The 58,725-nt window shown below is 35.4% G+C and overlaps 1 protein-coding gene and 1 long non-coding RNA gene across 3 annotated transcripts; one reads left to right on the forward strand and one right to left on the reverse strand.

Moving 5' to 3' along the window:
• Positions 1–6,195: 6,195 nt before the first annotated feature.
• On the forward strand, positions 6,196–8,480 carry LOC143602458 (aquaporin PIP2-2). The gene is made up of 4 exons (XM_077079554.1): positions 6,196–6,546; positions 7,258–7,553; positions 7,870–8,010; positions 8,090–8,480. Exons 1-4 carry the CDS (start codon positions 6,246–6,248, stop codon positions 8,201–8,203), a joined length of 852 nt encoding a protein of 283 aa, XP_076935669.1. The 5' UTR covers positions 6,196–6,245; the 3' UTR covers positions 8,204–8,480.
• Positions 8,481–11,941: 3,461 nt separating this feature from the next.
• Positions 11,942–13,595, reverse strand: LOC143602459 (uncharacterized). Of its 2 annotated transcripts, XR_013147847.1 has the most exons (4): positions 13,509–13,595; positions 13,311–13,424; positions 12,420–12,579; positions 11,942–12,040 (listed from the first exon to the last, which is right to left on the reverse strand). It is a non-coding gene; the product is annotated as an uncharacterized LOC143602459 (long non-coding RNA). The 2 variants fall into 2 exon arrangements; XR_013147846.1 differs by lacking the exon at positions 11,942–12,040 and having other exon boundaries at positions 12,315–12,579.
• Between the last annotated feature and the right edge of the window lie 45,130 nt (positions 13,596–58,725).

Raw genomic sequence — 58,725 nt, forward strand, 5'->3', positions numbered from 1 at the left:
CCTTGTAGTGGAGAGTTATGACTACAGCCTGTTTTTGTACAAAACCATAACTCTGACCGGGCGCCACGTGGCGCATAACCCCTGGTAGTGGAGCTTTATGACTACACATGGTCTTAGTATGTTTGACTTAGATAAATGAGTCACACAAACTCGTTAATTTTTGAGTTAAAGATTATAAGTACGCCCGGGTTATGGTTCATGTGTTTGACATTAGTAAACATATGAATGGTATTTAGTCTTATTAATGCAACAAAGTAATACATCATTATTGCAACTTATGATGATTTACCGAATCAAGCCTTAGTGGTTAGTTAAAATTCAAAAACTAAGTAAACATGAAAAATATCATAAACTAAACAACTAGAATAATATATTATTTACGTACTCATTTAGACGCCTTAGAAAACTTACTCTCTGTCTTTTTTTATATTTTACGAGATAAAGATAAATCGACTGATGAATGTTAACTTTTAAAAAATATTCACCGCATGTCATGTTAGGGTAATAGAACGAGAGGGCTTTTTGGCATGATAGTATCAATATGCCATATAAATGTGTATCTATCTTAATGTAGAGAGTTCAAGTACCGTTTAAGTGGCCTGAAGAACTGTTTAAGTGGCTAGTGTAAATTTACGGTTGTAAAGAATCTGGTACTATAAGCTTTTAACATTTTACCAGGGGTAAAATTCAAATAAAATTAAAACGTATACTTTTATCATTAAATTAACTTTTCTTGAAAAAATTACTTTATACTTGTATTAAAAGCATGGCATTTTTTTTTTCTAAAAACTGAGTTTTATACTTTTATTACATTATTATTTATTATTTATAATAACAACAGTCTAGTAGTGTATACTACAAAAGAACTTTATTAAATTTAACTTTCGAATACAAGAGACCATATACTTATTTTTTTTTACCAGGTTCTATTTATTTATATGATACAGAAGTAGATAATACACCTTATTTTCTTTTAAAACAAGACACAGTTAGATAATTTAATAAAATGCTCTTTAACCTGATTATTTTTTATAGGGAAAACACTGAAACAAACTTGAAACTTTGTTACTATTTTACAAAGTTGTCTTCTTTTTTTTTTTTGGAAAACATTATAAATCAGTAACCAAGTTTTAAGTTTGTTCTAATTAAGTCACTTATATTTTGTTTTGTCTCAATTAGGTCACTCAGCTTTCAATTTGTCTCAATTAAATCAGTTAACTTCCGATTTGTGTTCTAAAAGGAGAGGGACAACAACTATATTATCGTAAGTGATATATTTACTGATAAAACATAATTTTTTTGGTTTAATGATGTTTTAGTTATTTATGAACATATAGTATGAAAGTTATTGAAAGTTTAGTGACTTAATTGAGCTAAAGCTGAATGACCTAATTGAGACACATTGAAAGTTGAGTGACCTAATTGAGACAAAATTAAAAGTTTAGTGAACTAATTGAAATAAATAAAATATTAATGACTTAATTGAAACAAACTTAAAAATTTGTTACTATTTTACAAAGTTGTGTCCTTTTTATAAAAGTTTTTTGAGTGAATTTAATAAAACAATATTTAAGTTTGCCTTTCAAAAAAATATGAAAAAATTTAAGTTTAGTTACCATTTAATATTTTCATCATGCATAAATGAATAATTAATATGTTTTTATAATACTTTTCTAAGTAAAATGACTGAATACTCTATACATGCAACAATCATCGAACAACTAATTTTTAGCATAAAAAAGTTTGAAATGATAAGCTTTGAAAATAAATAATGAAACTTAATTAGCATGAACTTTGGCATTGCTTTTGAATATGAGCTGCCATGCGTTGTAATGACTTCTTTTAATTATTTCATCAAATAATTACATTTGTGAATAGAAAATTATAATAATATTAAACAAGTAGTTTATCTTATCATGAATACATGCTATATATCTTGTAGATTAATTATACGTTTGAGTAAAATGCAAAATAATCACGTATTCCTTTAACAGAAAACCAATTTTAAATAAAAAAAATTGAGAAACAACGTAAAATTTAGTTCTAACTACCTATTACATGTAAATGTATATGCATATAATAATGCTTGATAAGTACCATCTCATGTATTAATGCTCAAACAAAATATAAATGTTTTATAACATAATTACAAATTATGTCTTTTAAACATATGCAATTTATCATGTTCTTTAAAAAGTTTATTTGCAGACGGTGTCATTTACATGACATGCTTATTTGATTTTCGTTATTTTAACTAACTGACATTCAAAAACCCTGTTAGGTCTTGGCATGTGAGGACATTTAAGTCTTTTTACGCATACTATTTAAGTATTTATAATTAAAAAACAAATTAAATATAATATTAGAAAAAGAAACTAAATAAAATATGTTAAACAAAAACCTCATTAAGTCTTGGCATGTTTAAATTTAACTGAGTTTTTGGATGACAATTAGTGTAAATGACAAAAAACGTATGTATTTTGTCATATAAATGACACCGTTCACAAATAAACTTTTAAATGATCTAATACATAAATCGCGTGTATTTAAAGGACAAAATTTATAATTCTGTCATGTTTTATACCCTTCCCTGCTTAAATTTTCCTCTAATATTCTTCTATCCAATATACATATAGATTAAATTATAGAGAAAATTACCTAAATAGCCCTTTTGAAGAGAGAGAGAAAAGACCAAATAACCCGTGAGATTTCATTTTCTCAAAATAGTCCACCAAATCCAACGTCCACGTGACATTTTGATATTCCCGTGAGTTTCCATGGACCAATCAAGATCTGCCATGTGTTTTCCATTCCCACCTAGCACGCTAGTATTCATCCCAAATTTGTCTGAAGCGTTACTTTTGACATCAAATATAACTTGAAGAAAACCAACTTTAACGTGATGTTTCAACCTGTTTTTATCGGCAACGTTAGTTTTCAAATTTATGGTTTTTAAAGTTTTTTTAAAATTCATCTCCAAAGATGAATTTCAAATGAATTTCGTATTTTAAAAAAAATCATATTCATCATCTTCTTCATCTTCATCACCTTCATCATTATTACGGTCACCGTCACTACCACCTGAGCTTTAACCAAAGTCCTCAGCCTCTGAATCTTCAAGTGAATAGCCAAAGCCAAAGATGTAAGCATGGACACACCCAAAGTAAACTTCTCAACAATGTCATCTTCGGTCAAGTCTAGAACCTCAAGGCTAAAAACAGAATCGTTATCATACACGGTTCGAACCACAAGACCGTATGAAAACGACCTGATGCCAAGCTTGGCCAAAAGAGCAGCCTCAGAGGATCCCACTTTGTCACCCTTCTTGATGAGCTCAATGGGGGTGATGATTTCGACAGTACCCTTGTTAATCTTAGTGGGAATGTTAAGGACCTAAACAATAATAATAATAAAAAGAATTAATAACAAAATTCAAAGATTAAAACTTTATGTGGAATGTGATAGTAGAATGTATGGACATGGAAGAAAGAGGTCTGAGATGGGTCAAGACCACTGTTGCCAGGTGGCACAACCACATCAACTGGAGCCTCAAGTGTGGCAACTGCCCAAATACGACCCGACCCAGGTACCCGTTTTCGGATCCGATTTTAAGATTTAAAATTTGATTATAATCTTTATAAATTTATCAAATATATATATATATATATATATATATATTACTAATAATAATAAGATAATAATAATAATTCCTTTCCGCCGTCCCGCCCCTTTTTCTCTCTTGTCGCCGTCCCGCCCCTCTGCTTAACCCTTAAGCCTTGAACCCCTTTTTCTCTTAACTCTTTGCTTGTCCTTTGGTTCTTCCCGTCTAAGGATGTCTGCGCAGCTCCACGCGCCAGACTCCTTACAAGAAAGCCTGCGTGAAGACCAGCTGTTCCTGCGATACGCGAGGCGAACTATTCCCGCGGCGCGCAAAGGATTGTAGTTCTTCCCGCAGCGCGCTAAGGATTGTAGTTCTTCCCGCGGCGCGCTAAGGATTGTTCTGTCTGCCTTCGCCCTCGCGCACTCAAGCCTTCTCGCGCTAGACACTTAAGTCTTTTCTCCAGTTTGAGCCAGCCTGTATGCTTTTGAAATATCTTATCTTCTGTGCTATACCTGCCAAGGTATGGGCACAGTAGGCCAGATCTGACATCTGTCCAAAAAGTCACTTTCGGCGCAGCTTGCTTACCAACCCTCTTGGTTGTTAGAAAAAGTAACTGGCATAATCTTTTAAAATATTCTTTTCCATGTCTTGAACAGTACTTTGATTGACCCCTCCCATGCTTTGAACAGTAACCTGTCAGCCTTCCCCATCCCCTGCAGTTGCCACCATATCTCTTGCTTTTTATATCTTTTGCTTTGATTTGATAATATCTTTTTCCCCAATTCAAGGGATGTGTTCCCTAGGGTTTTCCTATAAATAAAACTAATTTCTTGGATAATTAAACACTACACTCAAACACTTAAACACTCCCCAAAAATCTTTCTCCCTTACTCTCAGCCGAAGATCCTCAGCGACGCCTCCACTCCCCTCTCTGCAATCCGTCTTCTCTTCTTTTCTGCCCAGAAATCTCGGTAAATATATAATATATATATATTTTTTTTAAATAATTTGTTTAAGTGACTTGCATATATTCAAGACATAAAAACCAATCGTTAAACCAATAACCTCTTATTTATAGGTTAACTTTCGCTTGTTTAAAAGTTGGTTCTTGCGTTATCTTTCAACGCACCTTTTACAGGTGAGTAATCTCGTACCTAATCCCCTTTTATTTTTAACGTTTTGGGATGTTCATGTGTTCGTACAACTTGAGTTTTAAACTTGTTTATGAAATTATGTGCGCAAAACCCATGTGTTATGGACGTTTACTAGTGTTGTATATTTGTATGTGTTGATCATTAACCGCTTTGATCGGCCTATTCCGAAGTTTTCATGGATCCATTAGATAAACACGGGAGACCTATTGTTACGATTTTCTTGGTTTGTTTGCACATACACGAATGATTATTTGTTTTTGCTCGATTTGGAGCACGCTATGAACTATGAGCTATGATCTATTTAGGCTTGATCACAATCTGTTTACACACTATGTTGAACACCAGTTATACACATGTTGCGCGCAGTGCTGTGTTATTATCTATTTATATCTATTAAACTTGATTTCTCATCGACACGCAAGTGTTGACGTTTTATTTTTAACACATGTTCAGGTTTGCTGTAGCTGCTTTTGGAAACTCGAGGACACGTAGGATGGTTTCTTTTACTTTGGACCTAGTTTAAAATATAACAAGACAAATTTATGTATTTGAATATTATGAGTTATGATATGTGATTTATGTTACTTTATGGTGTGTTATACGCATGCGCAATGAAATGTATTTATCAAATATTGACACCCAAATAGTGTCACGAGTAATGAAACAATTCGTAGCGCCCCGATGTATAATCCGCGCATCGGTCGGGGTGTTACATCAAGACCGACACGAGCCGGGGCTGAGGAGGTTGAGGACTTTGGTTAAAGCTCCGGTGGCGGTTGTCGGAATAATGATAAAGGTGATGAAGATGAAGATGAAGATGAAGATGAATATGAATATGAAGAAGAAGATGAAGAAGATGATTTTTTTATAAAAGAGGAAATTTAAATGAAATTCATCTTTGGAGATGAATTTCAAAAAAACACAAAAACCATCTTTTTTGAAAACTCACGTTGCCGATGAAAACAGCTTGAAACATCACGTTAAAGTTGGTTTTCTTCAAGTTATATTTGATTTCAAAAGTAACGTTTCAGACAGATTTGGGATGAATACTAGCGTAGTAGGTAGGAATGGAAAACACATGGCAGATTTTGATTGGTCCACAAAAATTCACGGGGAATATCAAAATGTCACGTGGACGTTGGATTTGATGGGCTATTTTGGGAAAATGAAATCTCACGGGCTATTTGGTCTTTTCTCTCCTTTCAAAAGGGTTATTTATGTAATTTTCTCTTAAATTATATTATTAAACTATTAGATTTGGAAATTTCCAGCTCCTCCTTCACATAATTACTCATCAAATTAAAAAACATATAATATTCTTCAAACAAAACTAAATAAATAAAACAAATAAAAAAACATATCCACTAAAAAATAAATGTTACTAGCTAGCTCTATCTCCCTCACTATCCCATTAAATACCAAGCTTTCACCACCACTCATTTCACACCAAACACTTATCTCTTCAATACTCTCTACCCTTTCCTTTCATCATGACAAAAGACGTTGAAGTGGCGGAGCACCACGGCGGCAAGGACTACCAGGACCCACCTCCGGCACCCTTGATCGACGCTGAAGAGCTGACCAAATGGTCTTTCTATAGAGCTCTTATAGCAGAGTTCATTGCCACCTTATTGTTCCTTTATGTTACTGTCTTGACTGTTATTGGCTACAAAGTCCAGACTGACCCTGCCTTGAACCCTGATCAGTGTGGTGGTGTTGGTATCCTCGGTATCGCTTGGGCCTTCGGTGGCATGATCTTTATTCTTGTTTACTGCACCGCCGGTATCTCTGGTTAGTATTAATATCTACTTATATATATACAGTTTTTGAGCTAGAGTGATTATTATTATTATTTTATTTATTTTTTTATAGTATAGTTGTGTAGTTTTGATAATTACTTTAGTTATACTATATTTAGTAGGTTAATTTCATTTGTATTGAAAACTGTATGAATAAAATTTGGACACTAATAAAAATAAATAATTTGAAACAAAAATTATTAATGGCAAGACTGTAATTATCGAGACAAGAATTTGATTTATGTACACAATTACACATAGGTTGAAAGAGTATTTTAAAAATCTTGGGTAGCCGTTGTTAGAAAATGGTATTTGGATACGAGACTGTTTGGATATGAGAAGTATGAGATTAGTAAATTTTTGATGTCTCATAATATTAGGTGATGAATAAACATTTAGAGGCTTTGTAACTTAAGTTTGACCTAGTATTTAGACTTTGTAACTTTAAGTTAAATCTTGTTTTTACTGGTTGAGTGGTTTCTTACACATAGTCATTAGTCAATGCAAGATGTAGGTTAGCAGGGTTAACATAAAGAAAATAAATTTACAACATAATAAATTAATATTTTTTTTTGTGTATATGCATATCACCTTAAATAATGTTTTATTGTAAATTTGAAGTATCATCACATTAAAAACAGAGTAAACTCTGTTAATATGGAAATAATTTGTACTAAAGGTTGTGGCTAACATGCGCTTGTAGGAGGACACATCAACCCGGCTGTGACATTCGGGCTATTCTTGGCAAGAAAGGTGTCGTTGATTAGAGCAGTATTGTACATGGTAGCACAATGTTTAGGTGCGATATGTGGTGTGGGTTTGGTTAAAGCCTTCCAAAGTTCATACTACAATAGGTACGGTGGTGGGGCCAACGAGTTAGCCGATGGTTACAACAAAGGCACCGGACTAGGTGCTGAAATCATCGGCACCTTTGTTCTGGTGTACACCGTCTTTTCGGCCACCGATCCTAAAAGAAGCGCTCGCGATTCTCACGTTCCTGTAAGCATCTTTCATCTTTCTTACACAACTAATTTTAAGTAAAAAACGTATAAAAGTTATTATATATTTATAAAAAAAATAAAGTGGGATTATTGTTAAAGAGAGTGACAAAGGAATAACTTTTGTTAGAAAATGACAAAAATCTCTTTCACCTACCTTCCTTTTATTTTATTATGTAGTAGTTAACAAGTCACTGTTTATTCTTATCTTTAAACGATTTATATATTATTTTCAAGCTAACACTTTTCTATTCTTAAATTTCTACAATAAGAATTAAATAACACTAATGTTATTATTTACATTGTAAAAAATGTAGGTGTTGGCACCACTGCCCATAGGGTTTGCAGTCTTCATGGTTCACTTGGCAACCATTCCGATCACCGGCACTGGAATTAACCCGGCTAGAAGCTTCGGCGCTGCAGTGATTTACGGCAAAGAAAAGGCCTGGGATGACCACGTATGTTTTTTTTTAATTTAATTAATTTCAAGATGTTAATGTTAATTAATATATTTAATATTTTCAACTACTTTTGCAGTGGATTTTCTGGGTTGGACCGTTTATTGGCGCGGCTGCTGCGGCGTTCTACCACCAATTTGTATTGAGAGCAGCGGCCATTAAGGCACTTGGTTCATTCAGAAGCAATGCATGAACAGAAGATGATAAATTTATCCATGCAAGAAAATAAAATAAAATTGACCAGTCGTTAAATTAAAATTTGATGGATATATGAGTCTGGATCAAGTGGATGTTCATGAATTGTAGATAAGTGTTTTTGATTTTCCGTTGAGAATGTATTTGTTTTCTTCTCTATTTGTTTTCCATTTTCATTGTGAATCTTGAGTGTTTAATGTAAGTGGTCTCTTTTTTCTTTTTTTTTTTCTCTCTAATGTTATGTTTTTTCAATAAAATATTGGGTTCTTGATTTATGTCGTTTTAACGTTATTATTGTAACATTGTGGTTGATTTAAGCATGATGTAAGAGACTTTTTTTAATTGTGGACGGAATTAACTTCATTATCTATGGATTGAGAATCTATTCTCGAGTTATTTATAGGTAGAACCTTCCTTATTGTGTTTAGAAAAGACAATATAAACAATAATTATAACCTTTTTTAAACAACAATAATTCTATTAATAGAAGATTTATTAACTTATAGCAACCATGTTATAACTTACAAAACTTTATTTATCAAGCCTTCACAAACCTCATTAAAAATATTAATATATATGGTAAGTGAAAGGGGAGGGTTCCGCCACTCCCGCTCGCAGGGGTTGCTTTCACGAACCAAAAGTGGAACAACCATACTTCAACCCCATATTGGGAGAAGCTAGTTTTCATTTGTCCGCCTACATCCACGTTGATCCGAACTTGTAAAAAGGTCATTACGCTGCGCCCGGAAGTACAAGACAAATTCTTAATCACATAATAGCTACTATCTTGTAGTGGGAGTCACAAAATTCTCCTTAGAAAAAGAAGCCTATTTGAAATTTGCTTCCATTATTTTATTTAATCATACTCTTTTTGACATTTTGAGTGTCACTAGCACAAGCTGCTGTCCCGTGAGGAGAAAATAGATTAATAAATATTTTGTATATTTGTATAGATGGCGTGTTATGTGATAGATTCGATTTTCTTTTTCTTTTTCTTTTTTTGAATATTAGGGTGTTATGATGTTGGGGCCATAGAATTTCATATACTTTAGGTTATATGATGTTATATATGTTTCTATTTTACCATATTACTCTTTCATCACTTGTTTTGTTATTTTGCAGCTCTCTATTTTAATATATTTTTAGTTATATATAGTTGTTTTTGGTACTGAGAGTGGAAACAACCTCTCTATCTTCATAAATTGACGTAAGGTTCGTTTAACTCGTACGTTATGCAAAATGTCATGCCACGAAATCGTACGTTTTAGCATTTTTTTGGGGGTTGGGGCTGTGGTGGTGGTGGGGGGGGGGGGGGGAATATATTTATGCAAAATAGTACGTTAATATTAATAAAAAGGTATCATGGTTGTCTAAAGTTAATTTGGCTAATTGTCACGCCACTAAATCTTTCTTTTGATATTATTGAAAGTTTTATCAATTTATAGAGGATGTATTACACTATTATCTATAATTGAAATTCATTTATCTTTCATATAAAGTACAAATAAGACAACTAATAAACAAAATAAAAAACAAAACTTCAAGTCCAATGTGGCTTGTCAAAGTCTAAAAACAATGAAGTGATACTTTCTTATCAAGTGATCAACACTCATAATTAATAAAGAAAGAAATCAAAAGCAATCCCATAGAGATAATGTGGTGAGTTGGATATGAATGCTTATGTGGTGGCATAATCATTCACCACCAACCTCCAGGTGGCATAAAGAACAATGTTTTTTCATGTTATATTTATATACATGAAATATGACAACCATGAAAAAAACATTTAGAAGCATTTTGAAAAGTAAAATTATAAAATGTTGTTTAAATTTCAGATTAACTGCAAATAAATCACTTATGTTATTTCTTTTGTACATATTAGTAGTATCCAGACTAGCTAAATGATCATATGATACAAATACATGATCGTATTGCTTCTGGTTAGGTTAAGTTGGTTTCATCTAGACTCGAAGAGGGTAACCGATTGTAACAACCGGGTTTTCAAGGATTTCAAGTAACTAAAGAATCATGTCCGGATTCTAACATGATTATTTAGCAACCTTGTATATTGGAGAATTAGAGTTAACAACCAAATGGGTTATTCGTGTTACAATCTGTTAGTGACAATTGATTGTATAGTGACTTGATTTCTTTTTACACTAAAGGAATAGAGTTTGTGTTCACTTTTTGTTCAGACGTTTTGGTCTTTTTCCATATATGAAGACCATTCTTAACAGGTCACAACCTTTGGGGTGATATTGAACCAAACCGACGTGATGGTTCGTTGGTGGCGTCTTTGTAAACTTTATTGACTCTCAGCAACCGATATCTCGGTCCAGGATCAACGAAGAACATAGCAAAATCGCCAAAATGTGATACTTGGCATCGTGGGCCAAACTAACATGATTCTTTATTGAACCGTGTGATCCTACCCTTCCAACCATTCGTGAACCGTCCAAGGCAACCATACATATTGACGCTGCCCTTTATGTCAAGCCATTGTGACCCATGTTAATTGAACAGCTATACTTTACGGTCTAGCGACCCCTATAAACCATGAACTGATTCTATACAGGTGCAGCCATTTAACCCATCTCTGACCAAGCCAATCGAAAATATAAAGGTTTAAATTGTATCGTGACGCTATAAACCACGAACCGAGTCTAGACAGGTGCAACCATTTGACCTATATCTGACCGAGCCAATTGAAAATATAAAGGCAGTTCGCGGTGTGCAAAGGCCCCCATCAAAGTGTCACATTGCGCCCATCGCCCAAGCCACGCATGCGTGTGTAAGGGCAGGTTATCCTCACTAATTTCCTACTTTCGTTCATAAACCATCTTAGGGTTTTAGAATCCTGTTACATGGAAGCACAATACTCTACAGATTTTATAACCTTATATTAAAAATCAACCCTACATATAGGACATTTTGAGAATACTTCCTAGCATTGTTTTTATGACATTAAATAGCATTTAGAAGAGTGTGTTAAGGATATTCGGTTTTGACTCAAATAACATGTTAAATCGTATCATAATATGTTACTGCATCTGCATTGGGTTTGGCAGCTTACAATATGGTGAAAATTCGAGAAAAATGTGCCTTCGTCAATTGGCTTATATCTTCATAGCAGATTGAATCGGAAATTAAGAAGCATAGTGTGCCCCCTTCACATGCTTTCAATGAATCAAATGACGAAAAGAGTGGTCCATGCAGTCACAAGGATTTAAAGTCAAGTGAGAGAGGTTAGATGTAGATTAAAGGCACAAATGATGTTTTCATGAGGCCCAAACAAATAAGTAAATAACCATTGGTTTCAACTCCAGCATGCGTTTCAGTGTTTCACACTAACAATAAAAATAATTACACACTATCATGACTTCTTCTACATGCCATTTGCTTATGACCATTCTGCCCCTTTCTAAATAGCTAAGTAGAAACAGAATGGGGGTGTTAAAAGTCATTTTACCATCATTCATTCATCCCTACAACTTAAACTCATCATTTTGTTCCCTCACACATTCTTCTAAAGTGCTGCATGTCACAGAATTTAAGGGATATACAACTAAGCACCAAACCACTATATATATATCACATTATGTTTTGTGAGCACCAACCAACATACTAAGAATGTCACACAAAACTTCATTTCTTCTCATTCTAAACTTACTCTTCTACACTACTTTAGGAGGTCAAGACCGAGCCCCACATGGGCTAGCTCACGAGAACCTAAATGCATTATCACCATCTGCATATAGTTTCTTTCACCCGAATCAACAACTGGGAGTTCAGCCCTCCTGTGAATACTCTAACTGCTCACCATTGCCTCTAGCTGCTACTGTTCAGTCTGCCTTAGCACATGAAAGCAGAGCGGGCCGGGCCAAAGTAGGAGCCGGAAGCATTGCTGCTATAATTTTTGGTTTTGTATTTCTAATTCTCCTAGCCATGGGTGCCTACTACGTGGTTACAACCCGTCGGACCAATTTCAGAAAAAACACAAGTACAGTTATACCATCAGCTTAATGTACTAGTACAACTAAGTTCTAGTAAACTTATGGCCTGTCTATCACTCTTCATTTCCTCCTTAATCTAGAATAATATATGTATGCAAATATGCAATTCATTGTCAATGATTAATGAATGTAGTTAAAGTTGAACATTGATTTATCGATAATGACTGAAACGAGTGAGATACAAGTCATAAAAAGACATACATTAGCTTGCCAATGCAAGCATTTGGTGGAAGTTTATGCAATGAAACATCTACCAGCGCCGCGAACTAAGAGCCTGAATAGCCAGTCCAAAAATCTGATCCACTGATTTGTTCCAGTAGTGTGCAATTTCAAATTTCTTTCCAGAAACAGGCTCTTTCACCTGTGATCATTACACAAGTTCCAAACCATCAAATTCATTCAAAATCTACAAAACAATAGGCTTATCAACTAGGGGTGTCTAACGTATTGAATTATTCGAATTTTGAAGTTTTGAAGCTGGATTCGAATTTGATTCCAAAGTCGATTACTGAATCTGAATGACATTTGAAAGTTTGAAGCTAGATTTGAATCCTTCGATTACTGAATCCGAATCCAACCGATTCAAGTTTCGAGTTTTTGGAGTCTGATTCGAACATTGAACACCCCCTAGTCGAAAAATTGCTCTAGAAATCAAAATGAAACTACAAACCATTAAACAAAGTAACAAAACTAAACGAGCTAGAAACCAAATGCATAAAAATAAAGCTGATTACTGAATTAGGGATTTAATTATTTACACATTTGGTGAGAATATGCGTAACTTGAATCCGAACTTCGAATGGAATCTAAAATCCCAAATTCGTATTCAATTTGAAATTCGACTACTAAAATCGAATCAAATATGAATATTTTAAAAACCAAACTTGAATCAGAAATTCGAATGCAATTCAGATCAACTAACAGTTTATCGAGTCTGATTGGAATAGCGAACACTCATATTATCAAGTATGATACCTAGATTGGCGTATAAGTAAACATATGAAACAATTGCAATTACTTATACAAAATAACGACGCACAATCACAAATTGACAAATTGAAATGAAATAATTGGTGTAAAAATATGAATTACGTTTGATTTAGGAGGCTGATGGTTGTGTGAAATAGTCCTGTAAATGTCTCTCCGTTGCTCAAATACAATAACGCCCGTGAATACGCTTCCTAGGGCAGCCCCCAGGAGACGCTCCTGCAATAATAATATTAATTAATATCTGCGTATGCGTATAAACATGAATGTATATATGTAATAAGAGAGAGAAGAGTAAGCTACCTGAGCAAGGATGCTGATCATGGCTCAAGCTTTGTAATCGCAAAGGAACAAACAAAAATGCTTCTTTCTCTTCTGGTGTTCGATGAAGAAATATAAGTTTAGCTTAACGTCCTCATACTTTCACTTTGATGCATTTGTAAACTTAAGGACCCATTTTGCAAAAAGAATATATAACACTAGTATGACATTTCACTGTTGTGGGAAAAAAATATTTTCAAACCGTTAACTTTTATAAATAAGCAAAAACACCACCACCAACAACACGGAGGCCGTCAAGAAAGAGAAAACACAATTACATGAAAATTTTTGTACACCAATTCAATCAACTTATCAGGCTACACTCAGACATATTCTTGAACCAAAGAAAACCAAGAGATTTTATACAACAATAATGTCTTCCACTTTAACCTCGCTTCCTTCGAACACCTTATCATTTCTCGCTTTCTAGATACTCCAACAAGCAATAACGATGATCCCATGATGTGCGTCTTTCTATACATTTCCAAGCTTGATGGACTTGTGAAGCTCTAAGAGGTCTCTAACCGAAAAACCATAAATATGGGGCACTTTACACCACCGACTAATGTGTTCCCAAACAACCGCTGCAACCCGTTGTTATCCAATGCTCCCTTAGTAGGTAATTTATCTATCTCCGCCCTCCAAGCATGAATGTTGCACTTTCTTGGAACCCAATTACTTCACTTTATAACATAGTTATTACCCGTATTTTTATTTTTTTGTTATTAAGCATTTAACTGAACTAACTGAGAACTCACCCCCTTTATCACTGTTGGGCTAAACAAACTAATTAACAATACTTCTCTTTCATTAATTAAATATAATAATTATAATTATGGTCCTTAACAATCAAAGTGAGGAAAACCGTGGAAACGTGTAACGTAGCATTTCTAGGATAAGAATTGCTCATGTTGTGTGGAGATATTTTAATCTAACTGCGGATAAAATGGCTGATAATTCTTCGTTACACATTTAATTACATCGCTTGCTAATGAGTTAAATTTGATTACTTGCATCAACACCACTTGATTCTTTTTGAATATGCATCCATTTTCCGTACAAATGTTTTCATAAAGCCGGGTAATACGTACTTAGAGACTAAACGGTAAACATACTATTTATATATCATAATAGTTTATAACTAAAACGGGTAATTGTCCGGTCTTTACCTCTCAAAACATAAAAAAGATGCTTCACAACCCCCCCCCCCCCCCCCCCCCCCCTCACATAACCCGCTTTTGTGCGTTTTCACTACAAATGCCTCGTATATCTTCCTCACATTAACACACGTTAAGGTTCCGCTTATATTATTATTCAAAAGAATTACACTTGCACTTGATTACATATGCAAAAGAACACCTCCTCTCATTCATACCCTACCTACCAGAATTTGAATTTGTATAACCAACAAACACATAACTAATAACTGAATTTGAACAGAATTACTTACTACTCTAACCATCTTCCACCAAACTCCAACAATGGCTGCCAACACCACTCTTCACGTTCTGATTACTTTCACGCTTCTCTTTTCACTCACCACCACATCCTCCTCTTCAGTTTCACCCGAAACCTCACCCGTTCCACCGCTTGAAACCGATTTCGATGACTCATTATCAACCATTTCTCCATAAGCGTTTCCACCTGCAAATCTCTCTCCAGTTTCCGCTTCAATTCCGTCATCAGACACGTCACCTGCTCCTGCTCCTGCACCGGAAGTGGCTACCAATACCGCAACTGGTAATAAACCGATGAATGATTGGAAGACGGCTGTAATTTTGATCGGAATGGTTGCCGGTGTGTGTGTTGTTGTTTTGGGAGTAGTATTGTACAAGAAACGGAAAGAGAATGTTAGACGATCGCAGGTAGCTAGGTTTTTCCGTAGAGAGGATTATTTGTTCTAGAGATATACTTGATTGAATTTGAATTCACCTTCGTGTTTTAGATCTAAATCACTACAATTTCAAGGCATCATTCAGTTTTCTCATGATCGAATATCGTTCGTTTGAATAATTCTTTCGATTAGTAACAGTTTAGGAATTAGTTGTTTAGTTTTAGATCATATGCATGTTGTTATTAGTAGGTAATGGTATCCACTTCTTTGGATTGTTTGTTTGTTCGCAACAATTTGAATATACTAACTGGTCTGAAGTCTCTAATTAGTGCTTGTTTGATCCACAGTTGAAATTACATTGCAAATACCATTTGAATTTTCTCGAAGTGTTATATGGAAATTGGCGCTTTTTATGAACCAATGGTTTCCTTTTATAACTCAACCTTGATCAAATATGTTGTACATAAAAAGAGTATATATTTTTTTTGAACACGGACTTTTTTTTTTGTGTTTTAGATCACTGTAATCTCTAGTTTGTAGAGTTTCATTGTCCATTCTAACTAAGTTATGTTATCTTAATGGGTCTACGCTAACTTTAGAGTTTGGATTGGATGTATCTCGGGAAATTTAATAACTTAAGGATTTTGATATAGTTTAGAAATTTATATCATTTATATACTATTAAAAACAATATATATGATAAATTCACACACCCTAACACCACTTCTAAATTTACTCAATTTTGTTTATAATGTTTTACTTGAGCCCTCACAACTTAAATCTTAAGCTTTTATAAGATATACATAAAGAAAACTAGTGGATTCTCACGCGCGTTGGGCGGGAAACTCGTCAGCATATACCACCTACACACAACAATAGCAATAGCGGAAAGCAAACATAAACCAGAAAAAATTGCATGAAAACAAAACACCGGTGCATTGCTTCGGGAACTCTATCTATTGCTGAAGCGCTAAAAAAAACAAAGCCGTATAACATATGCAATTTTTTTCTTATGCTATGAAAAATCGGTTGGTATTGGTTTGATATCAAACGCAACCTAAATTGACATGGATAAAACGTATTACGTATGTTAAGTTAAGATGCTCTATTGAACAAGGAGCTAATATGTACAAAGCAAAACTCTAGGGTTAAACAAAAAAAGATAAAACGTATTTTGTATGTTAAGACGATTTATTGAATAAGGAGCTAATATGTACAAAAGCAAAACTCTGGTTAAACAAAAAAAAGGTCAATTCTTTACTGTAGCAATTCACACGTAGCATTGTGATGGTACGTCAAACCTTAGCAAAAGTAACAACATAAAAATAAAATGAGTATGTGAATGAATTTTGCATATATGATTGCTATAGACATGTAAAGCATACACTCAATACAAATTCACAAAATTATATAAAATAAAGTAGCTAAATGTTGTACCTTTGTGCGCTTTTTTTTTGTTATGTATGCATCTTCACTTACGTTTAAATAATTATGTATGCATCTTCAATTACACAAATAATTAAATGAATAAGGAAAATGAATAAGGAGTCAATGTGTTAAAAAAAAGGAACCAAAATCCAAGGATGAAATTGACAAAGACCATTTATTTACATTATAATAATTAAATGAATAAAGGGCTAATATATATATATATATATATATATATATATATATATAAAGCAAAGTCCAAGGATTAAATTTATAATAATTAAATGAATAAGGGGGCAATATGTAATAAAAGCAAAGTACATGGATTTAATTGGAATATACTAAATGTTAATTGTAGATGCTACTATGCATACTAGGTTTACTATAATCTATACTATTTAATAAATAAAGCTTTCTTATGCCGCATGTCATTACTATATTTACCCTTATAAAATTTTCCCCCATCTCTCTCATATTAAATTACATTTCTCTTTTTAATATTTCATTTTCTGTTTTTAATAATTCCATCCTAATTTAAAAGAATTAATACCATCATAAATATGTTAATTTGTTTAATATAAAATATATTGCATTAGTTATTAATATTAGATTTTTATAAGTAACCAATACGAAATGGGTGGGTTTCTTTAACCGGTTAAATTATTAAACATTGTTCATGTCAAAACAATTTAAGATTAGAATGAGTTTTGGTCCTTGGTTTAAAAAGTAGTCATTCACAACTAAGTTTTGATATAGAAAATAACAAATAAATAATTTATGATTTATGAATTTACTAACAATTTTTTATTTCCAAATTGCGTAATGTTTAATTATTTTATCGTATAATATATCTTTATATATATGATACATTTTTTTGTATTTCACATTATGTTATTATTTAAAAAAATTTACTTATTCTAACTCGTGTGCTACACGGGTAAGTAACCTAGTCTTACTAATATATTAAAGCATTACAATGTGTCCACTTGACATTTATCTAGGTTGTCCACATAGGATGCCATGCAGATCATTTCCTTATCAATCATTAACTATTACTTAAAATACCCAGCTACCCATTTAAGTGTTAATTCTCGCAGGTTTTGGGTGCCCCGTTAACCCAACAACCCGGAACTTTATCCTTTATCGGTCACAATCATTCTTATTCCCTACCACCATCCAAAACCCTAATTGCCTCTCTAGTTCTTATTCAATCACAAGTTCAGTCTTTTATCTATCTAATGTATTCTTTTAATTGATGTTTTCTAAGTTTAATTGAAATCGTAGGTTATCAAAACCCTTACCGTTTGAAAGTTTAATCGAATCTTTGTTGCCCATTATAAACGCAATCAGTCACTGTAAACCCTAATTCAATTGATTCCCTACTCTTTTCATATGTTTACTTTTCAGTTTTGTTATCTTTGTTATTAACTTATTCTTGATCAATAAAATGAATCTCATAGTTTAATAATCATTTTATGATAACTTCAATATCATCCTTACCTATTTATTATATCGTGATTGGTTAGTTAGCATACAAGTCGGCGATTTGTAATTATTCATTGAACTATATATTGTAATGATGTTAGTAGCATATATATTTTGTTAATAAAAAAATGAAGCAAAATATAACATGCACTAAACTATTATTTGAAAAGTTGTTAAAGTTTAAAACCAATGGATATGATATTGTTTAATTTAAATTCAAAATTCATGTCATCTTTGTATTATATGGAAGCAACCTTTATTTTTAACAAAAATTCCACATTTTAAGTGTAACACCCCAACCCGGAGTGGGCTGACGTATCGCTATTTACAGTAATAAAAAACATAAGACATAATTCCATTTACTTAAAAGTCAGAGTTACAAGCCAGTAGTCCAAAACATCAAGGTCCAAATACATATTATTTAAACATTTCACAGATAACTAGCAACTTCATATAGCATCCTACTATTTTATTTCACTCTCTCCATTCCGCCCAAAGTAACATGTGAACCTGTGTGAGGAAAAGTTTACGGAATGAGCCGAATGCCCAGTACGGAATAATAGGCTCAAAATAACAACGATAACTGTAATTATTAACATAAGATGTAACATGATCAGTAATATAACAGTAACATAAACATATATAATCAGTAATACGATACGATATAGAGTAATTTAAAGAAACAAATTGTATCTTACAGATGTACCCGTGAGCCCGACATAAACATATAATACGTGACGATATACAGGTAGCTACTCCTGTATATCAATCACATGAAATGGCGCGGGTTGGCATACCCACAACCATTTCCTGTAGCAGAAACCGTAGCATATCTAGGATCGATCCATACGCCTCATAATAGCTATGGGCCACACCTGCCCTTAAGAGACGCCGTGAACTAATCTCTCCGTCACGGTAGGAGCACGTGTTGTTTATGCCACAACAACATGCTCGTGGGACACTCCACGAGAAGCTAGAACTCAGGGTAACAGAGCACTATCAATCATAACATATATTTAATAAACCATAAATAATAACCATAACATTATAATTAGTATCGGAACATGCGATAATGAGCACAATATCATAAAAGATATATCGCATGCTATCAAGTCAAATAACAAATCACAATTGGAACATGAATCGAACGGACGGCCAAATGAATCGAGTTGTCAAAGAACGTTAGGAGTTCCAAAAGAGTATATATATAATATCAATAGGGTGTAACATCCTAATTTCGGTTTTATTAATAGAATAAATATCGTCTATTTTATAGTGGGTCGTTATCAGTTTAGAGAAATAGAATACGAGTTGTGCTAGTGTTGGGTTAAATGAATATGGATTATGGACTTGGATTATGAAAGAAAGAGGAAAGGACCATGGGCTTAAACCCATGATCCATAATTATATAAATCATTAATCCCTCATTTAATTCATTCTCACACATTCCATACACCACCCAAAACACACACTTAAGATTTCTCTCTAGTTCTTCCCTATCTACACTGAAACCAAGAAGGAAACCGAGCACCAACCAGAGGTAATACTAGTATGATGTTTTATTAGCTTAAACCCGTTAGATATAGTCACGAAACGACGAGCCGACACCGTTAAACCGTTTAAGTCACGAGATCCGGATGGAATCGGGTATAAACCGAACCTATGATGAGCTTAGGGGTCACCCTAGCTCAGATCTGGATCGAACGGGACGAAAAACGGTGAAAAACGAGCTAAAACCCGTTTTTCCGGCGAAATCGCGTTTTTCCGGCGGCTTTCCGGCAATGACGGCGCCGGAAAGTGGTACGAGGTTAAGGGGGAATGTCAGGGAATGTTCTGACATTCCTGACCTAACCCTAGTTCGCTACAGGAATATAGCGAATTAAAGGTGATTCGCTAGCTAGTTCGTCCATGGGAACATAGCGAACCGATTACAGTTCGTGTTCAATTCGTTAAGGGAAAGGGATGACGAATCACCCTTGATTCGTTATAGCCAGTTCGTTAGAAGAGAGAACGAATTAGATGGACTAATTCGTTATGTGGACTGATTCGCTAAGAGTTCAATTCGTCATAGGGTTCAATTCGCTAACCAGATCAAACGAATAAGCCCTGATTCGTTATAAGGTAACGAATGGGTTCATTCATTATGAACCCCATTCGTTAAAGGACTGGGACGAATTAGAAGTTTAACATAATGACAGAATGGTCCCTGGACTTAGAAAAGAATGATTTAATTACAAATAAGCCCTTGAACTTTTAAGTAACATATTATTCAATGATTCAAAATGCTAATGGAAATGTGTCAAGACAGTTAATGGAAATAAAATTTTTCCAAGCTGACCTGGAAGCTCGACCCCAGCCAGGGGCTCTGCCCCTTGGACCATTCTAGGGGCTGCGCCCCTAGACCCCGCTGCCAAGGGCGCTGCCCCCGGACCCCCGTTCGTTGTGGGTAGTAGCTAAGACTAGAAAGATGATATGAGTAGTGATAGTTAATTGATACATGTAAATATTATACAGTTAGCCGTGCACAGCTCAAGAAGGGAATAACGATTAACGGAGAGCGTAACAAGATCCAGGTGAGTTTCTAGCCCCATTTATGTGTTATGTTTTCGGGGCTATGTGCATACTCAATATGTTTGTTAATACGCTTATCCTAAGAGATAAGTGTATGCCTTATGTGAATAATGTGAAATGTATGAATGATTGCTTGATGGTACGTGAACGATCTTCAGATATTGCACGTACTGTCGGGTTGTAACGCTATATATAAGGTAAGTATGATATGTATGCTTATGTGTATGAACGTGATAAAGTTAATAAAAGAAGGAAAGGATGGTTGTATGGTTGTATGGTTATGAAAAGGGTACCGAGCCCTAATAATACTCGAGGTATGATGTATGGTTGTATGGTAACGAAGAGGGAATCGGACCCTACTAATATTCGAGAACTAGGGAACCGAACCCTACTAATATTCGAGGAAAGAGGGTACCGAGCCCTAATAATACTCGAGGAATGTAGGGCGTAATGCTCTTTATAACGTAAGATATGAAAGCAAGTTAGTACAAAAGAAAGTATGAAAGTATGAATGAAAGAATATAAGTTTGTGTGTATTGTATAATGTATGATTAACTAGAACTCACTCAGCGTAGCTGACTTTTAGTATGCACGCAGGTGAGTAGGATGAGGCAGCTCGCTTGAGGAGACATGTGGCGTTGAATAAAAGACTGGCATTGGAAGGCTCAGGGCGTGTTATGTTTTAATTACTTAGTTTTCGAAATACAAGTTGGTTGTTTAAGACAAGTTTTGAATTGTTATGAAATGTTTTATTAAAGTTTTTTATATTCCGCGAATGTTTTTAATTAACTATGATATTTAGAACTGCGTTTATGAGTAAATCCAACACAAAAGTAGGGCTACCGGTAACGGGGCCTTACATAGGGCTTATAACAAACGAATATAATAACAATAAGGAGGGGGTTAGGATCCGTACCTTGAATGATAAGTCATAACGGTGTTAGACTTATTTCTTAAAGGGATCGTGATAGCCTACAAGTAATTTTATAGTTGATGAGATTTGTACTTTGATCTTGTAGCTCTTATTTAATTACATGATCAAAAGATCTAATTTTTATGAAGTGTTAATATTTCTAAAAGTTATGAATTATTGTAATACATTGGGATGTGATTTGTAACCGAATCTTATCCACCTTATTTTTCCTTTTATATATCATAATATTATATTATATAATTATAATAATAAATGAAAAAATAATTAATGTATATTAAAGTTCATATACAATGTTAATATTTGTTCCTGTTTTTACAATTTGATGAACATAAACTTTTATATATTATATTAAGAATATTTATAAGTGCCCAACAGTATAACAATAATCTAAGTTTATTTTCAAGTTTTCTTTATAAATGTATAGATTGAATAAAGAGTCAAACATAAGAAAAGTTGTAGAACCTAATTTTTAAATCTATATACACTTTGAATTTTATTGCATTTTTAGTTTTATAAACTTTAAAATATTTTAAATACTAAAACATGGACTTTTATTTCATTTTCATAACTTGAGAATATCCTCATATTTCAAATACAAACATTATTAACATGACTTTAATTTTAGCATATTAGCTTATTTAATATTCATATACCCACTAAAACAAGTTACGTAAATGGAACAGACACCAAGTAAATGTTGACCCAAATCATAAAGACGAGGAAACTAAATAAAACAGAAGGAACCGAATTGGATGAAACTCAAAAGGAATTGTTAATACTTAAATGCTAAACATGAGTTAATGTTCATCATCTCTATGACTATGTTACATATTCAATCGTTTTTTTTTTTCATTAAAGGATGATTTTCTAATTCCATATCAAATCATATTTGATTTATAACTAGTTGGTATACAAAAACAAAAGGAGGGTTGCGGCTACCTGTAGAATTCGTCGGTGTCCGGTGGTGGTGGCTACGGTAACAGCGGTGTGTGGCGGCACTAGTCGTCGGTTGCGGTAGTTACGCGGTACTTCTAATGTTGGCTGCGACAGTACACGATAGAGATGTTGAGTAGTGGCGTCAGGTTCGGGTTTATAGTATGAAAATGGGTTGGACGGAGATGGTTAGAATGGTTGTTGGAAAATAGATTTGGTCATCGGATATGAATTGGGTAGAGATGGTTTTTATTTCTTGATATGTGGAGTGAGGTAAGCTCCATTTTATAATTGGTTTTCCTGGAGCCTAAAAATATCTTGAGAGTCATCATGTATAATTATTAAGGCTGAGGGGTGTGGGGGGGCTTTAATGGGGGCTCCAACCAATAATATTATGACGTGTGGCAGAGAGAGAAACTGGATAAGGGGGGTGTTGGAGCCTCCGTTAGAGCCCCTGGCCCTGGTGTGGAGAGGCTCCAGCGAATTTTTTTATAAATATATTCAAACAACGTATTATTAAAAAAACTCATAAATTATTAAAAAAAACACACATTAATAAAAAAAACACATTAATATCTAAAAATAAAATAAAAATTAAAGTACTAAAAAAAACATTCTTCTTATTCTTCGGCTTGGTCTTCTTCGATCAACCTCTTTCGGATACGTTCCTTTTGCTTTTCCATTAGCATTTGATCGACCGGATTTAGGTTACTGAAGTCTCTAGTAAGAAAGTCTAAATCTCTCATTCGACTTTTTTCCTTTTTGTCATTAGAGACCACCTCCATGGTTTTGTTGAATTTATTGAGAGATTCAACAAGATTGGCGATGTTTACGGCTTCCCCCTCAGCCGGTTTTTTCCCCTTGGCGTCCCTTCCCAATGGCCGCCTCCTCGGCGGTGAAGACGTTTCCTCCTCCGCAATGTTTAGGTCGAATCCAACGCGGCAATCCGACCGGTTGAAGTGCTATACGCTCCAGACGAACTAGTTTTAGTCCGTTTCGGCCCAACTTCCGCATCAACGTCCGGCGCCACCAGCTCAACCCACTTGGAACACCTTTTCAACCTCTCCCACAACTTTAAATCGTCCCACGTCTTCACCATCCCATACCTCCGCAAACACTCCTGCTTCCACTCTTCGACCGTGAAATTGTAAACCGTCAAATCATCACTGCCACTTGGTCTCATACGACCGCTGTTCCTGTTGAAAAGATTAGTAAACAAGCCGACAAATTTTCTGATTTCGGACCACCGACCCGAAATCATATCGGCGTTCCGCTCTGTACTCCCAAAGAGCATGTAGAACGTCACCCTAACCTTTGTCCAAAAAATCTTGCTCTTTTGGTAGTCGGCTGCAAAATCTGAATCAAGGTTTGGGTACCAATTTTCAGCCATTTTTTTAAAAAAAAGTTAAGAAGATGAATTGATTTTGGGTGAAGGTTTGAAGTTGTGGTATAAAAATGGGATGAAATGGGGTATTATATAGGAAATTTTTTTTTTTAATTTAATAAGAGCCCAACGGCTCTTTTTCTAAAATTCAACAAGCTCCTCTCTCTTCTCCCGCTAACAGGCTCACGCCTGCATGTTTTTTCGCGCTAGCGCCCCGTTAGCGCCCAGGTGGTGTGGTGTTAGCGACTGGGGGCGCGAGCGGAGGGGCTCTAGCGCCCCCGTTGAAGCCCCACACCCCTCAGCCTAAGAGCGTTGATGTTGCCATAATTGTTTTCGTAAGAAGATAAGATAGAAATACAGAGGAATGGTGTAAATAATATATGTTTTCTTTTTCCAAGAAGGAAACAAGTTGCAGAGCTTCTGCCATCTTAGTTCAACAAGAAATGTGTTGAAGGTAGGAGTAGGTTTGAAAAAGAAAATGGTTTTGTCCAATCACTTGTTCTCTTGCACTACTAGCATAACTATTTTTATATTGTTTTTATTTAGATCATTTCTTTTATTCATTATTATCAATTATTTTTATTATTGATTATTTTATTGACTATTATTTTTTTATTATTTTTTTTTCACCGATGTGTGCTGATAATTTTGTGTTTTGATTTTTTTTCTTTCAATATATTATTATTATGTAGATTTTTGGTTCACTGTTATTAAAGTTATTATTTTCTTTATTTATTTATCTATTTTTATTCGGTTATTACATTAAGAATTTTAATTACAATTTTAACATGTTTTTGAATTTTCAACAACTTTCTAAACCTAAACATAATAATATATAGGATTTAAAGTTAAAATTTAATAATTTAAAATAAAAAATTATTCAAAATATATTTGTAGTAAAATTTCTTAATTGAAAAATATATATTAATTAATAAAAATTAATATATATATTAATTACGTTTAACTTTAAACCTAATTTAATTTTATATAAATTCGAACATTAATATATATTTTGTAAAACCTTTAATTATTTTCAAAGTCAAAACATGACAACAAACATAATAAATTTAAACAACAAATTCAAGCAACACAAAACTTCTTCATACAACAAAATTCAGGTTATATCCATTGTTAGTTCTTGCTAAACCAAAATATGTGTTTTTATTTGTTTTAATATTTTACATAAAAAAATTTCCAGCTTTATTACTGAATTACCTTTTAAAAGATACTTAAATTTCAAATGATGATAGTCATTTGACTTTTCTTTAAAATCTTACTTAAAATACAAGTCTTTGTTTCTTAAATTTTGCTTAATATTCATGACATAATTAATCAAGATTAAATACGTATAAAATTAAAGCATTTTTTATGCCTAAAATATGTTCCAACATTATTACCGAATTCCAGCATTAATGATTTAAAATACGTAGCTTGACCAAAATATAAGTATTATCTTTGTTGCTTAATTTATTCTTAACTAGTTTTTGTCCCCCGTATTACGGGGGCTGTTTTACATTACTCGTTTATAATATTTATATACGTTTTTGGATTTTATTTTATTTATTGTAATGAAATCTATAATATATATAAACGAAAATATAAAAATCTACGTGTCGCGATGTGGTCGCTCCCCCTTTTTTTGGAGTCATCAGATTTGCTTGATTTTTAAATGAAGACTTCTCATGCATTTGACCCAAATTCGCGGGTATGGGTCTTACCAAACCCAAATATTCCTTAAACGTGTTATAACTTCTCATTAAATTAAAAATTATTATCACCAAATTATTGATGTGAAAATCCTATAAAATAGGATATACTAAAAATTATTATATGATTTGTTTTTTAAAATATTATTTATAATTAACAAACAATTTTATTGTACAAAAATAAGCGGGTCTTGGGTCTTACCAAACCCATATAACCCGGTTTAAAAGTTATATCGGTTTGGTAAGACCCAAGACCCGCTTATTTTTGTAATATAAAATTGTTTGTTAACTATAAATAATATTTTTTTAAAAAATCATATAATAATTTTTAGTATATCCGATTTTATAGGATTTTCACATCAATAATTTGGTGATAATAATTTTTAATTTAATGAGATGTTATAATCCGTTTAAGGAATATTTGGGTTTGGTAAGACATATACCCGCGAATTCGGGTCAAATGCATGAGAAGTCTTCATTTAAAAATCAAGCAAATCTGATGACTCCAAAAAACGGGGGAGCGACCACATCGCGACACGTAGGATTTTTATGTTTTCGTTTATATATATTATAGATTAATAAATAATTAATATTCATAACATATTTATTGCCAATTAAATACGGAATTTAACTAATCACATTTAGTTAAACCCCTAAATTAATATTTTTAATCTTTTATTAGAAATTCAAATTAGAATCATTATTATAACTTACTTTTAATTTTAATGTTACTGAAAATATAGTAAGTTTTTGCTTAAATATGGAATTTGAAATAACAAATTTAAACCCGATTAAATATGGAATTTTATAAATTAAATACAAACTTTTAAAACTTCCATAGTCTTCAATCTCAACAAACTTTCCATTTCCGTATATTTGACCATTTTATTATACCTAAATGTAAAAATTAATGTCTAAAATAAACCCCCCGATTATAATATTTCAAAAATCAAAAACCTTTCCATAATTTTTTGAAGTTGACTAATTAACCATTTTTTTATATTTAGTAATTATTTCTAAATGGGTTGTTTTAATTTAAAAAGAGTATCAACTTTGTTCGGTATGAATTCGTTCCATCACAAGTTATTTTTAAGTTATACTATTTTTTTAACTAAAGCGACATAATCATTTTTCATATATAAATAATTTCGTAACCAAATTTGACAAAATATGAATATTCAAATTAAACCAAAACTGACACACTTTAATATTCAAATTTAATATTTAGATTTAGACAAAAATTGTCATCATAATTAATTCGATCATATCCTTACCAAGTTTATCTAAATCATCTATAAATAAAAATTGTGTCATAATTTTGTCAAACAACTTCTATTATTAACCGTATGATAATATGATTACTGTCTCTATATAATTCTTATCATAAAATTCACTCATTCATTCCAAGGATGTATATTGAGATTTATGATTTGTTTATAAGTTTGTGAATTGTATTTGTACCTTTATTTCTCTTATTAACAATACATTGAATTTGATTTTGTGGTGATTTTAGTTTTCTTCTTTGCAATTATAAAAAATTAAAACATATTTCTTTGTATTTTGATGATTGTTTAATAAACAAGTCTTTATGACTTCATATATAATGATGTAGTTTTTATTGATATATCTTTTTGGCTTCATGGTTTAAGTTAGAAAGATGTTTTAAGTTGTCATTTTATTTTGTTGTTGTATGTTATTTTGTTTTAATAAAAACAATAATGTAATACCTTATATTTGTTCTTATAAATATTACATTATCAATTCATTATTATTATTATTATTATCATTGTCGCTATATATATTTATTTACAATATTCACGCGTATGATACACATGTTACTAGCTATTGAAAGATATTGAAATTTTACATTATTCTTGCAGTTTTCGTCTCCAATTCTTCCAACTTTATAGAAAGACGTTTTTTAATATATGACAACATTTTGTTCTAAATATCATTTTTATACACATAAAATGTATAATAATATCGGTATAATGTTTTGTTTTAAAATAAATCAAACACCAAGGTTTGGATTGCAAATTATAATTTATAATTAATAGTTTATTTACATATCAAAAACTTATTATAAAAGTCATAAATAAAAATCATTATATAATATAATTCAATTTACGTACTACGTATAATATTTTTTTACTTCTATTATAACTTCCATCCGTGTGTAACACGGGCTTTCATTATTAAACAGGTTATTATTTTAATGGTATATTTTGTTTGGATGATATTGTTTTTTTAAATTTTCAGGTGGTGAAGGAAAATGAGTTTCTTTTGTTAGAATATTTGAAGAAGTTGATGGTGGTTTAATATGAAAGAACGTGTTTAAATCTTTTGTTGATGTTTTTTGGTGGTTTGGTGTACATTAACTTATTATAACTTTAAACTTTTAATATCTAGACATTGTAAATTGTTAACGTTTTAGTCCGAAAGTTTGAAAAAGTTTTGTGTTGCTTGAATTTGTTGTTTAAATAATTTTATTATGTTTGTTAACATATTTTTTCACCCGTGTGTAAAACGGGTCTATACCCTAGTATATAGTATATAATAAGAATTTTAATAAAATAAATATTAAATGTGATAATAACAATAACAATACTATGAAAAATGTTATGATATAACATGAACTGGTTTGGACCCAAACTGTTTAGACTAGTGGTTTCTGGTTTGGTATAACCTGAACCAATTTGAGTGTGTTATTTGCACACCTTTTTATAATAAAATAAATATTAAATGTGATAATAACAATAAGAATACTATGAAAAATGTTATGATATAACATGAACTGGTTTGGACCCAAACTGTTTAGACTAGTGGTTTCTGGTTTGGTATAACCTGAACCAATTTGAGTGTGTTATTTGTACACCTTTTTATATCAACAATGGTATAAAAGGCTTATTAAACTTACAACTCATTCATAAAACGACTTGTATGCCTCTACCGTTTAAAATGAAACTAACAATGAACTCAAGACATCAAAGAGAAAAGAAGGTGACCTTAAAATTCGAAGGTAGCTACCATTGCTACATACTGCTTACCTCAACACCAACTACCTTTGTAGCCAAATAATACCCTAAAGTGAGTTATAGCCCATGAATAAGTTGACCCGTTTAACTGGCCCAACTACCTTTGTAGCCAAATAATACCCTAAAGTGAGTTATAGCCCATGAATAAGTTGACCCGTTTGACTGGCCCATTTTAAATTAGGGATATTGAATTTTAATAATCGAAACTTCGGTCTATTGGCCGATATTAATCCCAAGTTAAGAAATTCCCAACATTAATCCCAACTTTTACTCTATTGACATCCACTAAGCCTTTTTTAAATAGGGACTAACCCGGTTAGTTTTAGAGCAAAATAAGTTATTTCTCCAAGTTCAGGGAGACAAGTGAAAATTGTAACTTAACTTAATATAGTGAAAGTGGTGGTGGTGGTGGTTGTGGCGGTGGCGGCAGTGGTGCTAGTGGTGGTGTCTCCCTCAACTTGAAGAAATGATATATTTTTCTCTACAACAAACGGGTTAATTACCCTTAAAAAAGGACAAGTGGAGGCCAATAGAGTGAAAGTTGAGATTAATGTTGGGAATTTACTATGTTGGGATTAATATCGGCCAATAGACCAAAGTTGAGTTATTAAAATCCAATATCCCTTTAAATTAAAACATTTCAGTTTTATACATTGCAAATGGAGTCATGTAAATTACTAAATCATACCTCTAGTATGAATCCATCAGGGATGAGCGTGGGACAGTACCCGTATCCGTACACGTACTGTAGGTTCCCAACCGGATCTACACAGGAGTATCTCGTAACACGAGGGTGCGGAATCCCCACGTAATACGATACGAGCGTAAGATATATGATACGTTGAACCGATAAGCAAACACACGTTACAATACTAATAAACACGATTGTATTGCAACACTTCAATACGTGATCTCAATTATCACTTACACGTTCTGGAAAAACTTAAACAAACAAAGCCGAAGTGAGGAATATATAAGCCTCGACAACTTCGCCTAACAGACTAGGCGAAGTTGTCATAACTTCGCTTGCCTATAAGTTCGCCTACATCCCAGGCGAACTTGTGTGACACAATATCCAAAACCAACACAAACAATCTAACACGATTACAGACACATACAAAACACTAGATACTGAACTACTGACATTATGCACCAACAGACTCCCCCTTGGCAGTAGCTTCATATCTCGATCTTCATTCTCGTGTCTAGTATCCCAAAAATCTCGTGTCACCCGTCTTCAAGCATGAACGCCCTGTCTGACACAAACAGAGACCACCCTCTGGTACTTCTTGGCTTCATCTTTCCATGCAGGAATATAGAATATCTTCTTATCGTTTAGCACCTGCAAGTCAGCTTGAGACAAATTTACCAAGTGCATGGGATCATACACTCTCAGAATTTCTTGCTCGTCTTCATCTTGCATAACAGCTTTAGCTGTTTGGCTATCAACATACCACCACTTGAGATTCTTTAAGAAATCCTTGGGCATTAACTTCATCGGCACATCTTTCAAACACCGAACCGGCTTATATTTCATCACCATCCAAGGTTTGCCATCAGCTCGCATTCCTCTGTCCTTATCTTCAACTAGCTTCCCTTTCTGAGACTTTAACAACTCAAACTTCTTTTCTTTCACACTTTCTTTCCACACAATCTTCCCAATTATTCTAGCCATATTGTCATCACTCCTATTAATCAATCCCAGTTTAGCCAAATCCTTCACTTCACACTCAGGCAAAGTATTGAGAGATCTCAACATCCTCTTAAAGTACTGAATCCCATCAAAGCGTTTAATCACAAATAACCTCAACTGCTCATCATACAGCCAGCAAATAATACCCTTCTTCGACTCAGCATACCCTTTGATATTGTAACTCTTTTTGAACATTGTTGGAACCGCTGGCTTCTTTGTCTTTACAAACCACTGAGCGTAGCCTTCTTTCCATCTCGGCTGCTCTTCCCACTCAGACTCATCTGACACATCCATATCTTGACTCACATTTACCTTATCAACGTCTGGAATATCATGTTCTACACTGTCATCCACAATCTCACCTTCCTCTATCTCACTATCAATCACAATCTGTTCTCCTATCTTTTCAATCTCCTAAACAGGTAACACATCTTCATCACCCACGTCATCATCACCCAACATTTCCTCATCATCCACAACCACAACATCTTCACCACCTGATCCACCTGCCATACCAGTTGACTCCCCCTGAGATGTGGAAGTCCCAAGAGTTTGTTCAGTTCTTGGCAACTCACCACCTGCACCTTCCGATGCATTGGGATCATCATCTATATCATGTCTCTTCTTTGTTCTCAACTCGTCGCCCTTGCAGCTCGTCTCCCCCTGAGATGCTAAGAACTGTTTTAGAGCATCAAAAAGTTTACCGTGCTCAACAAGGAGGGACGATTGGATCTGATTTTATGCTACAAGGCGCTGGATAGCTTGAGTCTGGATTAGATTGATTCTTGACTGTTCAGCAACGACCCGTTCAAGAGCAGCTATACTTTCAGAATCAGACAAGGTAGTATCAAAATCAAAACACATGTGAGAAACGTCTTGAGCATAAGGTGGAGGTATTCCCAAACTGGCTGGAGTATCATAAGCAGTCTGAATAGTAACCGCGGGTGGTATTGTGACAGTTAACCCCGCAGTAGCAACCAGCGTTGACTCAACAAATCTTGCAACAACCTCCGATGGAGTAACAGTAGGAGGTGGTAAGGAAACAATCTCCGGAGTCGAAAACTGAAACGTGGTTGGTGGAATACCAAATGATGATGACGTTGTCACCACGAAAACACTGGAGGTAATCGGTACTGTTACAGTCATCGAAGCAGGAATCATAGTCATACCAGATAACGCGGGTGGAGAGAAACGAACCACCCTTGAGCTTTCACCAGCTCCGGAACCCTCACCAATTCTGACCCTCTTCGATCGTCGTATCAACAGGTCTAACTCCTCCTCGAAGTCAGATTCACTGTCATCCGAGTGTTTCTTTCTCTTGCCATGTATTCTTTCTTGTCTGACCAGAATCTGTTGTGCTTCGGCGATATCATCAGCGGTGGAGTCAGAGTCGGTTCTCTCAGAATCTGCTACAGACGTAGCTACCATCGAAACATTCACACCAGAAGCCTCAGCTACTGGTGCTTGAACCTCTGCAGCAGGATCAATTTGCTCCATATCAAAGAACCCTTGTCCACCAAAGGCAGCTTCAAGATCGACCTGTTCTTCCGGAGCTGCAACAGGATCAGCAGGCAGTGCTTGCTGTACCACAGGTGGAGGTGGTTGAGGAACATTTGCCTGTTGCGGTGCCGGGTCTCGAAATTCATCTCCTTGAGGAGCAATATAATCAGGGTTCACCAAATAACCAAACAATGCAGTGTGCCGCGGACGAAGCTCTGGTTTGCTGCGAGCACTTGAAGACCTGCATTGCGCAAAGATTCTCTTACTTAAACTCTCAACATAACGGATGGGACGTGGTTGAGGTAGCGTAGGTGCTACATGGTTCAAAATCATCTGTAAAAATCTCGGGTACATTAAAAATCTTTCACGAGCGACCGCGCGTCTCTGACGATCAATTTCATAGAACACCATATGACTAAAGCTGTAGGGCTTGTTGTAAGTCAGGGCTGTTATAGCAGATTGCATCGTTGCCCCCATACCGTCAGTACCAGCTTTACGACCCGACATGCACACAATCATCACGTGCATCAGAAAAAGCCACTGATTCAGTAAGAATCCCTTTCGCCTTTGAGTGTCACCCAATGGACCCGAATAGCCCATATGTAGAAATGCACCATCTCTGAATGGAGCTGGAAAATCTGTTGGATCAGCTGTAGTTTCAGCCTCGAACTGCAAAGCGGCCCTTATTTGATTTGCCGAGAATTGTACGACCTGATTGTTTACTGTAGCGCGCATAACCGGAGGATCAACTCTACAGTCATATTCTACTATTCGCCAAAAGTCTTCAATATTTGGTAGAGAAATGGGAAGAATAGTAGTGATGGCGTGGAAAATCCGTGAGCGAACGAGAAAGGAGATGATCTCGCGATAGTCATCGATACCACTGGCATCCGGATCCAAAGTGATATACATGTTGTGACCCGGAAAGAACTGTCGGTTGTTGTCACCACCTTCGTCACCACCAGCACCATCCGCTCCTGCTACAGCAGCCATATCTGCACAACAAACGGTCTAAGTTAGAACATCGACAAAGCAGATCATAACTTCGCCTGTTACCATGAGCGAAGTTATGATAACATCTTATGTGCAGGCGAAGTTGAGTACAACTTCGCCTTAACCCTAACTTCGCCTGATAACAAATTAGAACTGTTAAATAATATTAAGCAGCAGACGAAGTTAAACCTTAGGCGAAGTTGAGTATAACTTCGCCTAACCCTAACTTCGCCTGAGAACAACCAGACTAAATAATTAATTTAAAAATGAGCAGGCGAAGTTATGCCTATGGCGAAGTTGAGAACAGCTTCGCCTAAACCTAACTTCGCCTGAATATGAAACGGCGTATAATTTGTATCTGATCAAGGATTAGTTTGAAGAATTTGAGAATCAAAACATGAAGGGATAGTCCAATCGAGATCTTAGATGACCAAATGGGTTACAAACACCTTAGAAACATGAAGTTTATCGGGTGTTAAAAGGGTTGCATGAACTAAGTTACGAATCGGACCAAAGAGGCTACTGATTAACACCATTAATATGAATTACAGGTTAAACCGATCCTACACACCTTTAACAACGGACAAGAAATAGATAAAAAACAGTTCGATTCAAGGATTAAGTTCGCCGAGGTTGGTTGTTTGGTTATAAGTTCGCTGGGGTTTGAAAGTTTGTTAAGAGTTTGACCAGTTGACCCCTTATATAGGTTTGAGAGTACTCAGGCGAAGTTAAGGTTAACTTCGCTTACCCTTAACTTCGCCCCTGAACAACTTCGCTCCTAAACCTTTCCAGCAAGTTCGCCTAACTTAATTTACAAAACAGGACCTTATAAATTGGATCAAACTGCAATTGTCTTTTAAGAACCAAGTAACCAAGTTTTAAACCACAAAACAAAATATGCAATGAAAATTTAGTAATTAAATAAACGGGATCAAATTTCAGTCTTGACGAGAACCTACATGTTTTAGAAAAGATCCGAACAGGAATCATACTAATTAAGTGGCTGTCACATAGATCCATGTTCAGCGGTATTATGACATAAAGAAACAGGTTGTAAGCAGGTATAACACTTAGTATGGTTTTCATCGCTTCTGTGATACGGATTAGGTTCAATTAAGCTCAAAATTTAGATGGACATCACATGAGAGATTGTGATGCCTCCTATCTATTCTCAAAGCGTATTTGGCTTTCCCCAAGTCACCCCGAGTTGACCTCGACCCGTAGTGTCTGATTAAACAGTAAGTATATATCGATCTTTAGAGTCTTCTTCCCGATCTACTTCTTGCCTCTTGATTGATATTTGTAACAACATAAGCTTCAGAAGGCTTAACAACATTTTTTTTAATACTAAAGATATTAATACAACTTCAAATAATAGACAACTGCAAGTCCCGAATCTGGATCACTACAGGTACTTGACACACCATCTTCTCGGGAATCAGAACACTCACGGGCTCGTGTATGACTGGGTAATCACTTTTATGCCTATCATTCGGAAAGATGTATATGGAGACATGCACAACTCAGAATGATTCTCCACATTAAATCGAAGAGATTTAGTTTGTATCACTTCTACTTTTACGCACCATATAAAGCTACCATAACTTACAATGGCTGTTCTAGAGTCTTTTAGGCCTAATAACTTCACCAGTTAGGCACACAGAATTAGTTTTTCTATCACTTTCCAAGGTTGGATCAATTTTCTTTTAAACATAGTATTGACACTTCTTACGAAGTTATAGACTTGAAAAATTATATCATCTCCCAAAAAAAAAAATTTTAAATTCTATCGCCCCGATCAAGTCAAAGTCTTCAGGTAAACGGCTATCCTGAAGATCCAATGGATCAGCTGGACCGACCACATACGAGTATGTGTCCTTCTAACTAAGTATGAACGACTATTTTTCAGCGAAAGAATAAAAACCCATCATAAACCGCCCCGGTCACTTTCAGTCAGCTGGTTAATGGCTATCCTTATAATCTACTAGTAGAAGTAAGGACCAAACATATCCGAAGATGTGTCCTTCAAACTGAAGTAACTGACATAATTCTAAGCGATAGTGATGTTTTTTTTTAACAAAACGAAAAACCAGGTAACTCGGGATTGATCATCCCATTAAGTTCAACAAGGTTTTGAAAACGGGATCGGTCAAACGCTTTAGTAAAAAGATCGGCGAAATTATCCAAAGAATCAACCTTTTCAAGCACAATTAATTTCTTCTCAGCACAATCCCGTATAAAATGATGACGAATGTCAATATGTTTAGTTTTGCTGTGTTTGACGGGATTGTTAGTTACTGAGATTGCAGCAGTGTTATCAATGCAAATAGGAGTTTGAGTGAAATTCAGACCGTAATCGCGCAATTGCTGTTGTATCCAAAGAACCTGGGAGCAGCAGTTCGATGCTGCCATGTACTCTGCTTCGCAGGTGGAAATGGCTACAGAGGTCTGCTTTTTGCACTGCCACGACACCAATCTTCCTCCCAGAAACTGACATCCACCGGTTGTTGACTTCCTGTTCTGATTGCAACCTCCATAATCAGAATCTGTGTAAGCTACCAAATCCAGTTCTCCCCCTTTCGTGTACCACAATCCCAACTTAGGCTTGCCTTTGAGATACCGCAATATTCTCTTTACTCCCTTCATGTGAGATTCCTTCGGGCTTGCCTGAAAACGAGCAAAAAGATAAACTGCAAACATAATATCAGGTCTAGATGCAGTTAAATACATTAAAGGACCTATGATTGCTCGATATTGGGTGGGATCCACGTCTTCATCACTGTCAGAATCAGCACCCAGTATGTGGTTGACGCAAACTAGAGTATCAAATGGGGTGCTATCGTCCATCTTGAAGCGTTTGAGCACATCATGGACGTATTTCGTTTGATGAATAAACTCCCATCTTTCTTCTGATCTACCTGCAATCCCAAAAAGAAAGTTAGTTCGCCCATGGCGCTCATTTCAAACCTCTTTTTCATGACTGCTTCAAACTCCTGACACATGGTGACTTTTGATGCAGCAAAGATGATGTCATCCACATAGACTTGAACGAGTAGAAAATCTCCCCCTTTTCTCTTGACAAACAGCGTGCTATCGATCTTTCCTCTTTCGAACCCATTCTCAAGCAAGTAATCGGACAAGGTTGCGTACCAGGCACGAGGGGCCTGATGTAGCCCATATAGAGCTTTACTCAGTTTGTACACATGATCAGGAAAATCAGGGTCAGGAAATCCTGGAGGTTGTTCAACATACACCACCTCATCGACTTTACCATTAAGAAAGGCACTTTTCACATCTAACTGGAACACTTTCATCTCTTTGTGTGCAGCAAATGCCAAAAAGAGTCGAATTGCCTCCAATCTTGCCACAGGAGCAAACACTTCGTTGTAGTCGATTCCTTCTTGCTGATTGAACCCTTTTACTACCAGCCTTGCCTTGTTCCGTATAATTATTCCTTTCTCATCTCTCTTACATTTAAAAACCCATTTTGTACCGATAGCAATTACATTCTGTGGTTTTTCAACTAATTTCCATACTTCCATCTTCTCAAACTGAGCTAATTCTTCTTGCATGGCTTCGACCCACGAGCTATCCTATAGAGCCATTTGATAGTTCTTTGGTTCAATCTGGCTGATGAAGCAGGTGTACAAGCATTCATTTATGATACCCGTGTCTTTAATGCTTGTGTAAACACATGTCTGTTCATCCAAACTTCTTCTTGTTTGAACACCGTCAGACAGATTACCTATCACGTTCTCCAAAGGATGATTTTTGTGAATTCCAGTAGTCTGAACCGGACCGACTTCCAGATTGTTTTCTAAATTCGAAGAGAGTTCATCAATGGGTGATTGATGTTGAGAGTGAAATGGATTGTAGAATTCTTCTTCAGTTGAGGCAGCAGGAGTATCAACTGCACTTGACGAGGAAGGTTGACTTTCATCATATCGCGGACGTTGCACAATATTTTCTTCCTCGTCATACAGAATCTGTGAAGCAATTTTCTCATCAACTTCTGCAAAATCCAAGTAAGGCATATTAAAAGATTTGAACAGTTTATCATAGTCGAAAGCTTCAGCGGGTCCCATGCTAGGCTTTGGTGATTTGTAACTCGTAATGTCAGTGTTACATACCACCTCAACCTTGCTGTTCGATAAATTAAAGACTCTTCTGTTGGGTGTCCCAACAACATATCCGACTAAGATACCTTCATCGGCTTTCTCACCAAATTTTGAGTTTGTCTTTAGTATCGAACATGGGGACCCGAAAGGTTCGAGACCATTCAAGTTTGGCTTTCTACCATGCATAAGTTCATAACAGGTTTTATTTAATCTTTTAGCAGTTAAAACACGATTAAGGATATAACAGGCTGTGGCAACAGCTTCTGCCCAGAACACCACGGGAAGTTTGGCATCTGCCAGCATGGTTCTGGATCCTTCGATCAGCGTTCTATTCTTCCTCTCAGCTACTCCATTTTGTTGCGGAGTATACGGGGCGCTGTACTGATGGTCTATCCTTTTCTGTAAGCAGAACATCTCCATCTGATAGTTCTTGAACTCTGTACCATTATCACTCCTGATGTACTTAACCTTTCTCCCAACAATATTCTCAACCTTGGTAATCAAGTTAATTACCAACTGAACTGTCTCATCTTTTGCCTTCAGAAAGTATACCCAAGAGTATCGAGAGTAATCATCGGTTACAGCCAAGCAGTATGACGTTCCACCTAGACTCTTTACATTCACGGGACCAAAGAGATCCATGTGAAGTAGGTCTAGGGTATTGACAATTGAGTTAACCTTCTTGGAGTGATGAGGTTTTTTATGTTGCTTTCCTTTCTTGCACGACAGACATTGATCTTCAAAGTTAAAATTCTTCAAGAGAACTCCAAGCACCAGCCCATTCTTGACAATATAATTCATTTTGCGAAGATGTATATGTCCCATTCTTCGATGCCATAACTCTGACTCGGACTCAGTTGCCTTTGACAGAAGACATGATTCTTCTGTTGTCATCTCCGTTGACCTCATATCCATTATATACGTGTTCTTTTCTCTTGGAGCTTTCATCACCACCCAGGCCTCTGGTATCTTGAAACCAGGATAAAGAACGATTGCCTCGTTTTTAGTTAAATGCACCGTGTATTCTTTATCACAAATCTGAGACACACTCAGCAAGTTATGCTTCAACTCTTCCACAAAATTCACCTTCTCTAACTTCATTCTTCCATTAGTCACAGTTCCAATATCACTGATTCTACCTCCACTCTCTCCAGCGAAACTTACCCTTCCTCCTTGAACAGATTTATAGTCACGTAACAATTTCTTGTTACCAGTCATGTGCCGGGAACAGCCACTGTCAACAACCCACAGATTGTTTACAGCTCTGTTTGACTGTTCCTGCACAATTAAAGAAATAGATTAAAATATGGGGACCCAAGACCTGCTGGTCTTGGGTCGATTAAATCTGTTGACCGGCATCCAGTACTTTGGTTGCCTAAAGTCAGTTTGAGGATGGTTTCTGTAATTTCTGAAAGGAAACCATCTCGAGGATTGACTATGAGGCCATCCGAGCCTTAGTGAATTTACTGAATTATAATTGTTGGTTTGGTAGTTAACTGGGGAAAAATGAGACTGATTTCTTTGAAATCTTGGATTAGTCCAATGTCTGAAATTTGGTGAGTTCGCATTCTTACCAGTATCATAATTAATATTCCTTTTATTCTCAGTTTTCGGAGGCTTCATACCTTTAAATTTTCTCTGATTTAGAGGACAATCAGCAATAAGGTGTTCTACTTGATTGCATCTGAAACAACTTCTGTGTTCAACTTTCGTCTCAACAGTTGTTGCAGATGTTGAGGTTGCATTACTACCCGTTTGTCTAACATATGGTGGGACAAATGGATTTAGGGAAGAATTCTTTTCATCAGGCTTATATTCCTCCCCACGTTTTAGTAACACTACCTCTTCTTTTATCTCACCCGATTCAGATAACTTGTCCGAATTTGATGAGACAGAGCTAGGGACAGAAATCTTAACCTTAGAAATTGACTTACTCGTTTCGCTTTTATTAACTTCAGGTTCTTTAGTCGAAATTTTGACTGGAACTGTCTGACTAATCTCAACATTAGCAGATTGCTGATTACTAGGATTATAAGTATAGTTATTGTTATAGGGTGGTGGAACTTCAGAAAATCCAATTCCCCCTTTGTTAACTGGGGAACGTTGAACACTTATGATGTGATCAAGCATTGCTGAAGAATTTCTAAATTGTTCAATTTTTCTGTTTAGTTCCACCACTTTTACCTGGTAATCAGCTATCTGTTTATCTCTTTCAACAATTAGTTTGGTTTTTTCTTCTAACACTTCATAACTTAGATCAATTACTTGTATTTTTTCAACTAGACTGGCTTTAAGACTTCTGATATCCTTTTCACTAGCTTTTATTTTTACCGAGTAATTGTTTTCTCTAGTTTTAGTATAGTGATGATCTTCTTTTAACGTTTTAAATTGTGCGTCCAAACTAACAAACTGATCAGTTACTGTTTTCAATTGTTCAGAAAGATTTTCACATTGTATACAATGAAGTTCAGAACTTACCTCAGAGAGCTGATCGTTCACTTCTGCCATATATGCTTGATTTTTCTCCCGTCTCCCTCTCACTTCCTCCAGTTTCGATGTTTACCAAATTAGCCTGTTCGAACACTTCCTCAACGTGTATATTCCAGTTGTATCCACCATTCTGTCTAGATACCATAGCCCTATTCACACTACCACCCCCATTCTGTTGTGCAGGCCTGTTCTGACTTCGTCCGACTCTCTCATTTGTACATTCCTTAGCAAAGTGACCATTTTGTTGACAGTTGTAACATCGAACCTTTGATTTATCAAACCCTGGTCTTTCTCCAACGAACTTTCTACCTGTTTTTTTCATGAATCTCTTTACCCTTCTTACTATCATAGCCATCTGCCACTGTAGGTCCATCTCTTCCAAATCATCAGCATCAATCTGATCATAGTCTTCATCCAATGTTGCAGGGTCGACTATTTTACCTTTGATGTAGTTCTCATAAGATGCAATGAAGGACGCATAGAGAGCAAACTGCTGTTCAGCTTATTTAACACTCATGGGCATCTGTGAGTAGTTGTAGCTCGGAACATTTGACGAGAAATTTCCAATTGTGGCTTGAGGTTTTGAAGGATTACTACCTCCAGCTACGATACATACGTCGCCATCCATATTGAGAATCACATGACCATCCCGAGTTTAGTTTGAATTTGATTCTCCCTTTGAGTAGTAGGCAGAGGATTCTGATTTTGAACTTGAACTTGGAGTGACTTTCGCACCATACATTCCCAGATCCTGAACCTGATCAGTTGGTGTCTCCTTTCGAACCATGTTAAGTTCAAAATTTCGTAACTTATTGACTGCTGTTTCCAAATCAAAATTGGCAAAATCTTTATCCTCTCTCATCAAAACCCTGTACATTTCCCATTTCGGTGGAAGAGCATCAAGAAGTTTTTCTACTATCTCTTCTTCCTTGTATTCAATGGAGTAATTACTGAGTTCGGTCATCAAGTGATAATATCTTGTTCTGATATCGTCAAGTGATTCATTTTTCAAATACTTGAATACAGAGAATTGGGTTTTTAGTAGCTTTGTCTTGGAAGCACGTATCCCCACATTACCTTCATATCTATTTTCTAGGGCTTCCCATAGCTCTCTAGCAGTTTTGTACTTCTTGAAGGTATGAAGAATCTCTTGTGGAAGAGCCATTGTTATTGCTGCATGAGCTTTACTCTCTGCCTCATACATTTTCTTTTCCTCCTCTTCCATCTTACTGTACTTCTTAATTTGGTCACAACCTTCAAACAAGGATGTTGGTGGAATGTATCCGTCTTGAATGCAAACCCACATCTTAGCATCTTGATATTTCACATACTGTTCAAACCGATCTTTCCATGCAACGAAATCGGTACCCTTAAGCATTTTTGGAGCTTTAGTTGCTGAACCGGCTTCAACCTCCATTTTTACCAGTTCTGTAATGTTTAATGAAGTCATAGTTGAGAGAAACACGACTCGAAAAACAAAGAAAGTATTTAATGGTTTTTTTTTAATTTTTGTAAACAGTTCTCAGGTAGCGAAGTTATTATAACTTCGCTTGAACTCAACTTCGTTTATACTCAACTTCGCTTGAAAACTTAACTTCGCTTACTCCTAACTTCGCTTCTAACTCAACTTCGCTTAAACCTTATAAGTTCGCTTAAACCCTACGAACGATGACGGCAACTTCGCCTGATGAACACAAGTTTTTGCAGGTTTTAATTGGACGTATTGCGAGGTATGCGAAGGTGTAATGGGTTATATTTGATGGTGGGAGATGGGCAAGACACAAAAACTAGGTATTTCAACGTAAACTCGTTCCGCGAATAGTCAAACGGAACGATCTTAACACCTGTGTGATAATCCCGAACCACACAATCACGAGCAAAAGCTTTGATACCAATTGTAGGTTCCCAACCGGATCTACACAAGAGTATCTCGTACCACGAGGGTGCGGAATCCCCACGTAATACGATACGAGCGTAAGATATATGATACGTTGAACCGATAAGCAAACACACGTTACAATACTAATAAACACGATTGTATTGCAACACTTCAACACGTGATCTCAGTTATCACTTACACGTTCTGGAAAAACTTAAACAAACAAAGCCGAAGTGAGGAATATATAAGCCTCGACAACTTCGCCTAACAGACTGGGCGAAGTTGTCATAACTTCGCTTGCCTACAAGTTCGCCTACATCCCAGGCGAACTTGTGTGACACAATATCCAAAACCAACACAAACAATCTAACACGATTACAGACACATAAAAAACACTAGATACTGAACTACTGACATTATGCACCAACACGTACTTTGTAAGGCCCCGTTACCGGTGCTCTACTTTGGACGTTGGATTTACTCATAAACGCAGTTCTAAATATCAGAGTTAATTAATACTTTCGCGGAATAACATAAAACATCAACAGTCATTACAAACATTCATAACTTGTCTTTAAAACATAGCTTAAAACATGTCTTTTAATTCAAACATTAACAATTAAATCTTCAGATGCCAGCTTCTTTATTCATCTGCCATGTGTCCCCTTTCAAGCCAGCTGTCTCATCCTACTCACCTGCGTGCATACTAAAAGTCAGCTACGCTGAGTGAATTCTAGTTAATCATACAACATACAGCATATTCATAATTACATACTTTCATATGTACTCCATACTTTCATACTTTCGTTTATATATACTTACTTACTTACTTACTCTCTTTCTTTCATATCCATACCTTACGTTTTAAAGAGCATTTCGCCCTATAACCTTCGCATATATTATTAGGGTATGCAACCCTTTAACCTTCACATATATTATTAGGGTATGAAACCCTTTAACATTCGCATATATTATTAGGGTATGCAACCCTTTAACCTTCGCATATATTATTAGGGTATGCAACCCTTTATCCTTCGCATATATTATTAGGGTATGCAACCCTTTAACCCCAGCCAGGGGCTCTGCCCCTTGGACCCCGCTAGGGGCTGCCGCCCCTAGAACCTCGCTGCCAAGGGCGTTGCCCCCGGACCCCCCGTTCGTTGAGGGCAATAATTAAACTAGAAACACGATATAGGTGGTGATAGTTAAATTGATACGTGTAATTGTTATACAGTTTGTCGTGCACAGCTCAAGAAAGGGATAACCATAAACAGTGAACGTAACCGCATTCATGTGAGTTTCTAGCCCCACTTCCTTGTTATGTTTTCGGGGCTGTGTGCATACTCGATGTGATTAGTTAATACACTTACCTTAAGTGGTAAGTGTATGCCATATATGATACATGTGATAGATATGAATGATTGGTTGTCGGTACGCAAACGATTTTCGGATATTGCGCGTACTGTCAGGTTGTAAATAAAGATATGAATGTTATATATGGATGATGTATGATCGTTATGAACGAATGCTTGTCGGGGCGTGAACAATCTTCGGATATTGCACGTATCGACAAGGAGTATGATTGTTAAATGAATGATGTGAAGAACGCCTAGTGTGTTCTTATGTTACGATGTAATTATTGTATATGCAAAGTAAGTGTATGCAGGTACAGGAATGGTAAATGAGTTCTACGTCTGACATAGTAAGTTAGGATGCCAAATCCCTCTAATTTCCCTTGGACATAGACTTCTCATGTAATGGCGTAGCTAAGGACGGTGGGCCTTATACGTGTTATAGATGATAGATGAGAACGTAGTTAAGAACTGTGGACCTTATACGTACTTCAGATAGGAGCCAGCATAGGAAAGGACTACGGACCTTATACGTGTTGTAATTGTATTGTGGTAGCATAGGGGGGGGGGGGGGGGGCGTGGACCTCGTACGTTCTATGAATTAGGTTGCAACATAGGGAAGGAATGTGGACCTTGTACGTGTTGTGAGTGTAGGATGGTATAGGGAAGGACTGCGGACCTTGCACGTACCATAAATGGTGAACATAGGTAAGGACTGCGGACCTTTTACGTGTTCACGACCTTGAGTATAGGTATAGACGGCGGACTATGAACGTACTCTCGGTGGACTGAGGTAAGTATTAGTATGTATGTATGTATGTACGTATGACAGAAAGGTAACTGGTTAAGTATCGATAAGTATCTTTGGATATGTAAGTATGTATGGTATATGAACTTTACCTGATTAACTAGAACTCACTCAGCGTAGCTGAGTTTTAGTATGCACGCAGGTGATCAGGCTAAAGAGTTAGCGTGAGGATGGCACGTGGCATGAATTGAACGGCTGGCATCTGAAGATGAAAGGAATGATGTTTTAACTATAATGTTTTAAATTATGGTTTTAAAGAAAAGAATAATGTTTTGTACCGAATGATTAAAGTTAACGTTTCCGCGAAAGTTTTAAATTAACTCTGATTTGAAAGAACTGTGTTTATGAGTAAATCCAATGCTAAAGTAGGGCTACCGGGTTCGGGGCCTTAAATGACTTGCGAGCAAGTCAAACACTTACTGACATATCATATCATATCACTTGCATCTTCCATACTCGGCCACTAGTAGTCTATCTACAAGTCTTGATACATCTTGGTGGATCTCGCATGTCTACGAATCAACCTGCGACCAAATCTGATTCTCACATCATAAGTATTACCTTTCAAATCTCTATGTAACCCGATAATTCATTCCTTTTCTTCTTCATCCTGCTCCCATTCTTTATAACTTCTATTATGTCTCGCAGATCTCGCTCATGAAATCCGAAGTGCTAACTAATTTATACAACTTAATCGTCATGATAGCCTCTTCAACTTTACGACTTAGCGCGTCAGCGACCTCATTATCCTCACCAGGATAATACTTGATTTCAAAATCACAATTCTTTTATCAGCCTTACCCATCTTCTTGTCTTATATTATGTTCCTTATGCTTGAAGAGATATCCAAACTCTTATGACATGTATTAATGGTACACCTTGAAAACCTAGCATACAATTACTCTTTCTTCAGCGTTTCCAACACCTCTCTCAAGTGTTCAGTATGGTCGGACTTATCCCTTGAATAATCAAAACTATCGTCTGTGAAGGCAATGTCATACTTGTCCTAATATCGGATGACATGCCCTATTCATCATAACCATAAATGCCGCTTGAGCATTTGTCTATCCAAACGATATCATGAGAAACTCGTAGTATTCATCTCTCGTCTAAAGTGTTGTCTTAAGGATGTCTGTCTCTTTCACCTTCAACTAATGGTAGCCTACTCTGAGGTCTATTTGCGAGGACCAACTCACACCTTGCATTTGATCAAACAAATCATCAATTTGTGGCAACAATATCTATCCTTCAAAGTAAGCTTGTTCACCTCACAGTAATTTATACATATTCTCATACTTCCGTCTTTACCTTCAAGAACATCACCGGTACACCCCGTAGGGAAATACTCGTAGGGAAATACTCAGCATATAACACCTTCGTCGAGGAGTTCCTGTAGTTGGGACATTAACTCTTTCATCTTGGACGACAACATGCGGTAAGGTGCTTTCGCGACGGGTTGTGCTCCTGGTATTAATTCTATCTAGAATCCTACCTTTCTTTCCAGTGGTAATCCCGAAAGGTCATACGGGAACACTTTTGGTTAGTCACACACTACAGGAACATCTTTCATTTCTTTCGTGTCGGCCGTAGCTTTGACAACATACGCCAGGTAGGCACTGCACCCTCGTCTTAACAAATCTTCAGCTTCTATCATCGGAATGACGTTAAGCCTTGAACTTTCCTTATTACCATAAACCGTCACTGTACCGCCATCTAATGACATAAACCTTATCAACTTACTCTTACATGCTATACGATCTTTAACTCAGACGTTAGATCCATTCCCAAACGAAATCGAACTCTCTTAAGGTCAATCATAAATAGTAGAAAGGAACTCACGTCCCTCTAGTTCTGCCTTACAATTCTTAACATTCTCATACTTTGACGAAAGTATCGCTAGTGGTCTCTTCCATAAAGTATCAGGTACACAACTACATTCTTCTTAACGCCTTCTTTCATATTTGCTAAACTATGTAGTCTCGTACTTTCATTCCTTTTCAATTAGGATGCCTCGACTTTCACCCGTCCTTATCGATCATCTCTACTTTCTCATCATTCGCTTCGTTACTCACGATCCCAGCAAGTTCCCTTTTGGAGTTAACTACTGCAGGAATACTACATGTCTTGACTCATTCTATTTTGTTTATCTCCGTTTCTTTCATGTTGCTTCCACTTGGATTCCCTAGTTTGGACTACCTTTGATGCTTTAGCGAACATTGTTGGCATTGTATTTCGAAACAATTGAGCAACTCCCTTAGTGTTCATGAATACAAGCTCCAAGCATGATCCTTCTTCATTACTTCCTAAATTCGATGTCCAACTGCGTTCGTATATCTCTTTGTCACATCTTCTTCAATAGGTGTCTGGTTGGCACGTGTCTTACCACAGCGTCCAGTACGAACTCTTCGCACTCGTCCCTTTTTGTAGCAGTCATCTATCTTATCTCTAAGAAAACACAAACGTTATCACTCTAGGAATTATTTAGCACATGATTCGTAAGGTAAGTAGTTAATGGCAGTGGCCAAGTGTAATTAACTCTTTACATTACTCCTCAGGCTCTACATATTTCCCTTTGTGATTTCATTTGTGCTAGTTCCTACTTCTCACACAATCATGACATACATATACCCTACATTCTTATCCCTAGCAATTAAGCTAGCATACACACATTCTTTCTTTAGCAATATAGCTAACATTCAAATACTCTTTCTATAGCAATTAAGCAACTTCCTTACACATTCTTACATTATGCAGGAAATTAATCATATACTTTACCTTTACCGAGCTTACTTGATTGACACATGGCTATCTTGAACTGGCATCTTCTTTCTTTTCTTACTTAAATCCCATTATGTTCAAGTCTAAGCATGTAGGATGCTTAAATCTCTCGAACTTTGCTCTGATACCAACTTGTAAGGCCCCGTTACCGGTGCCCTACTTTGGACGTTGGATTTACTCATAAACGCAGTTCTAAATATCAGAGTTAATTAAAACTTTCGCGGAATAACATAAAACATCAACAGTCATTACAAACATTCATAACTTGTCTTTAAAACATAGCTTAAAACATGTCTTTTAGTTCAAACATTAACAATTAAATCTTCAGATGCCAGCTTCTTTATTCATCTGCCATGTGTCCCCCTTCAAGCCAGCTGTCTCATCCTACTCACCTGCGTGCATACTAAAAGTCAGCTACGCTGAGTGAATTCTAGTTAATCATACAACATACAGCGTATTCATAATTACATACTTTCATACGTACTCCATACTTTCATACTTTCGTTTATATATACTTACTTACTTACTCTCTTTCTTTCATATCCATACCTTACGTTTTAAAGAGCATTTCGCCCTATAACCTTCGCATATATTATTAGGGTATGCAACCCTTTAACCTTCGCATATATTATTAGGGTATGCAACCCTTTAACCTTCGCATATATTATTAGGGTATGCAACCCTTTATCCTTCGCATATATTATTAGGGTATGAAACCCTTTATCTTTTCCTTACCCTTTGCTATCGTCTTTGTTATCGCATTCACACACATCATACGTAATATCATACATGTCATAATCAAACATACCACACTATACTTTCCTTAACAATACATGCAATACCCGAAGGTCGTTCACGTATTGTCAAGCATACATTCATAATTTAAACATAACTTATCACATTCGTCATTAAGGCATACACTTACCATTTAAGGTAAGTGTATTAACATTCACATTGAGTATGCACACAGCCCCGAAAACATAACAAGGAAGTGGGGCTAGAAACTCACATGGATCCTGTTTCTTTCTCCGTTAATATTTAATCCTTTCTTTAGTTGAGCTCTGCTAACTGTATATAAGTTACACGTATCAATACTCGCCTGATCTAATATAACGGTCTTGTATTAGATTACTTTTACTTAGCATATATATAGTTTTCCTTTATTTTAATATTTGTCTTTCTTTGGTAATCTTTCTGCCATACCCTTACATTCGAACCATCCAGGTAATCCAAAGTAATCGAGCCTTAATGTAATCAAATCTTGGATATGTAAGCGAACATAAATGTAAGCGAACTTACATTAAGCGAACTTACATTAGCGAACTTACATTAAGCGAACTTACATTAAACGAACTTACATCAAGTGAACTTAGATATAAGCGAACTTAGATATATAAGCGAACTTAGATTAAGGCGAACTTGGATATAAGCGAACATGGTAGCACGCGAACTTGAATGAGGCGAACTTAACAATCAACGATCTTATATGGCGAAGTTAACAGAAGCGAACTTATGCAACGAAGTTATACGGCGAACTTGCTTGGCGAACATGCTTGCAAGCGAACTTGTCGCAGCGAACTGCTGCTGACCAGGTTCGTTTATCGACCAAAACGCACGTTTTAGTGATCTTAATCCATTTACTAAGGTTCGGCCTTAACTACAAGCGTTCCCTTACCCGTTTGTGGTCCATACTTGACCCGAACGAACGTAAAGCTTGGATCTTTTAAGCTAAAATGTTCCAACTAGATCTAGGGTTCATTATAGACGAGCCGTTCATAACCGTAAGTTCGTTAATTCCATTTTAAACATCAAGTTTATATTTTTATGGTTCCTTCATACCCTATCTATCATCCTACCAATTTTCATGTATATCGGTACACGAAAAGTAAACCTTTTTAACCAAAACGTACCTTTGATGTTTATATTCGAATCACTCGAATAGACCAAAACCATATCAAACGAACTCGGATTTGAGCGATTCAAGCGGCCACGGAATCGTCTCGCCCCGATATACAAACCCATCAGCTCGCCTTCGCTGGAAACCGCCGCTACAGTAGCCGGAAAAGCTGAACAGTGGCTGGAATCGTCATTATTGAGCTGCTACGGTTTTGATAATAAAAATTAGACTTCCCGACCTCTGATCGAAGATCTGATTGGTGGAAATATTCATTTATATTCCATTAACACTCAGTTAAAATTTGAGACCGATCTGACGGCTAGATCTCCGGGAATCTTTGTGTCTTTGTGGGTGGTTTTCTCAAAAACGGGAATTGGGTTAAGTGTGTGTTTTGATGGTGTAGGCTATGGTGTAAAGATGTATGAAAATGGAAAGGATTAGGGTTTTAAGGGGTATTTATACTCCCTTAAACCCATGGACCTTAAGCCCATCTTTCCTTTTTGGTCCATAATTAATTACATCTAATTTGCCTACTTATCCTTCCATCTTTATTATTTTACTATTTTTCTATTAACTCAAGTAAACTTTTCGGTCTTAAATAAATAATATATTAATTATTTATTCTTAGAAATTTCGGGATGTTACATACTTGTACTCGTACCAAAAATCAATAAAAACACGTACCAATACTCGTACCAAATTTTTCGGTATGGTACGAGTATTTTGGTACAATACCCGTTTCTGTACCACTTTGCTTTTTTATTTCCAAATTTTCGACGATCTTGAAACCGGTTCGGTACATGTAACAAACAACCTGAATTAGTCTGGGTATCGGTACTTTCACAGGTGCGTGACGGGTACCAAATTAGTACAGGTACCAAATTGGCCATTGATTTAATAATAAGATAGTATTGAAGAACCTTAACTCGATCGCGAACTTTAAGTGATTTGTTTGTTGGTTCGTGTCTTGGATGTTATATTATTTAATTTTGAAGAAACGTTTGATACTTTTTCAATAATAACATGGTTAAACAATTTATTTTATATATTAAATATGAAGAATCTCAATCAAACCCTTATATAATCCAAACAGGTACAAAATACCAAATTTACCCGTACCGTACCCGTACATGTACCCGATTGTACCTTTACCAAAATTCAACAAAAATGAGTACCAATACCCGTACCTAATAGGCTAAATCTGTACGGGTACGGGTACGAGTACGTGTACGGGTACGGTACGAGTACAAGTACATATATTTGGGACAAAATGCTCATCCCTACCACACACTGCAGAAATATGTAAAAATGACATTTGTTTAACAAACAGTGATTAAAAAAATCAACAGTAGCTATTTGGTTACTAACAAATTTTTCATACACTACTCTTTTCATTAGTGAAGACCGAGATCTCGGATCTTGTTTGGTGTATGGTTATTTCCGTGAGAATAGAGAAGGAGAAGAGAGAGTTTGAAGGTTGTAAAAGATAAGATTGACAAAATGTTGGTTTGTGTATGAGTTACACAGTCTATAAATAGTGTGTAATATCATACACTACTCTTTTCATTATGAACGGCCCATTGGGCTCAAATACAAGTGGTTGGGCCCAAACATACAAAAGATAGGTTTAACAAGCTAACAAATACATAAACACTACAATACATACAAATACGGAAGACTAATCCAGAAATGGGCCTTACAAAAATTCAAGTTTTCAAATCCAACAAATCAAACATACAACAACAAAATAACAAGTTTCTAAATCCAACAAACTATAAATTAGTAATTAATAATTTACCAAAGTAACTAACAAACCTGAAAGGGACTGAAGGAGACAGACGATAGCTGGAGACGACGGCCGACGATGGTGGCTGACTGGCTGGAGACGGACGACAGCTGGAACGGACGATGGTGGCTGGCCGATGGCGATGGTGGTGCTGGAAGCCTGGACGAGGGTTAATGCGAAAGAGAAGAGGCGCTGCTAGTGTTATGTTAATGTGTTATAAGAGATCTAGGGTTTTGTTATTATGTGTAATATAAAAGAAAATTAAAAAAATATTAAAATTAAAATACCGGATAATTCGAATAGTTAGGATATCCGAAAAATCTGAAAACTGCTATCCGAATCCGAATTTTCGGATATCCGAAAATTCAGATAGTTCGGATGTGGATAGTTGGACAATTCAGATACGGATTCAGATAGTTTTGAACACCCTTAGTTTTATTGTTGTTTATGTGAAACAAGAGTTTGTTGTTTGATATTGTAAGCTACAAACAAACAATACTCTATTACCTTAATATGATATGTTTTAACATTAAATAAGTAAAAGGGTAGAGGCTATTATTGGATTTGATGATGAGATGATTTTAAATTTTGTATTTTAAGGGAAGGGGCAATTTCATATATACTCTTACAAATATTGAAAATATCATATATACCCATGCAAAACTAAAAATATCGTATATGCCCTTACAAAGTTATTAATATATCACGTATACCCAATTCATTAAAAAACTTAAAAAATGACCATATTACTCTAGTTGATTATATGCGATAAAAGGTTTTACAATGTAGACTATTCGATGTGATAAATCTTCGAATGGTTTACAATTTTGAAGAAGTTACGAGAGATAATTTGGTAGTCGTTAAAGGCGAGAAACGTCAATTAAAATTAAAATAATAACATAGGGTATAAACAAATTATCTAATAGAAAGAGATAGAATGGTCTATTCGTTAAAAATGGGCATATATGAAAGTTAAAACTTTTGAAAATAACGGTAAAATTATCATTTATTAAATTATTATTAATTAATAGGGGTATATATGATACTTTAATTGAATTTATAAGGGCATATATGATACTTTAGTTACCTTGTAAGGGTATATATGATATTTTAAGTTTTGCTTGGGTATATATGATATTTGCAATATTTGTAAGGGTATATATGAAATTAATCATTTAAGGAAATTATGCTTATGTTTAAACTTTAAAGAAATTTATCACATTTTTACTTTGATTAATGCTCACAAAGATTAGTGGTTATACATTGTACGTTTATGCATATGGACATGTTCAGGTTGGAACATGGTTGGATTGGAGTCGGTTACGGGTTATAATGGTTACATGTTACGCCATAACGGGTTGACTCAAAGAATGGGTCGTTTTGGTACGCGTCGGCACATGTAAAGTATAAAATGGCAATCACTTATACATTATCATGACAACAGAGAACTCTTTATTTTGTAATAATAAAGTCTGGTAGCGGTATCAAATGTGTTAAGTGAACATGAATTGCTTAAGGGGAAACAGTATATGAAACGTGTTTAAGTGAAAATGAATTACTACCATGTTGAAATATGTCTTGGTGTTATGGGTTAAATTTGTTTATATACTTAGTTTATGTTCTTTTGTGTTCGTCAATACATTTGTTAGTTTGTTTTCTTTCTTTCTTTTTTTTTCCATTTTTTTATTATTATTTTGTTTAAGGCAATGAATTGAAGGCTTAGCGATATTGACCCGCAACAAATGGTCATTAGCGACGAGAACCAGCGGCTACTCAATAGCGACCATATGTAGCCGTTAAAAGTCTTAGTGTTGATTTTCTGGGTCAATAGCGACGACTATTGTCGCCTAGAACTCAAAATTTTGGGTCAATAGCATTAATCACGAATAAGCAATGATAACATTGATTTGCCACTAACATCACATACAAATGCCTGCTTCATTACACAACCTCATCAACTGAACAACCATAGGTCAACTATACGAGTTGACTACAACAATACGAGACTAGCACAAGAATAAACCCTAAAACCTTCCACTTTTTCCTTTCTTTTTTCTTTTTTCATTTCCTTTTTTACTATCCTAACACAAACATACTGTAAAAGATGGCAGACTTTAATGTTTCAATAACAGTGGAGCGAGGGCGCCACAGTTAATACCTGCCCAAGAAGATGGCTTCGCCTTCCATTCATAGCATCAGTGTTGCCGCTGCCGCGTCCGCAAACGTGACAAACCCGAAGCCTTTAGAAAGCTCGTTTGGGTAACAAACAATCCGGTGTTTTTGTATACGCCCGTATTCGTAGAATGCGGAATATAGTTCCACGTCACTTGTTGCCGAGTTTAAGTTTCCGACATAACATGTCGGGTTGGGTTTGGGTTTGGGTTCGGGTTCGGAGATGTGGCGGTGGGGTTGTGATGATGAAGGCCGACGAAGCGAGAGATAACTTCCACCGAACCTATCGTTCTCCACCAGCTTATCTCGCATGTTATTCCGTCCAAACGCTCTCACGACAGGTGGCTCATTGGCGGCAAATGATGACTTGGAATCATCACTTGATGAGGCTAAACACGATATGTTCTGACTTTGTAACATAATCTCAGGATCGAAGAGTTGGTTTGGATTCTTGGATCGATGGTTTGACTTGTAGCGGCGGTATGACTTCGGGTAGATGTATGACTTGTGACGGTTTTATGGTGGTGCCGGTGGCGGTGGCGAGAGGGTTGATGGTTGTTGGCTCCGGTCCCGGTGCCTCACTTTTTACGTTGGATTTACTCATAAACACCGTTCTACAAATTAGAGTTAATTGAAACCTTTCGCGAAAACGTTAAATTCAATCATTCGTTAGAAAAAATTTCAAACTTGTCTTTTAAACATATCATAAAACATCATATTTAAAACGACATTTCTTCTATCTTCAGATGCCAACCGTTCAATCCATGCCATGTGTCATCCTCTTGCTAGCTTATTAAACATATTTACCTGCGTGCATACTAAAAGTCAGCTACGCTGAGTGAGTTCTATTTAATCAAGCAACGTATAATGCATTCTCATACATTCACGTGTACGTATCCGAAGATACATATTCATACCTAAACCGAACTTCATTCCTGACACTTTATAATTATTCGTAAGGGGGGCATTGCATAATATCTATTAAAAGAACAATTACTATTATCCATAGAAGTAACAACTTGAATCATCCATAGAAGGATCTATATAAACTATCCATAAAAGGACCCCTATATATTATCCATAGAAGGATACTTAAACATCACCCATAGAAGGGACCCTATATACTTTCCATAGAAGGACCACTACATATTATCCATAGAAGGAGCCCTATACCTGATCCATAGAATGGACCATATATATTGTCCATAGAAGGTACTCCATAGAAGGAACCCATACTCAATTATATAATATCCGTATAAGGAACACTAATAAGGTTCACAATCCTTATTTAGCTATCACCAATCGAGTCTAGGTCCAATAGTAGTTTAGAGGAATTTGTCATCCTAACTTACTATGTCGGACGTAATTCTCACATACCATTCATGTACCTGCTTACACATACCTCACATATACGATAATTACATCGTAGCATACGAACACTCTAGGCGTTCTTCAAATCATTCATCTAACAACCATACTCCTTGACGATACGTGCAATATCCGAAGATCGTTCACATACCGACATGCATTCGTTTATTACATTCATACATTCTATCACATATATCATATATAGCATACACTTACCACTTAAGTTAAGTGTATTAACATTTACATTGAGTATGCACATAGCCCCGAAAACATAACAAGGAAATGGGGCTAGAAACTCACCTGGATTCTGTTACGTTCACCGTTAATGGTTATTCATTTCTTTAACTGGGCTCGACTAACTGTACATCAATTATATGTGTATCAATATTTGCCCTAATCGCATTATTTAGGTTTCAGCAGAAGCGGTTAAGTCTTGTTTATTCTAATCGAGTGTCCCCATTGTATTCGAATACTTGTGTATTCGAATACCATTGTGTTCGATTTGAACTTTATCTTCTAAGGGGATTGTATTCCAATGGAGTTGTATTCGAATGCAATTGTATTCGAATGGAACTTGTATTCTCCCTTCCTTTCTATCTTTCTTCCTTTCTTTCTTTCCTTCCTTCTTTTCGAATTCTTCACTCATTCGAATACCACTCGAATACATTTTATTTCGAACACACCCACTGTTGGGTTATTATCACATTTATTTACATTTTTACTTCATATCCTAACACCCTTTCTCATATTTTGGTGTATTCAACTTCCTAACGGTTTTCCTTCCCATACTAAACCAAGATCTCGCTTCCATAGCAATAAAGTTTAGGCCTTTATCGATTTCGAAACCGTTTAGTTAGATCTAGTGTTTCTAAGTGAACCATATTCACTAAAGAGTTCATTAAGTCCATTTTTAAACATCAAGTTTACATTTTTATGGTATAACTACACCCGATTTACTGTCCTACTAAGTTTCATGCAAAACCGACTTCGTTTACCCGTCCTTTTCACAAACCGAACACTACTCGTTTTACCCGAAACGAACCAACTAACCCGTTTACTATCAAGTTCATTACTTTATCAATAATTATGACCCGATCTATCATCTTACCAATTTTCATGTAAATCCGTATATGAAAAGTAAACATTTTTAACAAAAACGTACCTTTGAGGTTTTTGTCTGAAATCACTCGAGAGGCCCAAAACCATATCAAACGAACTCGAAATTGACTGATTCAAGTGGCCACAGAACCATCTCGCCCCGATATACAAACCCATAAGCTCACCTTAGCCGGAAAAAGCCGCTACAGTCGCCGGAATCTTCATTTTTGAGCTGCTAGAGTTTTGCTGATAAAATCCAGACTTCCCGATCTCTGATCGAAGATCTGATCGGTGTAAATATTCATATATATGCCATGAACACTCATTTAAAATTTGAGACCGATCCGACGGTTAGATCTCACGGAATCATTGTGTCTTTGCGGGCTATTTTCTCAAAAATGGGAATGAAAGAAGTGTGTGTTTTTAATGGTGTAGGCTATGATGTAGAGATGTATGAAAATGGAAAGGATTGGGTTTAAGGGGTATTTATACTCCCTTAAGTCCATGTACCTTAGGCCCGTCTTTCCTTTTTGGTCCATCATCAATTCCATCTAATTAACCTACTTATCCTTCCATTTTTATTATTTTATTATTTTTCTACTAACTCAAATAAACTTTTCCACCATAAATAAATGATATATTAAATATTGTTCTTAGAAATTTTGAGATGTTACAATGGTGGTCGTGGTGGGGGTCTTGCATTGTTTACTGTTTGCTTGCCGCCATTTTTGGAGTTCTTTTTGGATTCTTGAAAATTTGAAATTTAATTTAAATGTGGTGTTGTATTATGATGATTTAATTTACTTTAATCTCATATATTTATATATAGATAACGCATTAAGTCCTTTGAATCTAAAATAAAATAGCATTTGATCGATAACCGTTTAATTTGAATTAAGCTAGGATAGTAAGTTGAAAAAATGTATTTCTTTCTAAAAATTATACATTTTTATAGATTTAAAAAACCGCTGTTTCAGTGCAAGCCCGGCTTTGAGAAACGCTAAAAAATTTTGGGCCGAAGACGAGCCTGAATAAGGATCTTAAAACTTAAGTAATATATAAAACTCAATAAACAATCAAAACATGAAATTGTGAATAATTAAAATTACCTTTATTGCTTAAATCAAAATTGATCATGGTTGCTAGGTCTTTAACTCAAAGAAAGAAGATTTGAATTATATAATGACTGAATGGATGCCGGTTAATAATTTACTCTATAAAAATTTGGGAATTGGTAAATTTTAGTTTAAAACGTTTTTAATATTCCGGTTTTTTCGGTTCCAAGTCTAGAAACCGCCGGTTTTACCCGGAACCGAACCGCAAACCGTTTTAATGCAAATTCTGAGAACCGAGAACTGTAAGGTAACACGGGTTATCGGTTCTGAGGTACCGGTTCGGTTTCCGGGTTCCTCGGTTCAGGCGGTTTTCGAACCGTTTATTGCTCACCCCTACCACCAGCCCTTTTTTGAATTGCAAAAACCAAGTCTTTTAAAAACTTTATTGATGGATCTTGTAGTCATAGCATTACTAGGGAAATGTTAAAATGCAAAAGGACAACAAAAATGAGAAGGATGAGAAAAAAATCTAATCTATTGATCTTATATTGGAGTGGTAGAAATTAATTTAAAAGGAAAAAAATTGGATGGAACTGGCATAAAGTAATAAACCCACTTTTGTTGACTTTCGCTATCCACTTGCAAGGCACATGTCAACCCGCATCATTTTAAAACCTCCATAACTTTTTCATACAACATTTAAAAAAAATCATCATAAAAAACAAGAGTTTTTTATCTTTAATATGAGTATCAAATTGTTTATATAAAAAGAAAAAAAATATTGGGCTTTTATAAATTGTGTTATTTGTTGTTCATTGTGTTCTTTTTTTAATTTGGTTTTTTCTATGCATTTTGTTATAAATTTTGGTCATTGTTGTGACATTCGTCAATTTCGGGTCCTATTTGTATTTGTATTCGTTTATCATGTAAACCGACCCGTTTTGTAAACCGAAACCTTATATGTAATCAAAATGATGGATTTTATGTTACAATATTGTTTTTATATTTGTTGGGTTTCAAAAACATCCTTTTTCGGTCCTTAAAATGCCTTAAACGCTTTAAAACAACTCCAGGGACCAAAAACTGCCATTTTTGCAAAGTTTGAAAATCTGGTCACCTAACCCCATATCGATACGCGATGGGCTAGGCCATGGAGGCATCACGTATCTCTATGACCATCAGGTCAGATTGTTTGTTTGTTGGTTGTTTGTGCTTTATATCCTATTATCCAATCCGAATGTTTTACCCATTAGGACCTCATGCTTAACCCTTTTCAATCTTATTACTATATATACCACCCTCATGCTTCATTAATCCTTGCTCATACTTCATTTTCTCTCTCAAATTCAAGGTTTTAAAGGTTGTTTTCTTTGTTCTTGGAAGTTTTGACTTTCAAAAGTCCAAACTGATCATAGTCTTTCATTTTAATCAACTTGTTAGCTCTTATTAATAATTGAAGAAGGTTATACAACATATATATAATATAAACCCTTTGTTACCTTTTGGTGATCACTTCCCGGTCTCGGTCGGTGGGAGTGTCGGGCCTCGTAAGGCAAGGATACATGGAGGACTTACGTAGTCCTTGATATATATATATATATATAGGGGGATGGATATTGCGAGAAGTGATATTACAGCGAGGAAGTGCGAGAAGTGAAGGTATAACTCCATTAATCCCTAATTCACTCCCTTTCATATGATGTTACATACATATATGTAAGTTGGTTATATTTATGTCTTAATTACACATTCAAACTTACCTACAAACATATAAATGTACTGAGCCACATTCAAACCTTATGTACCTACACACATACAAACATACATACACCATATACAAACATACGTACCTACACAACGCACCTACACATAATAAAGGAAGTGAAATTAGGGATTAATGGAGGGTTTACACCTTCACTTCTCGTTGTAAAAAAACCTTCTGAAATGATCCAAATACCTATATATATATATATATATATATAATAACTTGTTTATACATATTAACCATGCTTAACTTCTGCTCATTTTAGTTTGTATATCATATTTATGAAGTTCTATGGTTATGGGTTTGTAGAGACTAGCCTCAGTTTAACCGTAAACAGCTCTAAACCGTAAAACCAAAACTTTGTTTACTAGTTTTGTTAAATAATTGTATAAACATGCTTTATGTTAGATTTAAGTTTCTAAAATCATTTTTTATGAGTTCCATGTTTATGGGTTTTGTAGAATCTAAACCTCGGTCTTAACCCGAAACAAGATCCGAACCAAAAACCGAACTTTTCGTTTAAAGACTTTATTGTTGACTTTTTTTAGTGTAAAAACCTAAGTAACATAATTTATTAAATTATTATACAAGTTTCCTTGATTGTTTGGGGCATGTAGTAACCATTCTTGATCTTATTCCGAGATGGAAATCTAACCAAAACGAACTAAACCGATTTCACTCGCTTAAGACACACAAGTGTGTTTCTAGCTATTAAGACTTGTATATTTCTTTAAAAATACATTATAAAACTGATTTTAATTATTTTCTTAAAGTATTTGGAATGTTGAATCCAAACTTGAATCTTATAACAAAGTATGGACTGACAAAACCGAAACACCAGCTTAACGGACGTTGTTAGGTTATAAAACAATAGAAATACATACTTGGTTAAGTCCTTATTAAGTTTTATTGAGCTATCTCATAACATTCATTATTTTGGAAAGTTGACTTTGGGCTTGACCAATTATCAAGACCCGAAACCAACAAACCCGAACCACTCGTCAAAAAACCCGTTTTAGTATCTATATATTAAAGGGACTTGCATTCATGCATTTTTTATCCACCTTATTACTTAACATAGGTTGAGTAATTAAATAAGGGCTAGATACTTTAAACCCCGGTTTTCGAGCAAGCTTA

The sequence above is a fragment of the Bidens hawaiensis genome, unplaced genomic scaffold (genome assembly GCF_021521415.1).
Source record: "Bidens hawaiensis isolate Kalapana, Puna unplaced genomic scaffold, B.hawaiensis_p1.1 tig00058962_1, whole genome shotgun sequence".
Lineage (NCBI taxonomy): Eukaryota > Viridiplantae > Streptophyta > Magnoliopsida > Asterales > Asteraceae > Bidens > Bidens hawaiensis.

Excerpts from the sequence above, each read along its gene's own strand:
- LOC143602458 (XM_077079554.1), top strand. The coding sequence starts at position 6,246 with ATGACAAAAGACGTTGAAGTGGCGGAGCACCACGGCGGCAAGGACTAC. Across the intron at positions 6,547-7,257 it reads CTGCACCGCCGGTATCTCTG|GAGGACACATCAACCCGGCT; the intron begins GTTAGTATTAAT and ends ATGCGCTTGTAG. Across the intron at positions 7,554-7,869 it reads CTCGCGATTCTCACGTTCCT|GTGTTGGCACCACTGCCCAT; the intron begins GTAAGCATCTTT and ends TAAAAAATGTAG.